Raw genomic sequence first — 72,089 nt, forward strand, 5'->3', positions numbered from 1 at the left:
TTAACTGTCCTCCAGGAGTCCTCAAGAGGGGCCCTATTCAGCTCGCCCTCATCCGGCTACGCTGCCTCCAGATGTTGTGCGTACGCATTGGCGACATCCAGTTGTTTTAGTCGCGCTAGATTGTAACGAGGCGGGCGTCGGTACCGTACATCGTTCATGACGGATAGTTTTGGACACATGTGGTCAGACACAGTGGTCAGACACACTTGGTAAGCTCCTGGAAAGGATCATCCTTAACAGGCTGACACAATGCACAGAGAGCGAGAGTGGCTTATCGAAGAGACAATTCGGATTCCGGAAAGGGGTCTCGACGGTGGATGCAATCCGGACAGTTGTGCAGAATGCGGAGAAGGCATCCAAACAGAAGAGGAGAGGCAATCGGTTCTGCGCCGTAGTGACGATTGACGTCAAAAATGCTTTCAACAGCGCCAGCTGGGAGGCTATAGCCTTAGCACTGCATAGAATGCGAGTTCCTGGCTACTTGTGCAGTATGCTAAAAAGCTATTTCCAAAACAGAGTCCTGGTATATGAAACGGAGTTGGGTCAAAAGTCGATCATGATCACGGCAGGAGTGCCACAAGGCTCAATCCTTGGTCCAACGCGTTGGAACGCGATGTACGATGAAGTATTAATGCTGGAGCTACCTAACGGAGTGGAAATCGTTGGATTCGCAGATGATGTCGTTCTAACGGTGACTGGCGAGACGTTGGAAGAGGTCAAAATGCTGACGACGGAAGCGATTGACACAGTTGAAGCGTGGATGACTGGAGCAAAACTGCAGCTGGCTCATCATAAGACGGAGCTAGTGCTGGTTAGCAACCTCAAAGCTGTTCAGAGGGTTGAAATCAACATCGGTAGAAAAGACATTTCATCAAAACGTGCTTTGAAGCATCTGGGGGTGATGGTAGATGACCATCTAAACTTCAACGCTCACGTGGACTACGCCTGCGAAAAGGCGTTGAAGGCGGTCAACACGATAGCGAGGATCATGCCGAACGTCGGAGGACCGAGAAGTAGTAAAAGGCGTCTCCTAGCGAGTGTAGCGGTCTCTATTCTCAGGTATGGAGTCCCAGTCTGGGCCGCAGCGGTAAAAACCAAGCGTAATCGGAGGATGTTGAACAGCACATTCCGACTCATGGCCATACGAGTAGCGAGCGCCTATAGGACGATTTCATCGGAGGCAGTATGCGTTATCGCTGGCATGATGCCCATCTGCATCACCCTGGCCGAGGACGTGGAGTGTTATGAGCGAAGAGGCACCAGAAATGTGAGAAGGATCGTCAGAACGGACTCGTTGGCTAAGTGGCAGCAAGAGTGGAACAACGCGGAGAAGGGAAGGTGGACTTACCGTCTAATTCCAAATGTATCACTGTGGGTTAATAGGAAGCATGGAGAAGTGAACTTCCATCTGACGCAGTTCCTGTCCAGACACGGCTGTTTCCGGAAGTATCTGCATCGGTTCGGACATGCTTCTTCACCTTGTTGCCCGGAGTGCGAGAATGTGGAGGAAACACCGGAGCATGTAGTCTTCGAATGTCCTAGGTTCGAAGAAGTGAGGAGGGACATGCGAGGAGTCACTGTCGATAACGTTGTCGAAGAGATGTGCCGAGAAGAAGGCATCTGGAACGCTGTCGATAGCACGGTATCGAGAATAATGTCCGAGCTTCAGAGGAAGTGGCGTAGCGACCAACGATCTGCTAGCTAGAGTGAACGCATGAAAAGGAAGAATGGCTGCTCGGTTTCGGGAGATATTCCTTTGCCGGGGAACTCTCTGACGGAGTAGGCTAGATCCACCGCCGGGGCGTTGCACCGATCCCGGGTCGTAGGAGCACCAGTGTACCGGACGATAGGCTTCACTGGAATCGCTGGACTGACTTCGGCACCCTACCGGTCGTCCCGTAAAAAAGTGAAGATCAGCAGTGGCAGCAGCAGCAGCAGCAGCAGCAGCAGGAGAATCGGTCTCGGGAGAACTTCCATCGCCGGGGAATTCTTCGTCGGTGTAGGATAGGTTCACCGCCGGGGACTAGTTGAGTAGACGTGTCATAGCGCCGGTTTTAGGGTCGTCGGGGCACCAGTGAACCGAAAGCTAGGCTCCACCGGAATCGCTGGACTGACTTCGGCACCCTTTCGGTCGGCTCGAAACGTAGAAAAAGAAGAATCGGTCTCGGGACAATTTTCACCGCCGGGGAATTCTTCGTCGGTGTAGACTAGGTCCACCGTCGGGGACTAGTCGAGTAGAGTACGTCGGGACGCTGGTAATGGGTAGTCGTGGCGCCTACGAACCGGAAGTTATGCTCAACCGGAATCGTTGGACCGACCTCGGCATCCTACCAGCTGAACAAAGAAAAGGAGAAGGTCGTCGTAACTGTGTGAGTACGCGCTCTGAATGAGTGCAGAGTAGTGTACAAACTGGAGCCGAAGGGCTCAGAATGTTGCATGTAGGTACTAACAAATTGACGGGTCGCCAATGGGCGAAAATAGGTACTAACAAATTACTAACGTGAGGAGCCGAAGGGCTCAGCATAAGGCACAACGTTGAACGGTTTTAAAACTGCTAACAGGAGCCAAAGGGCTCAGCATGTAGAGTAACAAATTGAAGAGGTGCGCTCAGCACGTTAGCCTCCCCTCCGAAGTAATACCGGAAGGTGGTTCCGGAGGGTTATGGTACTAAACCTAGGAGAGTGTTTTTAGTGGGGAAAGCACTTTGTGGATCCCACACCGCGCCAAAAATTACACTGGCATGAGCATGAACATATACAGGCCAGTCTATGAAGATTTTTAAACTCCTAGTTGCATGAAAAAAAAAACAGTGGTCGGAGTCAATGTTAGCGCCACAAAAGGTTCGGACGTCGGTTATATCGGAGAAGTACCATCCATCGATCAAAGCGTGGTCGATTTGCGATTTTGTCTGCTGAGGTGATCTTCAGGTGTATCGATACGGGAGACTGTGCTGGAAATAGGTGCTACGATCTGCCGTATCCTTCGAGGCGGCTATATCTATCATTCTTAGGCCGTTCACGTTTGTTAGCCGATGGGCTCTGAACTTTCCAATCGTCGGACTGAACTCCTCCTTCTGGCCAACCTGAGCATTCAAATCTACTATGATGATCTTGACGTTGTGGCTTGAGCAGTGTTCGCACTAGCGTTCGAGCTACGTGATAAATTCGTCTGTCACTGTGGTCTTTGCCGATTGTTCTGGTCCGTATTCTCTCGTTGACGTTCCTGTGCAGATGTGTTTTTACGGTTGGCTTGCAGGGCCTGACACAAATCCGCTAGATTTCAAGACGACGATTACTAGTTCTGTTGGTACGAATAGGAATATTAGGAACCGTGGGGCAAGCAAGTAATGGAATACGCATAGTTGAGATTGTTCAAATTCTAGAGACTTTAAATTGAAACAAATGAGGTCGTGTATATTTTTTAGCTTGACTCCCACCAAATATAAGCAGCATGCTGAAATTGATTTTTATGAAAAATTTAACAAAAAAATACAGAAAAAGTTTTTGAAAAATGTCTCCTTACTTTTCACTTCACCCAAAAGTGGGGCAAGTGAAAAGTTTACCGTGTTGAACAATAAATTCAAAAACAAACAGTTATATTCACGATTTCTATTAGCTTTAACATTTGTTAAGGTTTCCCAATGAACAATAACATAAGTAACAAGTAAACAAAGAAAATGTTATTCTTTTGACTTGAATTTTCTTCTGTTCAGTTATGTTAGTTGAAATGATTCGACAACATTATAACTGCAACATTTCCAATGTTAGTTCTTGCATTATAGGACAGCAATTGCATTTCTGCTCTGTAGAAGTTCCTCCGCTCGTTATTTGTTTTTGAGAAAGTCGGATGTGACGTCGGATAACTCTTCGGGAGAAATCAATAACGTATTTAGAATCTTTTTTTATGTGTTCTCTAATATTGCAACTTTTCAGTCAACGTCTTCCTTTTAATTGGCTGCCCGAAGTAGACATATTAATATTGTAATGTTTGGCAACATCTTTTAGAGAAGTTCCACGATTTCTAATAGCTTTTAACGCTTGAGTATAGTGTTTTTCTTGAATTATCAGCACGTTATGTTTTTCTATAATAATTGCGAACCATGTTTACTTATGGCTACTTAAAGAGAAAACACAAATTGAATCTCTAATGATAAACTTCTCACTTGCCCCACCTGATAAGAAAATTGACGGTGTTTAAATTTAGTTAATTTTAGGTCTACGTCGAATTAATTCTAAAACTTTTTTATTGCAGTTTGAAACTGTCACAGAGGACAACTAAGAGGTGGTGCAGGAAATTATTTTCCGCAACTTTTTTCCACTGAAAATATTAAAATAAGATTATACGGAGTAACAGTTGACAGGGTAACAATTTTTCGCTCTATTATGCAGTAATGGCTGAAAAATCTCAGCAATCTCTTACCTATCGTAATGTTCTCAATGGCCTCAAAGGTTTACGCATGAGTTTAAAACGTTAATTCACATATTCAGTAAAATATATCAATTGTTTTCACTTACCCCATTTACCCACTTGCCCCGCGGTACCTTTTAAAAATTTTGTAAGAACACTTGAGATATATGGGAGGACGGGGCAAGATAAGCAGAACACTCTTCAATTTTGAGATTTTTAGAAATATTTCATTAAAATATCTTTAGACACTGTTGAATTGAGGTTCATTCAACTACTAGAGTAAAGTGGGGCAAAAGTTCGAGTGGAGAGTTTCTTTTTAAGATTTCTAGCTCAATTCAAAACAAAACTTATAAATGTCATGGAGGTTCGAATTCTATTCAAGTAAGATACTTTCACTCCAAATATCATGAAAATTGATTGTGATTTGGGAAAGTTATGGCTGTTTGTTGTTTTTCGAGGTGAATATTGTAATTTTTGGTCAAACTTTCGTTGCATGGAACCAAATGAAGATAAAATCTTTTTCAATATTTTATGTAAGGCCGTTTCTAGGCCTATCATAGAGTAAAGCGGGGCAAAAGTTCGAGTGGGGCAAGAGTTTCTTTTTAAGATTTCTAGCTCAAATCAAATCAAAACTTAGAAATGTCATAGTGGTTCGAATGCTATTCAAGTAAGAGACTTTCACTCCAAATATCATAAAAATCAATTGAGATTTGGAAAAGTTATGGCAATTTGTTGTTTTTCGACGTAAATATTGTAATATTTGGTCAAACTTTCGATGCATGGAACCAAATGAAGATAAAATATTTTTCAATGTCTTATGTAAGGGCGTTTCTAGGCCTATCATAAGGATGCTTTGACGTGTATTAGTTTTTCCATAAATAGTTGGAATCAATTTTTGGCCCATAGTGGGGCAAAAGTTCGAATCTGCGGGGCAAAAGTTCGACCCATGTATAAACCCACGGAAAATTTTTCAAATTTTCTGAAATCTACATTTTATCTTCAAATTTAGCGAAGTTTGCCTGATCGTGCGAAAAATGTCACACAAATTTTACATTTTCACTTAGTTTTGCGAAAAACTGCTATTTTTGGGTGTATTACAATTAACCCTGTTTTGGGCATTTTTTGATGAAAATTTAGTGTGTATTTTACGGCAAACATAAGTTTACGGCTGGTATAAAGTATGCCTGGCATAAAAGTATTGATATTTTGTGTTTTAGCCAACGAACTTTTGCCCCACACTAGATTCGAACTTTTGCCCCACCGGTGGGGCAAAAGTTCGTTTAAGACAATTAATTTTGAAACTGTTATAACTAAAAATGGGTAAATATTTTGACACAAGTTTGTTCAGCAAAGTTATAGCCAATATGTTGAAGGTTCGCTGTATGGTATTTGTTTTGTTTCGTCTGCTATTATTTTCCTGGAAACTTTGATTATACCACTAAGGTCGAACTTTTGCCCCACCTTACTCTAAGTGTGCTTTGAGGTGTATTAGTTTTTGCATCCCGAGATGAGCCAGCCTCGGGCTGCAAATCTCGTTAATAAAGATAATAATAATAATAATAAAAGTTTTTGCATAAATGCTTGAAAACTATTTTTGGCCCATAGTGGGGCAAAAGTTCGAATCAGCGGGGCTGATTCGACCCATGTATAAACTCACGAAAAAAAAAAGAAATTAAGCTAAATTTGCCTGATCGTGCGAAAAATGTCACCAAAATTTTACATTTCCACTTAGTTTTGCGAAAAACTGCTATTTTTGAGTATATTACAATTAACCCTGTTTTGAGCAAAGTTTTGATGAAAATTTAGTGTGTATTTTATAACAAACTTAAGTTTACGGCTGGTATAAAGTATGCCTGTCATAAAAGTATCGATATTTTGTGTTTTAGCCAGCGAACTTTTGCCCCACACTAGATTCGAACTCTTGCCCCACCTGTGGGGCAAAAGTTCGAATAAGACAATCAGTTTTGAAACTGTTAGAACTAAAAATGGGTGAATATTTTGACACAAGTTTGTTCAGCAAAATTATAGCCAATATGTTAAAGGTTCACTGTATGGTATTTGATTTGTTTCAACTGCTATTGTTTTCCTTGAAACTTTGATTATACCACTAAGGTCGAACTTTTGCCCCACCTTATTCTATCCTTGATAAAAGTTATTAGAAGTATTATGAATTTGAAAAGATGAGTAAATTATCATAACTTATGAAAACATTGATTTTTCTTATAACAAATGACTAGAACAAAATAAGACTTTTGTCGTTTGAGAATATTTTGACCAAATTTCTGATTCTCAGCCAACATTTCAAACCTTTTGGATAGTTACAAGTCGGGGCAAGATGAGCACCACTTAGAGAAATGAGATTTTTTGTTTCGAAAAAATTCAAATACGCGTAGCAATGCTTGGACGCTCTGGCTTATGACATCCACAGACAAACAGACGTAACATTGAAAAAATTTCCATCGACCACTCATTTAACGATCATTTCAATTTCGCTTCGTGTTTGACTTTTCGCATCACCGCCATCTGCAGGTCTTGTTGCACAAAACTGTATTTCGTGCAACATGCTTACCAGATGATGGTGTAAACTGGGCGATGGAAGATGAAGAAATCCGTTCTAAGTGTTGCGTCTGTTTGTCTGTGTTACATCTGTTGGTTAGCTTGTATTTAAAAAAAATGAGTCTTTATACAGTAGTTTCTCATCGTAAAATGGGCATCATCGTAGTATATACCGACAAAATATGATCCAAAATGGCAGCACAATATCTAATGTAATCTAAGTCGAGCACTCGACACCGAAAAAGACACTAAAGCTTAGGTACATGGTAATAAAGCAGTTATAAGTCAGTGTTCAAAACACATATAAAAAAACATAAATTATCATTGGCAATGTATTTTCAGCATCTTTATCAACTTTTCCTTAAGGTATACAAACATGCGCACTTTCCCGTGCCAGCTATATACACCAAATAACCCTGTGGTCTGTGATATTATTTCTCGATATATTCATACTTTATTTGTTACACTGAAACACATTACATTTAACAATCTTCGTTCAACTAATACTTTGTTACAGACTCGTCTATCGAGCTCTCAAATAAAACAACCTAATTCAAACATCCATCTACATCATCACACTATCGTTACGCAAAAGCAAAGCCAGTCTCATATCCTTGGCAGTGAGCGTTATCCTTCCTCGATGCAACGTGCAGCGGTAGGCATCTTCCATCACCTGGACGGCATAGATTTCGGCCGCTTCCTGCAGGCACAACAGACACTCCGGAGTAATGCGAAGGTTTCTGCCACAGTACTGTTGCATAGTTTCCTTGATCAATCGGGAAAACGGGAGCTTCGGGATCAAACATTCGGTGCTCGTTTGATGACGTGCGATGCTGTGCAGTAATTGAAGTTCTCTATCATTGGCTATCGTTTGCCTCTTTGACCCTAGAGGAACATTCCTCTTGGTGGGCGAGCTTTTACGTCGATCGGTACTGGTTTTCTGGCCTTTTGACGATTTTGAAGGTTTTTCGGACGCATCGTTGGGTCTAACAGCCTGTGTGCTTGAATCCGTTAGGTTTGAACTATAAGTGTCCGTTTCAAATGATGATTCACGGTTAGAACTGATTTCTCTTTCTATACCAGATGATGTTTGAGATTGCGTAAAGCCTTCGGAGTACTCGATTCTCCGATCCGATGGTTCTGGTTTCTTTTGTTTTGTTTTTCCTTTAGATATAGATTTGTTACTGATTATTTGAGGCACAGAATGCTTTGGGATGACCTCGACAATTGATCTGGGCTTATAGTTACCACTGCTCGTCACATATTGGTCCCTTTCATTCGTTGTCTCGTTGTCAGCCAGGCCAACCAATCGCAGATTTTCCAGCACGTCATGAGGCGAGGCAGTAAGAAGCGAGTATTCGGCCTCTGTTGGTGAAAGTGGGCTGTCCAGTGGTGAAGATATCTCCTCTCCCAGCATGAATTCCAGGTCTTGGGGTATTGCAGAGATCTGTTTTTTACTCTTTGATTTCTTCGTGATTCTTGGTGGCATTATGAATTACTTCTTGTCGAAAAAGACAATTTTTCATGTAACAAAAACTAAGCAAACTAAACTTAACAAACTTTTCTATAGATATCGAAACACTATGCATGGAAGAACAAAAGCATCGAATTTAAATACATAGATAAGGTCAGTATACGATTCATTAGTGTGCGTTGATTTGTTCACTTCGTCTGAATCGCTGAATCGTCATAAAAAGTAGGAAGGGGAAAATTAGTTAGGAGGCAAGATATATCCCACTTTGAAGTCAGGGCCAAATTAAAGCGCAATTAATATATTTTTGGTTCCATGACAAATTTGATCAGATGGAGATGATAGCTAAAGGGAACATTTTTAATCATTTCGTGTGTTTAAATAATTTGATATCAATTGTATCTTGATGTTAAAACATGTAATAACTTTCATAGTTTGAATGTTTTTGAGAATTTACTATCACATATGACTAAATAAAGAATCACTACGGCAATAACTGGCACTCTTTCCCTATATGAATAATGGTTTTTGATTTTCCTAATGTTTATTTTTTATTTAATTTTTATTTTTGAAGACAGGGTAAGTGTACCAGTTATGGACATAATATAGTTCCTTATTTCGCCATAGAAGGTAATTCAATTATTTTCAAATTTTTGAACACTTTGTGTGCTAGGTTCGGTATCAAATATATCTTTATGTTAAAAGATTCAACAATATTCAAAATGTGAAAGCTTCTGAAAATCTTTATATGTTCAAATAGGGAACCACTATAGCCATAACTGGTACACTTTCCCTATATGATTACCGATTTTTGACAACAATAAAACAATGAGTGAGTGTTTGCTGTACGATTTTTTTTTATAAATGTATTTTATTTTCCGTGTAGCTAACGAAATAACAGTTTGGAGTAGATCTGATAGCATATCAGTAGGTGAATTCCGGCGAACAATTTCTTCGAAGAGAAGAAATTTTCTTCCATTACTCACCAGCAAGAAAATTTTCTTTTCTTCGAAGAAAATACGCGCCGGAATTTGCCTACAGATCTACTATTTAAAAGTAATAAAACTGAATCATCGTAGGTAGTTAACATTGTTTCGAAAGAGTATATTTATATGCGCTTACATGCAAAAAAAATGCTGAAAAAAGTATAAAGTTTCACAATACAAATTCACAGTATTGATGTTTGGGACGGACTGTGAGGCACTTTTAGATTGCTCATTCGTACACTGCCCATAAAATCATAACGGTCCCATATGGATTTTCGAACCAACATTTTTCTGCATAGCAAAGTTTATGCTTTGATATATTCTTTACCTATCATATGAAAATGAACACACTTTGTTTGGAAAAGTTGTGAAAAAATATGAAGTTGAAGCATATTGAAAAATAAAGGTATAACAGTCTCTATAAGTACTTCGAACTCAAAAAGCAACTGCAAAACGTGAAAATTTCAATATGATAAATATGATTTAACGCAAATTTGTAATAGTTTTTTTTTATCTAAGTCAGAATGTCAATAAATGTAATATGAAATTTCAAAACGATAATCAAATAAATGTAAGTAGGCATTTTGAGATAGGTAATATGTTTGTAAAAATCGCGAAAGCAAAGTTCGATCCACTGACCAATGATTCAAGATTGAATATGGAACAATTTTCAATAAATTTGTGGCATAAATAAGCGTATGCCAGTTTGTATGAGCTTCCTAGTACCGTAAAGTACCCATATTTCGCGCGCGCTCCTAACTTCGCTCACACTCATTTTAAACATGTTTTGCAAAATACATTTTTGTTGGCTAGTATTTTAAATAATTCTCCTTAAGTCATGATTATACTACTTGCAATTATACAATCCAATATGTATTAAATAATATGGATAAAATAACAGTGAGCAAAATTAGGAGCGTGCGTGAAATATGGTAGCATCACGGTAAATATCTTGGTATTCAAGTGGAGAAGGGGTGCGTGCCTACTCGAAGATCAGGATCCCAATAAATTTCAAATGAGAACGTTCGTAGCGTGGGATCGTCAAGCGTCAAGTATCAACAATTTCTCAAATTATCAGCATTTTAGTCATATTTGCTCTACCTTGATGTTAACTTATTGTGTGGAGATTTCGAAATTTTCAACAGATTGCTAGTTAAGGTTGGACATTTTCCCGACCCAACCCCCCCATCCCTTTTTTTAAGTAGGTCTTTTGCTATAATCTGTATAATGCTATCAAATTTGAGTTAAAAAGCTTAAAATAATAGAAGTTTTTTGCCTAAAACATAACGGGATCGATAGTCTTATCAAAGACGAAATATGGATAAACTCGATCATGTTCAGTGCCGTTGCTCAAACATTTCTGGCACGTGAGGTGCTTGAGCAAAACCTAAGGCGCTGAGAATAGTATCCAGCTTTTTAAAAGCGCTAATGGCTGCCGCAAGTAGGCTCGCTTTCTGGTAGGGATCGGTCGATTTAACGTTTGGCTTGGGTCGTTTTATATTGAATGGACCCTAGCCAAACGTCACATCGTTTGATCCCTACCAGAAAGCGAGCCTGATTGCGGCAGCCATTGAGCTCTCGCCGAGCGGTGTCACGAACACATGCTCAAATTTGCTGGTTGAAAATACTGCCGTTTGATTTTGCTGGGAACAGCTGATCTTTGTTTATATTTTCCACCAGCACTCTTAAAGTAGTGTTGGTGACATGTAACGTGTATGTACACGAGCGCAGAAACCACTATTAGCGCTCGTAGAAAGCTGGATACTGTAATCTGTCAAAAAAGATTTACGAAAATAATACTAGAACATATCAAACTTCGAGCTTCACTAGTACGTCCTTATTTCGTCTTTGGTCTAAAGGTTACGACGCGAACACCATCTTTGCAGGGTTGCTGTCCGGCATTCTTGCAACATGCCTTGCCCATCGTATCCTTCCAGCTTTGGCCACCTTCTGATGACTGGGTTCGCCGTAGAGTTGGGCGAGCTCGTGGTTCATCCTTCGCCGCCACACACCATTTTCTTGCACACCTTCAAAGATCGTCCTAAGCACCCGACGTTCCAAGTGCTTGCAAGTCCTCCTCGAGCATCGTCCACGTTTCATGCCCGTAGAGTACTACCGGCCTTATTAGTGCTTTGTACATGGTACATTCCCAAGTAACACTAAGAATTATAACATTGCACGTATTCTACTACAAATCAACAATACTGATGCGACATTGCTTTTATTCGACAAATTACAAGAGCTGTCAAGCAAAAGCTACATTACAAATGTATCAATGCACTAATATTACTTTATGAATTGCTTGGTTGCTTTATAAACATTCTTGCATTAGTTCGACTATATCAGGCCCTTTTTCCACTTTTAAACTACTTTAATGGTAGGCCGTAAATGCAGCTGCTTTATATAAGCAATAATATAATGCTCCATGGTTACTTGGGTTAGGTGCGGGTATGAATCTTTTTTGACCCCAGTTTCTTGTGGAGGCCATAGACTTCCACTGATGACGCGTCTTCGAATTTCACGGCTAACGTTATTGGACGCAAGGATCCGAACGTATCCCCGTCTATCGTAACACTGCTACCTAGGCGAGTCCTGTCGTGCTCGACCCTACCAGCTAGCATGTACTTCGTCTTCACCACCCACCGGTCCAACTTTTGCTGCCTCGCGTTTCAGTCAACAATGATCATGTTATCCGCGAAGCAAACAAAATGACTGGATCTCGTAAAACTCGTACCCCGGCTCTCCGCATAACACCTTCTAGCGCAATATTGAACAACATATTGCCTGCAGGCATGAAAGACCATCACCTTGTCGAAGTCCCCGGCGGGATCCAAACGAACTGGAGTGTTCGCCTGAAACCTTCACACAATTTTGCACACCTTCCATCGTCGCTCTTACCCACGAAGCAAAAACACCCTAGTTTGAAACAACCAATTTTTTGTTGGACCTCAAACTAACGATTTTGTTGTTTTCAATCCAAAATTTTAATCGTTTTGTTTGAAACTAATATCACAGACAAACAGACGTAACACTGACGAAATTTCCATCGACCACTCATTTAACAATCATTTCAAATTCGCTATGTTACAAATCTCACACCCAGAGGCGCGCGCATCGTTTTCCTTCGCGTTTGACGTTTCACACTACCGCCATCTGCCGGTCTTGTTGCACGAAACACCTTTTCGTGTAACATGCTCACCAGATGATGATGGTGTAAACTGGGCGATGGAATTTGAAGAAATTTGTTCTAACTGTTACGTCTGTTTGTCTGTGCTAATATGTTTAATAGGCTGTATCAAAGTTGAAGCACAGACAAACAGACGTCACACTCTCACCGATGTCCATCGACCACCTTTTTAACGGCCGATTCAAATATATGGTAGGTGGCCAATCCACCACCCGCAGCGCTCGCATCGTTTTTGTTCGCGTTTGACGTTTACACACTACCGCCATCTGTTGGTCCATCGGCCAAACACACCGATTTTAGCATTGGGCGTACATGACATCGTGACTATGATTTTGATCGGGATTTGTTCTAAGTGTTACGTCTGTTTGTCTGTGGTTGAAGCTTATTTTCTTTATAATCCCTATAATTATAATAGTTGTTTCAAACTGAGATTTTAATTGATTTCTACAATCAACTGGTTTGATTTCACCAAAGTATAGACAATGAGGTGACGTTTGTCTGTGGTATAGGTTATTTGTTTCTCTGATGAACTACCTATTATTTTCAAAATAGAATAATGGGTTGATTCGACCAAAATAATATATCGAATTGAACTAAGATTTTGTTGTGACTAAAAACAACTAAAGTTTTGGTTTGTTATAAACCTTCTTCATGTGTTGTTTCTGTGGGCTTGTTTTCGGTTAGCTCACAAGTGACAAGATCCCCTAAAAATTGCTGACGTGCTTATTCTTACAATTCTTTTTTAAGAAACAGTACAATGAAGCTTCAATTGTTTTGAATAACTCTTCAATGAACTTTAATAGGGCGATATTCAAAACTGAAAAGGCAATAGATGGCTCTTTTTCAGTGGTAGTAAAAACGATGTGTATTCACTTTACACTTGATTTCTAATCACTACTTTTTTGATCCAGTTTCCTAATTGCAAGTAATTTACGTTTTTTCTCTATTTTCCATACGTTTTGACAGTTCTCCGACTACCATTCTTCCATGCGCTTGTGTTGAAAGTTTGAGAAATTTGAGAATCCATCGTAGCGCGATCAGTGGGTGGAATACAAACAACAGTGTCGTCGCTCGGCGCCCAGTGAAAGAAACTGAATGTTCGAAAGGTTGTTGCCTGTACTTTTTGACGCTGGCGCCATCTGTTAGTGTTAAAGAACGAAATAAACAGTCGTTACCCTATTGACGTTTTCCTCTTATAAGTCATGTATATTTTCGAACAAATGAGTGCTGTTATGCATGTCAAACGAGTTTATTATTAGGCAAAAAATGCATTGCCATGAAAACATACATTTTGAGCATATTGGTGTTTACGTCGCATATGCGAATATGGGCAGTATAGGACGTATGACTAGTGATCCTTTATAGAGAGATAAGCGGAAGTAAAATGGAATGATTTGGCAACAGACCACCAGTGCTGATTGCTGATAGATTGGATATGTAGCTCAAAAATCTATAACGAAACAAAATACACTTTTTAGCAATGATGAAGTCATGTCCGTGTTAAAATATTGCGGCCACAGACAAAAGACGTCACACTCTCACCGATGTCCATCGACCACCTTTTTAACGGCCGATTCAAATATATGGTAGGTGGCCAATCCACCACCCGCAGCGCTCGCATCGTTTTTGTTCGCGTTTGACGTTTACACACTACCGCCATCTGTTGGTCCATCGGCCAAACACACCGATTTTAGCATTGGGCGTACATGACATCGTGACTATGATTTTGATCGGGATTTGTTCTAAGTGTTACGTCTGTTTGTCTGTGTTGCGGCGCTCATTTTAAATCCACATCCAGCGGCGGCGGTAACGCGCAGAAGATATGCGCGCAATTCAAACGCAACGTCAAAATTCAAGTAGGCTTGGATTTTTCGTTCTTCAAGGACGCAAATGTTTCGTATTTGCTAAATCTGAAACATTTGGTGGTTTTCATTATCACTGCGACGGTATATCAACATTTTAGATAATCGCATTACGTGGATTTATCTTGCAGAGCACAATATTATTCTCGACGCCGAGGAAAATCAGAACTGCTGGTCTGTTGCCAAATCATTCCATTTTACTTCCGCTTATCTCTCTATAAAGGATCACTAAGGATTACTACGTATGACTTTGTCTGTGGTATGACCGTATGACCATGTCGTTATATTGATGTAGAGAGGGCGCTTTCTAATATGATCGAAACATCGATTTTTACGCCCAATGCTATTTGACTCTGTCAAAATGTCAAACTAATGTCATTCTGACAGAGTCGATGCTTTTATTAAAGTCAATATAATAGGGTGATGGAGTCTGCTTAGGGCTCTTGGCTTTTATTTTGATTAGAAGATTTTTGCTTATTTTGTCAATGAAGATTGTTAAAATATCGGGAAAAAATAGTCATTATGACTGCAATACTGTTCATACATCTGTTTTGTCGAATTTAACATGACGAGTCAAGCAAACTGAAACGAAGGGTCAAATCCGATACCATGGACCAAACCTCACCCATTACCCTATGTGCGAGCAAAAGATTGAGTTTAGTCACGGGACCAGGAAAATCGTACCAGACTCTGAAATTTCATAGTCGTGTTGGAACCATTTCAGCAGTGCACGGAACAGGACAGAGTAGCGTCCGTAGCCAAGGAAGCAACAACGAATCGAATCGTATCACGTGAAGGAAGCAAGTGGTCACAAACATGAAGTCCTCTTTGCTTCTGCTGGGACTGGCTTTGCTGGTCTGCAGCATCCAGGCTTCGGATGTTCCCGTTTTCGTGTGGGGAAAGCCATCGTAAGTATCTCTTGCTTTTGTTTTTTTTTCTGTGGGGGAATCAGATTTTAATCAAGCACTTTTGCTGGGCGGGACGAGGTCATGTGATGTGCTTTACGTTTCTAATTCCTCTGTGTTTTATTTTCAGTGTTACGTATGTTCCAGCACTTACCAAGTATTCGTCATCGGAATTCGCTGCCCTGGTGGAATCCCAAGCTGACGAGAAAACTTTCACCTTGGTGTTTGCAGAGGAAAGCGTAAGTTATTAGTTCCTATCTGTTCAAAGCTGATCAATTATTCGGCCGCAGCTAAGAATCCTACACATCAGCGTCGTAGCAATTTGATATTTTGTTTGTTCGTAATTCGGTCAAACGGCATTCGGTCATATGGCCGAACACCGTAGTACCTACTTATTTATGAAATTTTTTATTATCAAGATTTTCAGCCATAGGCTGGTTCATCTCCTGGAGTAAAAATTTAATGAGCGCTTAGCAGTGAGAGGCTGACCTGTCATATTGTTATCTATGAAAACTGTTCATTTCCTTCATACCACTAATATTCCTCCATCCCAACATTTACAGCTTTCTACCGAAGACCTGAGCCAATGCAAGCTGAAGACACAGACCTGTTTCCGTAACCTGGCTAAGGTGGAGCGCAAATCCTACCTCCCGAACGTTGAAGAGCCTCTGGCCGCCTTCGAGCGGGATTCCGCTAACATCCAGAGCGTACAAATGTCGGCCGATGGCTCTTTCAGCGAAGAAGTTGTTCCAAAAGGCGGTGATGTCGTTGTCGTTAGTCTCAGCGGCAATGATTTTGCGTCACATGATGCGCTTATCGATAGCGTATATAATCGGCTCCGGGAAGAGTTCCCCAACATCCTAGCCATTTATACTGGCAAGACTCCTTCTTTCCGCTACTCAACCCTTGTGCGTCGTACTCGTCGTCAAGCTACCCAGGACGAAGATCCAGCAGTCCCTGTCAAGGTCCTCAATGTTACCAACACCTTCCTGATGGCGTACGAACGGTTCATGGCTGGCCCTGTCGGAGAGATGGCAGAAGTAATGCTGACATCGGTCACTAAAAACGAGGCAAACAGTACTGAATCTACTCTTCAAGTGGACATCACTGGTACCAGTGCAGGGCTTTCCGTCAATTTCGAATTAACCTCCGGATCATGGGAGATCACGGGTGTCACATACGACAGAGTCCCGTATTATCTTCGTCACAGGGTTCACATAAACCAGCACTTCTCGTATCGATGCCACAACTTGACGTACTACACGCTCGACATGAAGAACGAACTTGCGTTCGAACAGGTCCAGATTCAACCTTTCTTCCCGGAGGATGGTGCTACTGAGTTCAACCGCTTCGGTGACTCTTGGGACTGCGTTGGTTTTACCAGTCCGGGAATTTTGACCGGGTTGTTCCTGGTGTTCATCTTTATCTTCATCGGTGCCTATGGGGTTACCTGGATGATGGATATCCGCACGATGGATCGCTTCGATGATCCCAAGGGTAAGACCATCACTGTCAATGTTGCTGAATAATTGTAGGAGACGGGTAACATGCCTTTTACTAGAAGCGTTCAGCATTGAACGGTACTAGGTACTCCAGTAAACTTAAAAAGTGTGGGTGAAGAATTCAAAAACAATGAGTTACTGGAAATATAGAAAATTTATTTAGATTTATTGTTTCTTACTTATAGGCATATATCACAGCACTTTGTACACAATCCACTCTGGGTCAGGAGCTGGAATAAGTGGAAAATGTTACTTACCGTAAGGACGCCATTCACCGCTCATTTGCATTTCAACATGTTAATTTCTGTCAAAAATCGGCTGTTCGATATTTTTCAGAACTTTCTGCACTATAAACAATTTGTTGCACTTTTTGCAAGGAAAAAAGTTTTTGTAGGAAAAAATTTGAAATATGAAAAATTTACAATGGTATTAGATGACATGTATGCCAATGATTCAGGTTTAGGGCGCTATTCACCGCCCATCCTAAGTATTAGACCCTATACACAGCACAAATTCGAATTAATTTATTGTCATTTGTGCTTATTCTGCGCGGCGTGTGAGGTGACACTAGTCGAATGAGGTGACAATTGTCGACTCGCTCCCATTTGATTAACATTAGTCGTCTCACGTCACTCGCGGTGAGAGCGACTCGTCTCGACTCACACGCCGCGCAGAATAAGCACGATTAGCTGATTGTATTCTTTATACTAAAGTACGACAACATATTAAACCGTGGCATCTAAGAAGCATTTTTCGATCTGCCATAACAAAATAATTGTTAAACTCATGTTTACCGCTTTCAGCAGCCTAAAATAATTTTTTATTTGATAATCCGCAATATAAAATAATATGAATTTTGTTCTAATGCAATCCATTTTGGTATACTAATACATGCTGATAAATTTTATTGCGAAAATTTGTTCAGATTTTTCAAAATAATTCAATGAGCGGTGAATGGAGCATGAGCGGTGAATGGCGTCCTTACGGTACGTGCAGTGCGAGGAAAAAAGTGACGTGATCGGCGGAGTGACTCGGTAGTGTGTGATCCTTTGACCGCGACGCTTGCTCCCTTGGGGACGGGTGAAACGGTCAGGATTAACCGTGTCAGTTGTGTCGTTCTCGTAGTGCTGTGGAATAGTGCTAGTGCATTGTGCTGTAAAATTTTATGTTCTTATATATCTAACTAATCAAAACTTTTCTTTCAGTAATGGTTCGGATATATCAGGTAAATTCTAAATTGATATTCTTATACTTATTGCCATATGTTATTTTCAATCTTTCAATGCTTTAAAATGCCTAAGCCCACCTAAAACGATGGCAAACGTCATTTTGTGACATAAGACGCAATTTATCAATGTTGGTAGCTTTGTTTTTCTCTTGTTCTATGTTATTTGACAGCTCGAAACTTACCCCGATTAGTGAAAGTCTTTCACTAAGTGGGCTACAGGTTTAGTGCAACGAACGAAAGTGGACTGTATTCGTCTCTGGTATAAATCTGACTCCAACTCAATTGTTTTCTATATACATATTGGACTACGGACGTCATATGAGAACTAAATTAGATACTGAGACCAGCTTTAGATTTGGGTTTTTTTGATTATTTATATAACCTCGTTAGAGCAGGCCGAAGATGGGCCAATCGCATTTTTCTTCTAAATCTAAACCTTTAAAATTTGGGGGGTAAATTTCATCATTTACAAACGCTAACTCAGGCATGGTCATCGGAAATCATTTGAAGGATATTGACCACCTAGATGACAGGTCCAGTAACTTAGTTGGGAAACAGTTTTTTTACAATATGGGAAAATTTCGAACTTGGGTAATTTTGTCGACACCACACTTCTATTTCTAGGCGATCAATACTCTTTAAAGGATGTTGTTCGATTAGGTCTGAGCTGCCTTTTCCAAAAGATAATGTTTATTATCCAAATATGCCAGTTTAGAAGAAAAATTAATTTGACCATTGTGGAGCCGGTTCCACGGAGGTCCTATAAGGAACCGAACAAATACTTGGACGTCCTATAAGAAACCGAAAATGCCCAAAGTTGGTTCCATTGTCCAATTCAGTTCTTACGCAAAGTGCGTAGTAGAAGCTATGAATTAGATTGAAATGGAACACAGTGCGCATCGTACCTTCGTGCTGTGCGTACACGAATTCTCTCTGCTCTTGGAAGTTTTTTTTAACTACCTGAAGCAATAAAACAGTGCTTTTTAGTACATACTATTTTTTCTACTATTGATCCCTTTACGATGCTTGTTTGGACCCGTGCCTTCGATTTTTCGTTGGACCCGTTGGCGAAAGCTAGCGGTGGTAATCCTTCGTTTATTCACTAAACATGGTTGCAACTACAAACAAAAGGAAGGGTGAATCTCTGAATTCACAACTTCCTTCCGAAAAAGTGGGATTTAAAACTGCCACTAAACGTGGCAAGAATAGAAGAAAGGACGTTTCTCCGAAAAGCGAACTTTCTTCCAAGGGTGAAATGGATAATGTTGATAATTGCATTGAAATGAGCAATCAGTTCGATGCTTTAGACAAATTTTTCCGAACACCAAATCGTTGGCTCTTTGATTCAAGTTGGGGGATTTAGGCAGGAGATCTTGAACTTCATTAGGGGAATCAAGGTCTCCTCCCAAATCGCAAAGAAAGGAGACTGCCGCGTTTTGCCGGAAACTCTTAAAGATCGCGAATTTCTTCTCAAACATCTTGAAAAGAAGAAGCACCATTTTTTATGACGTTTGTTCAAAGTCGTCTTGAAAGGTCTCTCAAGTGAGTATAAGTCACCTGAACAGATCAAAAATGGAATAAATGATTTACTTGTATGAAAAAGAGAACCCAATCTGGCATTGTTCGGAAAGGGCTTTCTCAAGAATATTATTTAGTTCACTTTAACAAAAAAGATCTAGATAATATTAGAAAAAACTAGACTTATGTTCGATGTCCGTGTGACATGGGAACATTTCCAGAAACGTGGAATCTTAAATCTGTTTTACCAAATTAGGATGATAGTGTTGTCTAATAACACAGAACATCTAGATATAAGAAATAAATGTAATGTTTGGAATGATACTAATAAAGAAATAAAAAAAAAATAAACAAAAAAAAACGTAACATGTAGGAAAGATTTTTTTGACTCTCACGTCCAGGTCGACAGAATTGTTATATGAGAAAGAAAGACAAAAGGTTTCTGATGGAAATAGCCAGAACTCCTAGAAAAAAAGATTCTGACGGTAATGGACAGAATTCTAGAGCAATACTGGTTGCAGATGAACACTGAGTTCATATATGAGTATGAAATAAATAGTATGTTCAGTTTTGGTTTTGGAAACTACTATTATATTGTTGAATACTACGGCACAACCAGAGTTGCTTAATATCAATCACATCAGTTGATGGCTGATGGTCTAAAACTATCAATATAACTTGCGAGCTATCAATATCATTTTGATTTGACAATCAACAGTAGTGATGCGACATCGCACTCTAGATCAAAATCACTGTAGAATGAGTGATCACGTGGTCATTATCCATGCTATTAATGTTTTTCAGTGACCAACACATAGTTTCAATCTATCTGCAATACTGTCGAAAATATCGTACTGATAAATTGCCATTTTATCTGCTTAATTTAAAGCTAAACTTAACCCATCAGTGATATCCATAGTCTATCGCCATCAATGCACTGGTGATGGAGTAGACAGCATGATGTTGATGTGATATGGAATGATCCGATTTGTATCGCAGTCGGCCTGTACAAATCAGCAAATTTTAAGCATTGATAGCGACATCGAGCAACTCTGGGCACAACAGCATAAGGATAAAAAAGATAAGGTTAGTGTAAAAAAGCACGGAAGAATGAGTACCAAAATAGATCAAGAGGCATGGAGGGCGGAAATTCTCACAACTTGAAAAGCACATAATTCAAATCTCGTTGCATTATTGGTGTTGTAATTCGATGTGCATTATCCATTCCATGCTCCAATGAGATCCACACCGGACGACTGACTTAGTTCTGTGAATCGCTAATGGTGAACATCGTTCTTTATAACGCAGAACGTTTCACAGTGTTGACTCGAAGTGAACTTGCTCCCAAGAAAATTTTGAAACATCGTTGATCATATTCAGGTAAATAGGCGGTTGAAGATAAAACACTCGAGAATAAAGGCTGGAGAAGATTGGAAACTTCAGAGCAGGATGCCTAATAAAATTCCATCAGATGTTCAGACTATGATGGATCAGTAATATATTTAGTTTGCAAATAAGCAATCTGATGAAAAAGCCTATTGAACGAGAGACAAAAAAGTCTAAACGACGTTGTTACCGATTTGTTTGAATACACCAGTATTAGGATGATGGAAGTGATTACAATGACTCTCACGAATGGTGCTAATTACAGTGCCGTTGGTGAAGTCAAATATCAAAATTGATCAAAGCGAAAATCTATCAAATGATGCAGATATCGTTAGAGATTTCAACAAGGATATCTTATAAGGACTGTTATTCAAAAAAAAAAAAGTGAAATTATACTAAAATAAATTTAATGTAAAATATTGTAATCTACGGCTAGGAGAGCACGCTGTTTGGAGCATATTCTCGTATGACTAGTATGCTTTTAATTTCGCCAACTTTTTTCGAATCGAACTTTTAAAAGTAAGCCATAAAAGATACTTCAAATCAATGACAATGTAACGAATTTCACTTTGAATGTAATATTCAGGTTATTAGTATCGTTACCTTCATTATGGTGACTTTTCGCCCTCAACGAGTTCATCACTGAATATTTGAGTTGTGGGAATATCCTTCAGCCGTTAAAAATGATTATGGCACATTAGAAGACCAAATTTGAAGTTGAAACTAACATTCAAATTGGAGACTAGATGATGAACTGACTTCGTATAATATTTGGAGCAATTTGGAATAAGGAGAGCGATTGGACCCACGCTGATGTGATAAAGTTGAATATAAGTGTCTGTTGTTTCTAGTAAATTTCTTGGTGATTTTGCCTAGACAAAATATTTCTTTGTGTTCCTGCTCTAAGTAATCGAAGTTTTTTGAAAAATGTGAAAGTTTGAAGTGAAATTATGATAGCTAATAGAAGAAATTGTGGATGGAAAATTGTGAAACAGTGTCGAAAATATGGCTACCGGATCGCTGAAATCAAGGGAGTATCTTTTCATGTATTGTGTCTGTGTGCGTGAGCGTGTAAAAAGCAGTTGTTGTGAGCATGTGAGAAAGTATGCTTTCTCACAGCAGTGAGTGACAATCTTCGTACTCCTACCCAGAGTCTATGAATGGAGAGTTGCGCAAAGAGACTTCTTTGAATGGTTGTTCTTCTTCGTCTTCAAAAACAGCCCCTATCTGTTTTGCTGGTCTGTTCGATAGGTAGACGGTTTGACAGTTCGATAGGTAGATTTGGTATCACACTTCGCGCAACTCTCCATTCATAAACTCTGCTCCTACCCACCCAGAATAGGTTGATAAATGTTGCCTTTGCATTCCGATGACCTTTTGATTTGTTCCGGAATTATCTTTGTGAAGGTTGCAGCGAAAATGGTAATTTTGTGCTACACAATAAACACTTACAAATTGAGTGAAATTTGATTGGTTTTATTGAATCCTTGTGGCATGAAACGGATGGATGCTTCGAATGCATGTGAGAATGAATATTTTGTGTGATACGGCATGGTAGTGTATGTGATAGAGGTCGGGTGACAGTGTCACCTTGCGTTGTGACACATTCTTGAAGGCGACAATAATTGAGTGTTGCATACACGGAGAAAACGAAGTACTCAAATTTGAGTTCTTCCTACCCAACTAGGCACGTTTGTGCGTTACCCCAAATTTGAGTAAATAGCCTAGTACTCAAATTTGGGTTACCGCACTAAATTCAGTCATTGGGTAATTTTTACGTAATGCTGCCTTTGGTTGAAAAACTCAAAAATAGGTATTCTTTAATCGTAGGGAAATGCATACGAAAAAATAGTTTGAAAAATGCTTCAAGTCATGCTTTTGTGATTAAAAACATACCAGAACTCAATTTTAATGATAAAACCATTTATTTTATTTTATGTTGGCATCAGTATCAGTGCTATGTTTGAACTAAATGATTAAATACTAACGACAAATATTTCTTGGACACACTATGATTTTTTATAAATATTAACAGTAAAGGCCCAAACGCAATGATAGCGGAACGGCAACGGAATGCGGAACCGGTTCGCCAGCATGAATCACAACATCTCGACTAAGCTGACAACGAATGAAATTCGACCAACACTGAATCGACAAGCTGATTATAGTTCATGCTGGCGAACCGGTTCCGCATTCCGTTGTCGTTCCGCTATCATTGCGTTTGGGCCTTAATAAACAGTAAAGGCCCAAACGCAATGATAGCGGAACGGCAACGGAATGCGGAACCGGTTCGCCAGCATGAATCACAACATCTCGACTAAGCTGACAACGAATGAAATTCGACCAACACTGAATCGACAAGCTGATTATAGTTCATGCTGGCGAACCGGTTCCGCATTCCGTTGTCGTTCCGCTATCATTGCGTTTGGGCCTTAACGCTGACGGACAACATTTATGAAGTGCGGCTGAAACGGAAGGAGCAACTGTTGGGAACAGTACCCAGCTTTTCGATTCCGGAAATCTTGCACGTTGGATAAATACAGGAACGGTGAAAAGCAGTTCTTTCGGAATGGTAGCTATCGAGACCGGGAATGTAGTAAACAGACTCTTCTAGATTCCGGCAAGTCAATCACGCATAAGGAACAATATTATTAATAACTGAATTCCTGAAATTAGAAAGAGAAAACCTTTATATTTTTCTGCACATTGAACTTTTTTGTGGAAGTAAGGTCAAAGATATTTACCTTTACTGAATCCGGAAAATTTGCTGACCAGCTGCTGGAATTTTGTACAGTAGTGGAGCACTAACTATATAGTTTTGAGCAAAATTACACGAAATTATTTCTTTTAGAATTAGAAATGGACATAAATACAAGAACTTAAACGTACACCGACGATGACAAATCTGGAATGATCAGCTTTGACAGTTCAAAATGGATGCCTCATTTTTTCATCCAAAATTGAGTTTAAACTACTCAACGTCCAGTACGTAGCTCAAATGCCTCACGTTGAGTTATTTTTACTCAATCTTGTGTATTTTAAGTGTTTGGCGATTTGATGATTGATTTACATACTTGAGCGATTGATGATATACTGCAATTTTGAGCTATTTGTAAATACATTAAGTGATCAATGCTGTTTACATGAATGCTAGCTATAGTTTTGCCTCTGAGAGTACGCAAGTTCATATATTAAAATTTGGTGGATAAAAGCGCAATAAGTTACACAAGTTTTTTTATACTCAAATTTGGGTTTTCGATGAACAACTCAAAAGTTGGGTGAAATGTACGTATTTGACAGAATGGAAATCACCCATTGCCTCAGTTCGACTGCCTTTACTTAATTTTGAGTTTAAATAAACTTATTTTTGAGTAATTCGTTTTCTCCGTGTAGTGGTTTCTGCGCTCGTGTACATACACGGTACATGTCATCAACATTACTTACAAATTTCTGGTGGAAAATATAAACAAAGATCAGCTGTTCCCAGCAAAATTAAATGGCAGTATTTTCAACCAGCAAATTTGCGCATGTGTTCGTGACACCGCTCGGCGAGAGCTCAATGATGAGTTTTTAATGTATGTGTGTGTTCAAATTGACTTACCCACCGGTGCGCTGGGTTCCTCAGTTCAGGAGTTTGATCCGACCCGCACAGGTGTCAAAATTATTGGACCGAATGAGTCCGGTTCGCCGGTGGGTGAGTTCATTGGACACGGATTGACCTCAATGAGAATATATACCAAGGTGTGGAAGAAGAAGCAATGGCTATGTATTGGTAAAGAGAAAAAAATGTAAACAAAAATAACTACGTCACTAATTTACACGGCTTCTTATGGGGGCTCACTCGCATGTAGTTGTGAGACATTTTGCACCATACACGGATGTCACGCACACTAAATTTCATTTCTACACCTCGGTATATATTCTCATTGGATTGACCTGATTGGTGTTTATTGCTATGGTAACACCGAGAAAAAAATAATCGACAAATATAGAAAATAACAAGAAGTGAGGGATCGAGTCTCTGTCTCAAGGCAACATGTGTATGATCGCTGTAGAGGTTTTAGTAGCGAGATTGTGTGTGTGGTTTTGCCTGCTAAGAGTATATTAGTATTCTATCATAAAATAAGCCATCAGCTGTTCAAAAACGTCTCGTAAAATGAACTATGCAACATTCTCGATTGAGGGTAAAGTTACCAGTAGTGGAACCATTTGTAACTGAAACTAAATGTTTGTATTTTGTGTTTCGTTAAATTATTTGATAAATTATATTTCGCTGGTGTACGATTTTGTTTTGTACGGTTACGAAAATAGCGAAATACACACTCACTTTGTTCGGTAAAAATAACTGGGTTTTGGAACTACCCAAAAAGTCAGTAAACTAAAAAAAAATGTCAGAAATCGAAAAACAGAGATTTTTCACTGAAATTTTGCAGAGAGCTTTCTTTTTATATCATTTATCGATAAAAAATAAAACATGATAAAATTTGCTTTTCAATTACGCGACAGTTTTCATTTTACTGACTTTTTCGGTAGTTCCAAAACCCAGTAAAATTTTACCGACTCCAGTAATTTAATCTAAGTGTGTAGATACCCCACGGGGGCGAGAGTCAATGGCCAACGCGTCGTTTGCAGCAGTTTTTTTTTCTTTGACTTGTTTGCTTAGTTTATGCGTTTTTTTCGGTCCACTCGGTTATGATCAATTTGGTGTCAATTTGTTTCATGCTCTTATTTTAAATGTACAATCTACTATCAAACGTATTTTCACAGACAAACAGACGTCACACTCTCACCGATGTCCATCGACCACCTTTTTAACGGCCGATTCAAATATATGGTAGGTGGCCAATCCACCACCCGCAGCGCTCGCATCGTTTTTGTTCGCGTTTGACGTTTACACACTACCGCCATCTGTTGGTCCATCGGCCAAACACACCGATTTTAGCATTGGGCGTACATGACATCGTGACTATGATTTTGATCGGGATTTGTTCTACACACTAAGAAAATATCACCGACTCCGGTAATTTTTTTACCGAAATATAAACCGCTGAGCGCTCGGTAATGCTTTCGGTAAAGTTAAGAATTACTGAACAATCTGTAATTTTCATCGACAGGCAGCTGTCAAAAAATTACAATATGTTCGTGAAATATTACCGAGAGAATTGTTAAATAATAGGGTCCTAAAGCCCTGTCCCAATTTTAGTGCCAAACGCTTAAGTTTAGGTCAAAAACATATGTTTACTCAATTTTCTAATGTTTTCCGATGATTTAAGCCTAAAAAACATTTTTTTAAATTTTGTCACACCCCTTGGTTTAAACTCAAATTTTGGGTGTATTTTGTTTTCCGTGTCCCTTCCGAAATGTCAAAAAAGAACAACCCCGGTGTTAAAAAGTTGAACCCCTGTGGTATTTTTGTCGACTAAGCGAACGTCAAACATGATCTCAAGTGTCAAGGTTCATTTATGGATCCAATTTTTAAATTAAAGTTTTAATATGATTTATCCGATATTTGAGCAGGAAAAAATGCTAAAGTAGTTACAGTAACATGCTCTTTCGTAATATTAAATGAAAACAAGATTTCATTAAACATTTTAGGACCCTATTTACCGAACGCATCGTAACAGCAAGCAGTCAGAATCGGACAGGCTGATCGATGAAAAAATAAAAACAATGAAGTTTATATTGATGTCAAATATAATAAATCGATTTATTTCGCGTTTTTCTTTTCAAATCGTATGCACTTGTTAGAACTATTTATAAATTTCAACTGTTAACAGGTTACAGCAATGCAGAGCCGTTTAGTTAAGCGAATGGTGCAAAAGTTTCGCTCCTATGAAGATTCCGTCTGACATTAGGCCCCGTTTTTAATCAGATTCTACAACTGCTTGTCTGTTGGTGAAGGTGGGATATGCTGCAAATCTAGCGCCACAGGAACAAGCTAGTTATGCCAGTTAAGGAAACAATTCTGGTTCATCTGCAGTTCTTCACCCCTTGCGAACAAAACCGGTGCCATTGATTCCGTCATCCGTGCTCGTTAATGTGACGCTGCAATCCGGAAACATAATATCGCATTTATGTAACAATGAAAACATTTTATTCCATCAATCATGACTCATACTTACGGATAAGAAGTACCAGACGCTCATCCTGTTGCTGTAGTTTTTTTTTTTTAAACACTGTTTGACAGTACCGGATGCAATACGATCGAGTACTTCGAAACAAATATGGCGGCCTCAGAAATTTCAAATTACCATTTGTTCGGTAAAGCATTGTAGCACTATGAACTGATGTACGGTAAAAAATTACAGTCTACGGCGAATCGAAACGATTTACTGGTTTTTCGGTGAATGAAACGACGATTTCGGTAAAAGTGGGCAAACATTGTTTTGATTTTTTCATTTATTCAAGGACATTCGGTAAATTAAGCTTGTAATACCGAAGCTTCAGTAAAATATATATTTACAGTACGTTTTCGGTAAGAATATTTACCGAACAACGAGAAAAAATCTAAGTGTGTAAGTGTTACGTCTGTTTGTCTGTGGTATTTTTATCATGACAACGGTGTTAGGGATGGTACACAAATTATGTCACGCTTAATTTCAACTTTTTGGATCCCCTCTCCCCCTTTGTCACGCTTTTTGTATAAGTCTTCTGAAAATTTTGTAAGGCTTGTCACGCTTGGCTTGACCCCCTCCCCCTCCCTTGGAGCGTGATATAATTTGTGCACGACCCCTTACATAAATTAACTGACTTAACAAAATATGAGCAGTTCGTCACTGCAAGTGTCGACATAGATTCTTGTACATTAACATTGAAAACCCCATACCTTTCATTTTACCTGATTTTTATCATTTTTAAAAATAACCTTTGAATGGTTCGACGCTAAAAGTGTCGACTTACCATATGTTTACGTTGTCTTTAGAGCACTGATAGGTGATTTTTTGAACTAAGGTTGCATGAATCGCATCACTTACCAAGGTGAATCATGATCATGCAGCTATGATCCCTCCCCACTAAAAACTCCTTCCCATGACAACCATGGAGATGCAGAGGTGATCTCGGTCTCTAGTAACAATGGATGTCACACTAACATTCCTTCCCTTCCCCCGATGACCGTGAGGACGTGGCCGGCGCCGTTATTGAGTTTTTGATGTTTGGAGTTCTCGAAAGTGTGCATTGAAGATGGAAAGCAACTCCTAAGCTACGTCTCTTGGTTCCTTGTGCAACTTTGATTATTCTGGTCAATCACGGAGTAGCAACTACGAATTGTACGGTCATCAATGCTTATGCTTATGCTTATGCTATTTGGATCAATTTGGAATAAATTTGGCTAGAAATTGTCATATTACATAGAATCCATTATATATGTTGTAAGCTTATTTCACACATTTCTAATAACAAAGTAAATTAAACACTGATTTAGATCTGAATAAAGAGTAGAAAGAGAGAGTAATGTGAGGAAGTAATGAACTGTAATTAAATTGATAAGTAGGTTTAGAGATAAAAGAAATAAGCAGGCATAGAAAAATAAGAATCAAACATACTGATAGTTATATTGGAAGTACACTAAAACAATTCCAATTCCAGTCTAGCTTATTAAGCACAAAGAAAACTGTTCCTTTTATTACAACCAGGTACAGTCACCCCACACACTCAAACAGAGTATGCGAGTTCGGTAGATAAATTTACCGAATAAATCAGTAATTCACAATTTTACCGATGCTACGGTAATCAAGCAGTTTTTGACAGCGCGCCAAAATCAAAATTACCGAACTACGGTGAACTGTTGATGATCTGTCAAAAAATGTACCGAAAAATCTGTAAATCATTAGAATTACCGAAAACGGTAATACATTTTACTGATGTTCGGTAAACGGACTTTTAGATTACCGATATCAGTAATCTGGCTGAATGACAGCGTCAGCTCAATATTTTTATTACCCCACTGCAACGAATCCATTTGTGGTGTGTCTCCAAACGGTTCTGCATCTGACGAATTTTTCGGACACTATGATTATTAAGGTGAGTTCAAAGTACTGTAAGTTTTATCTATAAACTAATATAATTAAGTATTTGCAGTCCGACCATCTACATCCGCTGCTATTTTTCGTTGTTCCCGGCGCTATTTACTTTATATGGAAACTGGCATCGCACCCGACCAGGCATCTGTTATACCTTATCAACATATTATGCTGGATCCGGGAACACAATCCTTATATGAAAAGAATGTGTTCACTAATAAAAAGGCCATCATCTAAATTTGACTTTGTTGTTCTTTTTGTGTGAAAATGGGGTTCTGAGGAACAAAAAATTGGTCCACCGTGTTTACAGTTCTTCGGTGAACGTTTACCGACCACTCGGTTGTTTTGACAACTGAGCTCTAAAATGAGAATTACCGAAAGGTCTGTAATTTATCCGTTTACCATCGGTTACCGACTGTTCAGCTGTTGAGATTTCGGTAAATGAATTACCGACTTCGGTGATTTGATCTAACTGTGCACAGTTATGGATAGCACACAGATATGGATCAGAGTTGGATTATAACTGAGGTATCTCATCAAATAGAGTTGCTATTACACAGAACACATTTTACCTACGTGAACTATACATCTGTACAGCATCGCAATCAATAATAACATGCTCTGGCATATTTTTTCCGTCCGTAGGAAATAAAATGTCAACCGTATTCCCAGAAGCGTTGATTCATAATTGTGGGGCATTGAAACCCATTCCACAGTTATGAATCAAAGATAAGACGATTCCGAAACAAACGCCAAAACGTATGCTTTCACTAGCGACTAGCACACCATTCGTTTACCCCGCAGATAATATGCTGTTATAGTGCTTTGACCCATAATATGAGTCGATTTGATCCATAATAGGGATCCTTCTCTCCCACTTATCCACATCTGTGGGGTGGACACCGTTTGGAATTTCTATCGAATTCGATACTTTTTCGTAAATAATCGGGAATTTTGAGGTGTATTCTTAAAAACAACTATATTTTGCAGTGCCAGGAAGATAATTTTGTTTTGAACAGCGTCACAATGTTTTTTAATCATATTTTGTTCTGAAAAATGACCCTTAGTTGATCCATAACTGTGGGGTGACTGTATCTATAATTCATTTACCACTAAGCACAGCATAGCATACCTCTAAACACTACCACCGACGATACCCGTATCTTCTATCTACGGATGCGACAGTACAATCCCAACAAGTTATTGATTGGTCTAATCTTGGTTCCCAAAGACGCCTCTCAAGTTACTACACAACAAATAACGGTAGCTGAATAACAGTTTATTCAGCTGAAATATGTTTGAGAGTGGTTGGATCAACTCTTATTCCGTGAAAATGTGTGTTGTGAAGTCTTGGCGTTACGCCAAATGGGTTTATGCCGAATGACCCAGACTAGGTATGTACTGTATGGCCGGACAGTCTCTATGCCCGGCAACTAGTTGTTTTTTCAGGCACGAAGAAACTAAACTCGAACACCATATTTTTCTTCAAAGTATTGATTTGAAAAGCGGATAACTGAACTCTGAAACAACTCTATCTAAATATGTATCTTACCTTCGGAATTCGATACACCGGCATCGTGATGAACAAGTCAACTGGATCGTGAAAACGTGACTTCGGATATAAAAACCAGATTATGTTTGATATCATTTGCAACACAGATTTATATTTATTTCTCTAGTGATTTATTGTCAACAACATATCGACAAACACATTTTGTATGGACTGGTTAATGCACAAAAATGGGAGCGTCCATCCCAATGGTAAAAATAGGTACAAGGTACGCAAGGAACGCTGGGAATATAAATTTTGGATTCTTTATTTCAGGTTAACATAACGATTTTTGCACTGTTTCAAATTAACAACAGGTAACAAATACAAAAATGAAAAGTGCACGATCATCATGGTATATCACAATGTTTTTTTTGTTTTAAATTTAGACAATTATTCATCTCACTTGAAACGAGAAAATCTAACATTAAGTAGGACAAATTAAAAAAAAATGGAGATTGTATTTTCCGATTCTGGCTCAATTCACTACACTTCGGGGGGATATTTCGGATGTGGCTGCGATATGCTGCTGCACTTGTTTGTTGAACATTGAACACCATTCACCAATTCGTTTCCGTTATGGAATAATTAGCAGTTATTAGAAGCTGATAGAGACCCAGCACCTGGAAAGAGTGGAGAAGGAGCGCCATTGGCAATGGCGTTCCTAATCGTAGTACTTTGCGCGTTCCGGGGCATGGGCGCTTAGTTTGCAATAGCAGCTATCTGCGGGCAGTTCGGGATCTGACAGTTGATTTCAGCAGCACAGCTGGCCTTGGTGCGGGACTCGAAGCGATCGAACAGCAATGGTTTACGGCAGAATGTACATTCCTGCATGGGGTGACAAAATTATAATGTTATAGAACAGTTGGTGATTTGTTCTGAATCGAGAACTTACCGCAGTACATGCTGATCCGTTGAGTGGCATTCCGAGGTCTTTCCAGACAATTTTCATGTCGCGGACCAAAATATCCATCATCTCCTTGGTGTGGTGTGGTGTTGGTGCAAGACGCAATTTCTCCTCGCCACGTGCTACCGTTGGGTAGTTGATGGCTTGAATGTAGTGTCCAAAACGTTTGATCATCAGATCCGACAGTTCAGTGCATTGAGCCGGATTACCAATCTTGACTGGAATGATATGACTTGGAGTGTGCTCCACGGGGAACCCTTCCCTTTGCAACAACCCGCGAAGGTAACGGACATTTTCTTGATGACGGGTGCGCAACTCACGACCTTCGTCCGAAGCCAGGATGTTCACGGCCTTTAATGCTCCACACAGGACCGTTGGGGGCAGAGAAGTGGTAAAGATGAATCCGGCAGCATACGAGCGCACCATATCGATCAAAAGAGACGTACTGGCAATGTAACCTCCAACGTTGCCAAAGGCCTTTCCCAGTGTTCCCGAAATAATATCCATCTTGTGCAGAAGTCCTTCCCGTTCGCCAACTCCTGCTCCATGGTCTCCGTAGAGACCAACGGCATGCACTTCGTCCACGAAGGTCAGAGCACCGAACTCATGGGCTACATCGCAAAGTTCCTCCAATGGGCAGATCGCTCCCGTCATGGAGTGCACGGTTTCAAATGCAACAATCTTAGGTAATGACTTATCAACTTTCGACAGGAGTTCCCTCAAATGAGCAGGGTCGTTGTGGCGAAAGATATGCTTCGGCACACCGCTGTTCTTGATTCCCTGGATCATCGAAGCATGGTTTCCAGCATCCGAGAAGATGTGACAACCTGGCAGAGCTTTTGCTAGCGTAAACAGCGTAGAATCGTTGGCTACGAAACACGAGGTGAACAGTAAGGCGCCCTCTTTTTCATGGAGTTGCGCCAGACGGCTCTCGAGATTTTCATGATTCAGTGAGTTTCCGGAAATGTTCCTAGTTCCACCGGCACCAGCTCCGTAGGTTTCGAGGGCATTAGCCACCGCTTTCTTCACCTCAGGATGACAGGACATACCCAGGTAGTCGTTGGAGCACCATACCGTAATTGGGCGTTCACCCCAGGAATATTCCAAAGCTTTCGGAAACTTGCCAGCTTCGGCTAAACGGTTGACCTTCTTGAACACACGGTACGAGTGGTCCTTCTTCTTGCGCATGATTTGCTCATGGAAGAACTCCTCGTATTGGAACGGACGGGTAGCGGGAACGTCCACGCTTTCCGCACCGAGTTCCTTAACGTGCGGAGCAGCCGAGCTCAAGAAGGGGCACTTCTTGGCCTCCTCCTTGGCCTTCGGTTGCTGCAGTGAGCTCAAGTTACGGCTCGGGGTTTTCACCTCCGGCTGCTTGGGGGTTGCGACGGGCTCCTTCTTCTTGGTGGCCACGCTTCCAGCTCCAGCGGCATCCGCACCGGTGCCAGCCGGGGGATTTTGCAGGCTCGAGATGGTACGGGCAACCACAGGGCATTGCGAGCCGTACGTCTTCAGCAGGGCCGGCGCGTAGTTGCGCACGTAGCTGGTGCTCAGACGAGTCAGGAATGGGCAAGGCATCTTCTTAATGCTGCTTACCGAGCGGAACAGATTTGGCGAGATGAAATTGACGAGCTACAGGGTGAGAAAAAAGAAACGGGGAAATGGATTAGCAAGATTAGATATGTTTGTCTAGACCATTTAGGGATAGCATTAGCATTTGCCAAGTCTGTGTTATCTGTGACAGACTTCTTTTTTCTGGCGTCACGTCCCCACTGGATCAGAGCCTGCTTCTCAGCTTAGTGTTCCAATGAGCATGCATATATTATGAGGCATGCACGGAGATACTCTATGCCCTGGGAAGTCGAGAAAATATACGAAAAGATCCTCGACCGGTTGGATACGCGGGTCACAGATTGGTCTTTCTGATAATTGCGCGATAACCGTTACGGCTATCTAGGCCCCGTTCTGTGACATACATTGCACATTAGCCTGGGACATGGTTATATGAAAATTTTAGATTACTTGCGGTCTTTGGCAATGTTGTTCATCGTAGAAATACCTATCGAGGTCTGTGTTCAGAATATTTATAGAGGTCAATGGTCAACGTCTGGCGATTTTTCTTTGCAAAAGTAAGTTTTCCCATAGTAAATCTCATACAAACTTTGAATGGCTGGCGCTAAAATATAGTTTCTCCGATCGAGCTGAAATTTTGCACAGTTGGTATGGGATCTAAATGCAATCCAAAAAGTGGACTGGAGCGAGAATCTAAATTTTGTCCCACACTATTGCACATTGGTCCCAAAGTAAAATCTAGGAAGACAAAAATGATAGCGCCTAGACCGTCAATTTTAGATGTATGGTGTCTTCGGCAAAGTTTTAAAATGCTCCGCATGCTTCACGAGATCATTTTTCAAATAAATTGCATGCCAAAACTTATGAGCCATTTTCAAAAGTTATTCTTTAGTCAAAATGATCGATTTTTCTAAGTGTTTTCTATTATAACAAACACATTTGCAAAATTTACTGCAAATCAAAGATGGTCGAGTTCTGTGACTGACCGATTTGACATAAAATTCGTCTTGATGAAACCCACAAAAAAAAAAAAAAATCAGAAACATAAGATATGCAAATTGGGGACTTTTTTTTTACACAAAATTCGATTCATATTCTTTGAAACCCAACCAGCAATTTGTCGCTCAAACTGGAGAGACTAAGCTATGTTCTAAATTTGAGAAAATAAAGGTTAATTAACATTTATGAAACTGATCATGCTGTTCGAAATGTTTTCGAATTTCAACAGGCTTCATGCCAGAAACTTGTTCCAAAATGTTCGGCTCTGCGGGGGGTTTAAACCCTTAACCCTCTCGAGGGTACCCCACTGTTTGAGTAGAGAGAGAGTTGTGTCTGTTTGTCTTGGATATTATTTGAAATAATCCACCAAAAACACTAGTTTTCAATGGAATTGAATAGACACTATCTAATTAAAAAAAAAACTCACTCTCATTTACGAATCATTTCTTTGATTTATAACGTAGTTGAAGCAGCAAAATGTATGGGTGAATCAACTATAACATACGGTTATGTAAATTCCTATGTACAACATGATTGACCGTGCCACAAATATGTTCAATTGTACAATGTTTTTTTGTGAATCATGTTTTTAGAAAATAAATGTAGAAGTATCTCATTGAAATAAAAATAGTTTTATCCAACTTGTGCCCAAAAAAGTTTTATACATGCCACTTAAAAACAACAGAAGCCTATTTCACCGCTAGTAATGAAATATCAAGCTCACGTTCATATCGATAGTAGGTATATGACGACGAATGTAAAATGCGGAACCTTACTGCAACACGTGTGTCAAGACGATAGCAATTCAACCTCGTCGTCATCATTAGTAGCAAAAAGCATTCTATCAATAAATCTGAACTGGTGTCCCCAAGGGAGTCGATTGCAATTGAAATAAGCGAACGCTAATTTCGAGTGGTATCCAATCCATCCATCGTCCAATAATTTTAAATTGCTAATCGGCTGCCTGGCGCACTGATGACGACGATCGCGATCACCATTCGAATCAATATTGATTTTTAAAGCCGACAACTCCGAGGGGGTTTTGAACTTTTATATATTCGCACCTTATTCATTTTGCCGACCCAAACTGGAACGAAGCACTAAAAAACGTGACGTTGATTGATGTGTCTCTATCTCCGATTGATGGCAGCCAAAACTAACACCGGCGGATCAGTCCGTCACACTGATTGACTCATAAAGTTATTTTTTTTTCAGTACTATGTGGTGTAACCTTTAGTGGCCTCTGCAGATCTACCCTATAGGTTTGAGCACAGCACGAGATATTCACCAGAGGAAACTAGTTCAAACTGTTGTATCACACCACTCGTATGAGACTAGAGTCAGCACTCAGCATTTGGCAGTGTATGAAGTGGCAGTTAGGCAGTTACTCAACGACTGTCTCGTTGCTCTCGTTAAGGGTAGTGCACCGGTCAAACGCGACCACCACGCGAGCTGCAAACAGAATCTACACCAAACAGGGCCCCCCACCTCCAAAGGTATTGAGCCTTTTTATACGACACGACACGATGGCTGTCGTTTGCTCAGACGAGTGGGATCCTTATGGCAGTAACCACTGACGGATAAAACGGGCAGTTCTGGGCAAAGGTCGTTCATCACCTTTGGTGACTGGTCAAGCTGGGGGAGGTCAATCAGACGTTTGTCGAAGGATGCTGTTCGGTAATCCACAAGTACACTCCCGTGCTAAAAATTAAAGGTCACCCTCTAAAAAAGTGTATTGTCCATATCTCTGTGATATGGTCTAATGAGTCTACATGTTTAATAGGACCTCATTGAAACTCTCTATGGCTGATTCGAAAGGCAATGAGTAGTTGCTCTTACTTCGTAGGTATTTTGATCATTGTAGTGTTTAATTTTGTTAACTAAATTTTTACTTAAGTTGTAATTTTTTTCAAAGTTAAACTGAAAACCTAATTCTTTTGAATTGCGTATTGAATCATTAAACAACAATTTTCAGAAATGAACGCTACTATTCTTTATACCCTCAAAAAGGTTGTACGCAACTCGATGCAAAACTCGATTTTACAACACTCTTTGAATCAATATATGATTCCGTCGTGCTGTACAAATCAACATTCTGCAACTTATTGGGCAAACTACTATTACAGAATCTTCGTGTTTCAAGTAAATTCTAGTGACCAAAAACCTTTGCACGATACAGTGCCTCCAAGCTTTTTCCAATAACTTGAATGACTACTCTATCTTTTTTAAATAAGTTTCAGATTTTTCCGCCAAGCTTTGGCAAGTGCTCTTCAAGAATATAAGATTATGGTACTGAAATTTGAAGTTTTGCTCGATTTAATGCTGAGAAAATTAGCCACGTTTTTTCAATGAAAGTTTTGAAGAACGTCACTTCTTCAAATAAATTTAGTAAACAAATAGAAAAAAGGGTGACCCACGTGAGTGTGCTTAATGAATCAACTGTGGTCGATTTTATGAAGATAATCTTTAAGAAGGTAAATGTAGTTCGTAACTCAAAACAGGTACCAATTTGGATTAAAGAGAAGGTTTTAAGGAGATAAGGCATAGAAATTAAAAGGAATGCTGATTGATGAGCAAGCACTTGGACGAAATTGATGGATTGCATGTTGAAGACAGTAGCAGTAAGTGCGAGTTCGTGTCTACCGATAATTAGTAGCTTCGAACAGCAAACAATACAACAATGTAAACGAGTGTCGTTGTGTCATAAATGCCAGAGGTTGTTTGCAGTGTTACTCTTATCATCCCTAATTTGCTTTTGAAAAAATATTGCATCCAAACACCGGAAGGGGTCGAAACCGGTTCAGACAGAAGCAGGTGACATAATAAGGATAAATAACGATCATTTTTTTAACTACCTAACCTAATGGTCACTTAGCGAAGGCTCAACATCTTCGAAAATCTCTGGTTCTTCTAATCCACAATATTTCTTAGTTCCTATATGTGTAAAAATTTTCATAGAAATCTACAAGAAATAGAGAACGGTGGGGCAAAACTTCAACCTTAGTGGAAAAATCAATATATCCATAAAACTATAGCCGTTGGAAAGAAATAAATAAAACTTACACAGTGAAAAATAATGAAGATCACACGTCATGTAAACTTCATTTATGCGATGTAAATATGACGTCATGTAAATTTATGTCTGGAATCATGTAAAAGTGTGTTATATGTCACGTAATAATTCAGGATTCTGCTGGTTTACATGATATATGATTGAAGTTTACATTACATATCATGTAAATATCCATGATATTCCACGCTCCAATTATGTGCATTGAGCAATTCTTGCTGAAACCAGGCTGCCATCGGCATCCATCGTTAGAATTCCAATTTTATGTCACTGATCGTTAGTTTTCGATAAAACTTAAGGGTGGTCCTTTCTGTTTTCTCAAATTGGTGGACCCCTCGTACGCCAGCTAGCTGAACAGTTTGCGAAAAAGCCCATTTTTTGATAAATCTTGGGTATTTTTTCACGTGATATGTCTCATATTTCGCTTGGAACGCATAGCAAACATAGTGCCATCATATAGAATCATTGATTGTACTCGCCATATACGTCAAAATCGTATAACATGATTTAGAAAACCGTTCATTTGATAGGGTAAATAACATTGCTCACCTAGCCTCTGTAGCCTATCTTACGCAATTTTTCCTCAGCTTTCAGATGGTGATCTCAGAATTCAAAACGAGCGGTGCGCTAATGGTGAAAAAGCGAATTTTTTAACAAAATTCAAGATGGCCAAAATGTTTTTAACTTTAAATGAAAGCTATATCTTTTCTCTATATGATGGCACTATGTTTGCTATGCGTTCCAAGCGAAATATGAGACATATCACGTGAAGAAATACCCAAGATTTTCCAAAAATGGGCTTTTTCGCAAACTGTTCAGCTTGCTGGCGTACGAGGGGTCCACCAATTTGAGAAAACAGAAAGGACCACCCTTAAGTTTTATCGAAAACTGGCGATCAGTGGCATAAAGTTGGAATTCTAACGATGGGTGCCGATGGCGGCCTGGTTTCAGCGAGAATTGCTCATTATAAAATCAGAATCAGAAATTTACACGTTTCGTTCGAACTGTGTACTAATAAATTTTCATAAAAAAATCCCATAACACACTCGATACCTATTATACATGTGCTCTACACCTGCATATTGTCAAAAATATGAAAAACGTTCTTCTTGATTCAAAATAAGTTTTAAGTTTATAGAATTCTAAACATTCAAAAAAAAAAAAAAAAAAAACATTTTTTATGTTGATAAAAAAAGGAATAATTTGTTGAAGAAATCGAAACGTGACAAAATCGGAACATACCTGTATACCTAGAAATAGTCGTTTTTGCAAAACTAAGTAAACACGTGAAGTTTTGGTAACTTTTTTTCTGACGATTGAGCATATTTCGCTAAAATTAGAGGTAATATGTGAATTTCAGGCAATTTGCATTTTTTTTTGCGAAATAATATATGGCTCGAACTATTGCCCTGCTGATTCGAACATTACTAATACAAACTAATACATTTCAAACCATCTTTATGGTAGGTCTAGAAATGCACTTACATAAAAAATCGAATAAGGCATTTTTTCCATACACTGGAACTTTGAATGCAAATTACAATTTTACAAAAAAAAAAAACAACAAATAGCCATAATTTTTCCAAATCTCTATCAATTTCTAAAATATTTGTTGTAAAAGTACGTTACTTTTACTATTCGGACCAGCATGGCATTTATAACATCTGTTTTGAATTGAGCTACACAGTCAATTCAGATTACCGACCCCAGTAAAATTTTACTGGGTTTTGGATCTACGGTTTTTTCGGTAATTTTTACGATTACCGAAAAAAACCCAGTAAACCAAAATATGTTTTGATTGATGGAAATTACTGACTTAGACAGTAAAATTATGGGGCCTTCCTTAGCCGAGTGGTTAGAGTCTGCGGCTACAAAGCAAAGCCATGCTGAAGGTGTCTGGGTTCAATTCTCGGTCGGTCCAGGATCTTTTCGTAAAGGAAATTTCCTTGACTTCCCTGGGCATAGAGTATCATCGTACCTGCCACACGATGTACGAATGCGAAAATGGCAACTTTGGCTAAGAAAGCTCTCAGTTAATAACTGTGGAAGTGCGCATGAGAATACTAAGCTTGAGAAGCAGGCTCTGTCCCAGTTAGAACGTTAATGTCAAGAAGAAGAAGAAGACAATAAAATTGTTGAGCGTTTTTACTGGCTTTCCAGTTTCTCATGCTTCATGCTTTGCTTCTCCCGATACTGTTTTTTGAAATCAATACAAATTAAAACCCAATCGACATGAACATGAACATCGACATGCATTTTTCGTACGAATAAACATTTACGGTATGCTCATATCTCAATGGAAGTAATCGAAAAATGTGTGACAAAATCATTATTTGGTCGGTTTGCATACAAGAGGCAAACTCAATGATGCAGATGAATTTGCCTCTTGTATGGAAACCAACTGAAACCAACTACTTATCACGAGAAAGCGCAAAATAGGTGCAGGAAAAGTTTGGTTGCCATAGCAGGGTGGCCACCAAACCGGGAAAAACGGGAAAAGCGGGAAAAAGACGGGAATTTGAATCCATCGGGAAAAAGACGGGAAAAACCGGGAATTTGAGATGGTCACCGGGAAAATTATTTTGAAAGAACATCTTCAAGCTATAAATCTATAAATCATCAAAAATAAGTTGTAGAAAGTTGATATGGTTGATCATATTGCCATTAAGCATCTGTTATCTTGGACAAATAACTTTTAAATTTTCTTGTTGAAACAGTCTAGTTTGCTACACTCAAGTTGGTTGGTAATGTTTTGGAATATTTTATTTTTTTATCTCCTACTATCAGGGTTATTTTTTTCTGTATTTTATTTGACTCAAAGTTTTGAATCAGATATTAAAACTTCTTGCATAAAGTAACATATTGGATTCATTATTTTCTTTAGTTACTTTAGTTTAGTGTGGCTTTGTTTCATCCTCATCTTAAACTTATTAGCTTTAGTGAACTCTTAATTTTTACACACTTAGAATAAAATGCCGAAACTCGGATTTCGGAAACCGAGATCCACACAGGCGAGCGTTCGGCAGTCATCTTTTAGCTGATTAACTCGGTTTCAGTGAAAGAATTTAGCTACCGTGTTAAACTGAGAATCTCGGCATCTCACAAACTGAAATCTCAGTAAAAATGAACAACAATCTTCATTGAGGCACTTTTGGCAGCAGAATATATTCTTAATTTATTTAATTTACATTTGTGTTTTTAAGCAATGCTAACTTTGGGCTGCCCATAAATCATAATTGAAAATAATTATTGACATGTCCTTAAAATTCTACTAATTATTCCATAACTACTTCCCGGCAGAAAACGAACGACATTGTATACTAAATTACATAAAAAACAACAATTTTGAGCATACTTACAGAAGAGTCCGTACAATCTAACTTCCTCCAGACTTATAATTTCAGGCACTTGGTTAATTGTAGAAACTTTTCCACGATATTTTTAACTACTTTTCTACATATACACAAAATGTAGAACTAACCGAGATTTCAGTTTCAGAAGTTGCCGAATCTCGGTTAAAATTATTTTTAGCTGGGTTTTCAGCAAAATGGGCTGAAGCCGAGTTGACGCAGCATTTAAAAATGCCGAGCTCGCGAACAAAATTTAAGCGTGTATGAAGAAAAAAAGTAAGGTTGAAAATTGAAATACTTTAAATAGGGTAATAGGGAACAAAAAGGGCATATCTAGACATGTAAATGGAAATGGAATGCTGTTTGTATGTCACGAGTTGGCTTGAGAACGGGACGACTGATTTGAATTATTCTTTCACTTTTGTTTTCTTTAGGGTCTCCGACGTGTTTGAGTGGAAAAATATTTTTGGGAAATCCTTCAAGAAAGCAAATTTGACATTAACTTTTTTTAAGCTTTTTCAACAATTTGTCATTCCATACCAATTGTACGAGAGACAAAAAATACAAGGCATTCTTCTACGAATATTATTTTTTTTCTTATTGGACGGAAAAATACCGTTGAAAAGTTTGAAACAAAATTTTTGGTGTACTCAATTGAAAAACCAATCGAAGGGTCACGTTCAGGCTCCTCAATTAAAAACCGGGAAAATTCTAACAATTATACCGGGAAAACCGGGAAAAAAGCGGGAATTTCGAAATGAACATTTGGTGGCCACCCTGCATAGCCGTGTCTCCCGGCGCCGGACGATTTAACAGCAGGAGATTCTCATTTGACACTTTCCCGCATGCGCATCAATTTGTTTTGATTTGATTTTAATGACAAGTCAGTAAAAAAACATCAACTCAACTGACTTTTCGGCCTGTTCGGTAATGTTGCAAAATTGGGTCTGACAGCTAGGGGTAGTCGGGGCGGTTTGGCCAATGGGGTGGAATGAGCACCCCTTGAAAACTGCATAAATTCTTGAAATTTCAACTGAAATAACATGCAACCCCAAAGCTGATGAGGAAATGAAGCAATAGGCATGTTATAAGTCAGTGTTCAAAACTCAAAGAAAATTAAATAAATGATATTCCAAAAAACTGCCCATATTGCCCCGAATGGCTCTTTTAAATTTCATCATTTCTGAATAATGATGTTTGACTGTTAGAATGTTCCTAAAAATTTATATCGTCTTGCACCGGGTGTTTATAAATGCTAATAACTTTCAAGTATAGTAACAACATAATTGAATTTTTGGATTATATGAGATTATTTTGCAATCAAAAATGGGGTGCTCATATCACCCCATCAGTAAAAAATCGACTCGAAAAATGACAAATTTTGAAAAATCAATCATTCATCCGTGAAATTTATAAGACAACAGAAATCATGCTGATCTAGTGTATTCATCTAAAAATTGTTGGGCATCATGCAAACATTCGAAAAATTCATAATATTTTCAGCACTTTTATCGACTTTTCCTTAAGGTGGCCAAACTGCCCCACTTTCCCCTACTCTAGTTCAGTAAAAAGTAAAAAATATGACTGAACCTCAGAAGTTTTCAGTCAAAAACATGAAAGTTCGGTATCTTTTATGATTTACAATTCGTAGGGTAGAAGTACCAATTATGGCTATAGTACCAATTATGGCAATAGTGGGAACAAAAAGAGATTTTTCTTATTGTTTCACTAGACTATAATGGCTTATGTTCACAGGAATGATTAAACTATTTGTTTTTGATGGTAACTAAACCTTGAAAAGAACATTCGTGCAATAAGCTTCGAAAAATGAACATTTGAAAATTTTGCCTCACATATATGTCACCTTCTTAGCAGTTGGCTAAGGGACCTCCGTTACGAAATGTATGGTTTCATCCGGATAAACTGTTTCAACCGATGAATGTTTGTTACCTAGTGAGAACAAATAAATAAATTTAGCTGGTATGCAAACAATTCTACTGTTTTAAGTTGGAAATCGTGTTATTTCCACTATGTCGATAACTGGTACAAAGAGTGTATGAGAGCCCAATTATGGCAATACTTTGGAGGCGGTTTGTTTACATTTTTTGATCAGTAAAATAAAAGAAGTAAAGCTATTTTACGGGTGACTTCCACGACGGGACGGTTTGGTAAGGCATTATCTTTATGTTTTGTACTCAATTACTAAGATGTTTCAATCACACGTTCGAAAACATTCGCGAGCGGAAGATGCTAATTTCATGATAGAGAGGGGTTTTCAGCGACACTCGATTTTTGATTTTTTCCTCTTTTTTCGTTAAAAATTGGCACTGGAAAGGTAATGTGAGATCATTAATGCTGTTTTGTATCATAATTTGCATTTACACTACATTTTGACTTCTTTTTCGAACATTAATTTTCTCCCATGAACCCATTGCAAAAAAATGATTTAACATCTATTTAACCCAAAATTTTTGGAAAATTTTATGAGCGATATCTTCATTACATATTAGCGTTGCATTATCATTCGCTCTTTATGGCGTTTGAGTTCATTTCGTGCAAATATTTGATAGTCCATAATTGGTACACTTTTATGTCGAATGCTATGAACGCTATTGCCATAATTGGTACAAAGACAACGCTTTTTAAAATCAATTTTTAGAAGCTTAGTCAATTTAGTACTAAAACTGTTTAAATCAACAGATTCGCAAGGCTTTAAACAAGTAATTGACACCAACAAGTCATGCTTGCGTTTTAGAAACGCGGTTACAACTTGATTTTTATTACTACTGTTGACATATTGCATCCATAATTGGTACACCTACCCTACCCAGTACGTCCTCACTATGACAAAACCTGCTTCTCAGCTTAGTGTTCTTATGAGTACTTCCACAGTTATTAACTCTTTACCAAAGTTGCTATTTTTCGCATTTGTATATCGTGTGGCAAGCACGATGATACTCTCTATGCCCAGGGAAAACAAAGAAATTTCCATTACGAAAAGATCCTGGACCGGGAATCGAACCCAGACACCATCAGCATGGCTTTGCTTTGTAGCCGCGGACTCTAACCATTATGTCACGCTAAATTTCAACTTTTTTGACCCCCTCCCCCCCTTTGTCACGTTCTCTGTATGAGCCATCCGAAAATTTTGTAAGGCTTGTCACGCACCCCCAACCCCCCCCTTGGAGCGTGACGTAATTTGTGCATTATCCCTAAGGAAGGCCCTTGAGAATGATGAGTTCGAAATCCATTAATTGGGGACCTTTCTGTGTTGTAAATTTTCTTGACTTCCCAAGGTATAGCTTTGTGCTTGCCACCCGATAAATAAATGCAAAAATGATCAGTTGGCAAAGAAAGCTTTCAGTTAATTATTGTGGAAGTGGTCTTAAAATACTAAATTGGGAGGTAGTCATTGTCCCTGTAGGAACGTAGCGCCAAGGAAGAATAATAGTACTGTGTCGCTATTTCTGTAACAACCGATCTCGAATGATGTAAAACCACTAATATTTCCTTTCGAAAGTTACAAACTTTGACCTTGACCGAATTGGTTGCCCCCGACAATCATCCGACCGACCATTACATTCTGTACAATAACCCTCAACTTTTTACAGTTGCTCGAATTTGGAAATCAATTCACACCTCGAAGCTTACAGCCGTTCAACAACAGTCACGCATAGATACACGACCGTCCAACATGAACTGCAAATTGTGAAATTCAACACCGATCGCAATTAGAGCTCAACCTGCGTCACTTGCATGCCGATAGCCAGCCACTATTCTACATTCACTTTTCGAGGTCATGGGTCACCTGGGCAGGTGAAAACGTCGAGCACTGACTCACAATCCGGCCAGCTTCCATGGAAACTTTATCAAACTCACCGAAATCTACTTCCTCAAAGTATAGGACTGCTTCCCGAACGAACTTTTGAACGGCAAAACTGTGACAGATTACGTGACTCAATCAACTGTTGCTAAGGCACTTTTGGCTGGATTCACTTCTCCGGATTGCTGCTGGCGGTTCGAGTGTTTGAATGGAACTGACTCGGATGGAATCGAGCAGAGAAAAAACTTGATCTTCGATTTCTTTATCGCTACACGCGACGTGATGCCGTTGCCTGTGTGTATGAGTCGAGGTTCCAGATCCACTCGGATCGGACGGATTCAAGTAGATAGGTAAAGACAGTCAAGTGCTTAACGTGCTACTCTGTCGAAACTGGATAGTCACCTAGCGAAGTGGGTACGGCGATGACAACGACTGTTGATTAGAGTGGCAATTTTTACGACAAACACCAACCACGAGCACGAGCATGATTTCAACCGTGTGCAATCCCCCTGCGGTTTGAGTATTCCACCACATTAAAAGAGTTCAATACTTATCGTTGCCGAGGGGTAATGTCCGCGGCTACAAAGCAAAGCTATGCTGAAGGTGTCCAGGTTCGATTCCCGGTCGGTTAAGAATCTTTTCATAAGGGAATGTCTTTGACTTCCCTGGGTATAAAGTACAATCGTGCCTCTGCCACTCGATTTACGAATGCAAAAGGCAACTGTTGAAGTGTTGAACACTTAGAAATTGAGAAGCGGGCTCTGTTCCAGGGGGGACGTAATGTCCCAAGGAGAAGAACAAGCAGACTTATCGCGGACCTGAGCCATATTTGGAAATTGGTAATTTGATACGATTTTTTTTGGCATGTAGGGTTTCTCTTATCGCATCGCTGACCAGAATCGTGTTTTGCTACACGCATAGAGGATAGGAGTTCAGTTGTGGGTTAGCACAGGAAATCCTATATGGCTATCAATGTTCTTGCCGGCTGATTTCCTTATCATCGTTTGCGGTTTCAGGTACGTGCTTAGACAAAACCGACCAGGGCTGTAAAAAAGGTGTTGGAGCTTTTTAACGATATCAACAATGCATGTGTATAGGAAAAGAGAACACTTCGAAACACACACACACATTTCTGGCAAAATCAACGTACCTGGAGAAGGTGAACGGGTTAAATTGAAAATTTGTGCTGAGTAATCGTGATATGCAAAAGTTGTGTTTGCGAAATTTGTTGATGTTGTGACAATTATCAAGGTACAATGTTCCCTGTTACTAGTATGAGTTATTCATTTACGATGCTTTATCTCGACTAAATCGTACTGATTAACGGTAATGATTGCCAGGCCTAACATTGTAACAAGAATAGTGAATCACTAATCACTGATGTAAGCGGTGTATGAGTCGCTAAAAGGCTTCTCAGTGCTAACAAGCATCATAAGACAGTATCGTCAGCTTTTAGGTACTGTGGCTGACAAGATGATGCTAGACTTCTATGCTTTAGAATTTGTTAACGTCGTTACTACTACAAGATTTTCTTAAGGATCGCTTTTAAAATTACATTGGGGATTGAATTATTATCTTTCCATTAACCTCCTCACAAAGAATTTGACAAAGAATATCTCTGAGGACACACTTTATAAATTCATCAAGCTATTGCAGAAGACGTTTCTTCAAAAGCTCAGAGAATTACTTCGTAGATTACTCCTGGAAATTTGACAGATACCATCACCCCGAATGCCACTGGTGCGTAAAATTTGACTGTAAAAATTTCATCATATATTTTCCCTTCTTCCATGTTTAGCTTTTCTATCAAAATATCCTGTTGGCAACTTCTTTCTGAGACAAGTCTCGCGGAACATTACTAAAGGACCTATCTAACATTGAGAGGCTCTCTTTGTTTACTTTCTCTTTCATTAATAACTGAGTCACATTAACCTCTTCTGTTGCGTTTTTTGTATGAAACGCTAGTCAAGGGAATTGACTTTCGATCTATAGTGAAAAACTTCCTAAAATCATTATTATTCCACTGTTATAATCGAAAAAGAAAGAGAGAGGAGAGAATCTCTCATTTGTACATAGGTCCTTTAGTAATGTTCCGCGAGAAGTCCTGTTTCTCAGCTCAGTAAGCACTTTTACACACGCAGAAAAAACAAGCTAGTTTGAAACAACACAAAAATTGGTTGATATTCAACCAAAATTTTTGTTTGTTTTAAACCTACATTTGTTGTTTTTGAACCTAAACTTTGTTTAAAACAAACTATTTAGATTATTTGTTCCCAACTTATTTTTTTCCGATTGAACAACAATGATCAACGTTGTATCAAACTAATATATTAGTTGTTAGCAAATAAAAGTTTGTTTATTTTTACCTTAACGAATTTGATTTTAGAAACCCAACAATAAGATTGATTCAAACAACAACACACATCGAAACAAACTGATTGTTTGTTTGTAAAAACAACAACCTAAGAAGCCAGATTTTTAGATTATTTGCGAGCTCAAGTTCTGGCTCGAGAGTTAGCCATCTTTTCATTTCGTGTTGTGCCTGAAAGCAAACTGTCATGTAAAAATATAAAACCTACTTATAGAGTCATGCAACCAGAGCCTAAATATTATAAGATGCTGAATGTTCTATCGATAATTCAGGTAATAATTACTTTGCTATTATGATAAAAACAAGAATGAAGGGATAAACCAGAACGTAATTTCTATAATTTGTTTGTTTGTATCAAACTGCACCTCTTGTTTGTTTCTAACTAATTTTTGGTGGATTCAAACTAGAAACATGCTTCGTTTGTTTGTAGAACTGTCAATATCAAACATCCTACAAATTAGTTATTACTAACAAATGTTTGTTTATTTCAACTAAGACGATGTTGAATATTGAACGCAAACTGTTAGTTTATTTCAAACAACGCGATTAGTAGATTCAAATTGGTTTTACGTTTGTGCAAAATTCAACCTTAAGTTTTGGTTGAAACAAGCCAAAATCTATTTAAAATTACTATATTTTTTTATCCGTGCAGTTATTGACAGAGAGCTGACTGAGGGCGATATTCAAAGCTTAAAAGGTAATAGATGGCTCTTTTTCAGTGGTAGTAAAAACGAAATTCTGTAGCAAAGAAAGCGCCACGGAAGATGAACTAAACACAAAAATTATCTCTTCATGCTTGATTTGTAAGCACTACTTTTTCGATCCAGTTTCTTAATTGCATGTAATTTACATTTTCCATTATTTTCCATACGTGTTGACAGTTCTTAACTACAATTCTTCCATGCGCTTGTGTTGGAACTTTGAAAAATTTGAGAAACGAGCGTATAGATCGTTGCACGCCTGACATAACACCAAAACTCCATATAAAAAAATTCGACAATTCCAGCAGTGAATGTCAAATCCATATAAAAAAATCTAAACAATTCCAGCAGTGAATGTCAAAGAGCAGGATAGTCAATTGAGCGTGATGAAAGAGGGACAGAGAAGGAGAATTTTTCGTGACGTCACCATGCACTCTTCTATAGTGCGATCAGTGAGTGGAATACAAACATCGGTGTCGCCGGTCGACGGCGAGTGAGAGAAACCGAATGTTCGAAATATTGTTGTCTGTACTTTTTGCAGCTGACGCCAACTGTTACTATTTAAGAACGATGTAAACAGTCATTACCCTACTGACTAGTTTTGTATTTGTATTAAAAATCTTTTTCCAGAGATTTATTTATTTATTTGACGTCAAGCATTTTGTAGACTATTCTAAATTACATTGTGTTCTTAATATCTATGTGTTTATATATCATAAATTTGTTGAGTATACTCGATTCATAATACATTCCTTAGTTACTATTGTATTGTATATCAAAAAAGTATTTTTTAGAGTTTTGTTCGAGACATGTTAACATCAATCATTTCACAATACTGATTATATATATGTAGTCATCATCTGATTCAACAGACTAAATTTAGCGTAGTTCGTGCGATGATGACCTACTGTGAACAAGTAACGATTGCGCAAGTGACGAGTTGGAGTATAAAAATTCAGTTTTGAAAGTATATAAGCAGAATCAATGCGTTGTGAAACAATATCGTTAACAAAAGAAACCATAGCATAATCACGGCGCACTTTCAGTGATTTCATATTGATAAGCATGCATCGTGATTCATATGATGGTAGAGGAAGTACTGACCAGCCTAAATTACGTAGTGCGTATAATAAAAATTGCTTTTGTATCGATTCTATACGTTCTTCATGTTTTGTTTTGTGTAAGGTGACCAAACAATACTACAATATTCTAATATTGATCTTAAATATGCAACATAAAGTATTTTTAATGTGTAAGGATCACGGAAGTATTGGCCAAATTGTTTTATGAAATTGAACATATTTCCTGCTCTATGAATTATTGCATTATAGTGATCTACAAATGATAGTTTTGAGTCTAAAATAACTCCTAAGAGTCTTATTTTATCACATTTTTTTACATTTTCGTTTCCTAAAACAATAGAAATATTTGGTGTGATTCGTTTTCTGCTATAACTTATGAGGTTACATTTTTTTATATTCAATTCCAATAAACTTTTGCAGCGTGTAGAAAATTTGTATCTCATTCCTAAAAACATTATGATCGTCATCATTCTTTATTTCTTCAAATAGCTTCATGTCGTCAGCATGTATAAGGACCCTCAGTTTGTTTAGAATATAAGAAACGTCATTAACATATAAAATAAAAAGAAGAGGGCCTAAGTGTGAGCCTTGAGGTACTCCAGATGTAACATGTATTGGAGTCGATCTTTTCCCATTGAATTTTACTATTTGCTTACTATTTGCGTCGTTTAAATAGGACTTGATCCACTTAAGGCTCAAGAATCCATCATTCAATCATCAGCAATCATCAAAAACGAAAAACCAGTTTTTTCGTTCAAATTTAAAGTAATCCTTACAAAAATCTATCATTGCAATCTAGATAGCAAGGGTAATGGAATGATAGATTTTCTTGAACATTGCTTAAATTTTGACTAAAAAAACTGGTTTTGAAAATTTGTGAAACGATCAGGGATTGAATCCTGAGAAAATTGAGAGAATCTCTCACGTATCGCTCTCTGTAACTATCATAACATGCTGCACATTATGAGAGACTGTTTAGCGTATACTGCTACAAGTTTGATCAGATTGGGGGGATAGTAGTGCATGATAAAACCCCTCTAAACATGCTCCAAGCCTGGGGGACACTGTTGTTATTGGAAGTTCGTGGATTGTTTATCGTGCCAGTAAAGAAAAACACCTATCCCCAACGGTAAACAAGCGAGAAAAATGGATTTTATCATCGCTCTCTCGTTGGGGCTCCCATTTATCAGACTTGTTACACCTTGCGATACAATGACGATCGTGGACCGCAACAGATGGGATGTTTTTCTTTGCTTGCTTTGATCGTGCTTCATTCTCAAATGAGAGCGAATTCTGCAACGCCTGGAAACGATGATGGTTATTTTCCTCTTAAACTACTTTAATGATAGGCTTACGGCAATGCAGCTGCTTTATACACTACCCACCATAAGTATGTAATCGCGTATTGCAACACTCATACTGAATATTGCAGCATCTTTAAAAGTTTAGCATCACCTAAAATGAATATTATCTCATGATTCTGAAGTGCTATATCGATGTATTTTTGAGATCCTCCTAAAAAACACGTCTTTAAGCCCCTGCGATTTTTTATTTTTGTTGAAAAAACTTTTATCACTAGATTTTGGGTGATGCTAAACTTAAAAGTGCTGCAATACTCATTATTGCAACGATTCCATACTTATGGTGGGCAGTGTTGCTCAGACTCACTTCCCCGAAAATAACCTTTTCCGAACTATGAAGCCACGTAGTAGTAACCATGCTCTATCCTCCTAAGATAGAGAAGCAGATGGTTAAGCTTGAGTACTGCACACAAAATCGATCAATTTTGATCCCAGAGAGCCACAATTCAAGTTTCGGTGAAATGAAATGAGTGAGAGAATGAGTGCGAATCATTTCACCGAAACTTGAATTGCGGCCCACCGAGATCGAAACTGTCGGATTCCATGTGCAACACTCAAGCCCAGCCACCTCCCCCTCCATCTCAGGAATACAACGCACAGTTATAACAGTTCATGGCTTCACAATTTGAATTTCGGGGAAATGAGTCTGGTCAACACTGATGGTGGGTATTGTATAAGCAATGATATAATGCTCCATGGTTACTTGGATGGTCACTGACAAGAAGCCCAAATTACGGTGAACGCGCATCTATTCAGCAAGAGCAACTTGAGGGTTATGGGTAGACATCCCTGGACATAAACTCCTTAAGAGGAAAATAACCATCATCGTTTCCAGGCGTTGCAGAATTCGCTCTCATTTGAGAATGAAGCACGATCAAAGCAAGCAAAGAAAAACATCCCATCTGTTGCGGTCCACGATCGTCATTGTATCGCAAGGTGTAACAAGTCTGATAAATGGGAGCCCCAACGAGAGAGCGATGATAAAATCCATTTTTCTCGCTTGTTTACCGTTGGGGATAGGTGTTTTTCTTTACTGGCACGATAAACAATCCACGAACTTCCAATAACAACAGTGTCCCCCAGGCTTGGAGCATGTTTAGAGGGGTTTTATCATGCACTACTATCCCCCCAATCTGATCAAACTTGTAGCAGTATACGCTAAACAGTCTCTCATAATGTGCAGCATGTTATGATAGTTACAGAGAGCGATACGTGAGAGATTCTCTCAATTTTCTCAGGATTCAATCCCTGATCGTTTCACAAATTTTCAAAACCAGTTTTTTTAGTCAAAATTTAAGCAATGTTCAAGAAAATCTATCATTCCATTACCCTTGCTATCTAGATTGCAATGATAGATTTTTGTAAGGATTACTTTAAATTTGAACGAAAAAACTGGTTTTTCGTTTTTGATGATTGCTGATGATTGAATGATGGATTCTTGAGCCTTAAAAGTGGAAAAGGGCCCTTATACAGTCGTTGTAATGCAATAACGTTGATAAAGCAATGATGCTATTCATAAAGAGATGTTAGTGCATTGATACATTTGTAATGTTGCGATAATGCTTTATTGCCTGACAGCTCTTGAAATTTGTGGAATAAAAGCAATGTTGCATCAATATTGTTGATATGTAGTAGAATTCGTGCAATGTTGTAATGCTTGTGGTTACTTGGACATATTTAATTTTTTTTTTCAACGATTTTTTTCCTTTCCTATGAACAATGGCTGTGCCATAGAATCACGTTGTTACAGTGATTGTTCACGTCATAGGTACTAGTATTTTATCAGAAATTTGCCTTTCTTTCTTAAATAGGCTGCTCTTTCATGTTGTCATTGGAAAAGCGAGTCACTAATGTTTTCATATGAAACAGCTATTTTTTTGAAAGCAGGATATCTTTACTGATTTCATTGAAGTTACGGCTCTAGTAAGAATCTATTATTTGTCAAAACTAAAAAAAAAACAGTTTTTTTTTCTGACAAATCAAGAAAACCAAGAACATTCGTGTATCATAATTGACAAAATGAAGAAACGGACGCTGTGTCTGTTCGGGAGAAAACTTGCTAAATCAGATCAGTCAGGTCTCTAATGGAACTGCTCATCACTCTTCTACCATCATCATTTCTTCATTGTCTTGAAACAAACAGATCTAATTTCTGTGGATATCTTATCGAAATTTAGCTGAATCATCTCATAAACCAACGAAAGTTTTTATAGTAGCGGAACAATTGCCTATCAGGTTGGTCTTCAATCGGATCCCGTAGAACAACACTTGCAGGGATAATATCTGGGTGATCATCCACTACCATCATTTAAATCTTATGAAAGATCCTAGTGCCAATAGACTGACATCTGAAATTGCTAGTGGAGAAAGTGGGTTGCAAGGTAAAAGAAGACTTTACTCCATCGTAATTTTGCGCATATTAGATAAGTATAATATACTTTTCATAATAAATTCACCCTTCTTTTTTAAATAGGCTCTGAAGAGTATTGCATTCTATCTGTGTGAATTTTACGAAAAAAGGTAAGAAATCGGTGCAAAGATTGCACATTTTTTTGTTCAATGTCAAGCTTAGATATTGATGCAAAGCCTAGCCGTCGCACCAGCATGATAAAAATTAGTGGTGCGTGACTTGTGCGGCACCCACTATGAGCAATGACCCTGGGATACCGTACATTTTAGCAAAATTAGTTCATTTTTTTCTGGTGAAGATGAAACGAAGCCAAAACTCAAACCCTCAAGAGCACAAATCTAGAGAATCAGACAGTGGCTCAAGTTGAAAACTTGATCAATTGATTACCACCAGCAACTGAGTAATCAACTACGTGCTCAGCCCGATTCGCTGTCCGACTGTCCAGACCTGTGCTCCTAAAAATTTGAGGTCCGGCTTCGATGAATCTTCTACTTGGGCTTTAACGAAGCACTGTCCAGCAGAACGTATGCAGAATAAACCGACTTATTTCCGCTATAGACATCTTTTTCAAAAACTGCATCAGCCGAATCTAATAATTTGCGGTGACGATAAAAACGTGACAGATTAATTTTCAACACATCCGTTCGCGTGCGCTGCCTACTGCGATCTCGATTACGGTACTTATATTATTGGAATGTACAAAAACTAAAACTAATTTTGAATTTCCCTACGATCCCTAATCCGAAAATTTTTGCACCAATAATAGTAACATTGTCTAAATAATGATAATATGTTTTAGTATGGTTCCTATAATGGCGCATTCAATTGGATTCTACGTTACTAGCTTGAATGCCAGTAACAAAAGTGTCACATGCGGGCTAAGACATTTTTACATTTTTTTTGTTAAAACGTACAAGCAAAACTAAATATATTTTGGATAAATTGACAAGATTGTTGCTTTGTGTATCCTACTAAGTGTATCAGTAAGAATCTCTCTCAGTACCGTAATTTGGGGTGTGATCAATGGGGAGAAGTTGACCATTCCCGTACCCACATATTAAGTCTGTCAAAAGAGATATAATTTGGTTGAAATTAACAAAATTCGCGCTAAATGAGTAACGAAGTCTGTTACAACTCTGTTGTTATCTACTGGTCGGGTACACCATTCAAATAAACTGTCTCGCAAATTCGTTTCCATAAAAAAGTCCTTTTCGTGAACAGATTGCCAATACCAAAGAAAATTGTCTACCCCATTTAAGATAATCTGGTTGTGTTTTGTTCAAGATAACGTCAGACTTAAGCATAGGAATTGTTGAACATTGTGATCATTATTCTATATCAGAATCATGTCAAGGGTGTTATTAGAATCCGACTATGAATTTTGCAACAATGGCACCCATCATTATTTGAAAATCCTGCCTATGGTTATGTAATAATCCCGCGTGACATTTTGCGTAAGAATTATTTCTGTGCTACCCTTATCCAACCCTTTGCACCCGGTCAGAAATCCAACAAGCATGTGGAGAGTTTGCCCATAATTTGATTTTGAGGATTCTGAGAAATCCTGCTAATAATTTTGTGAGAATCTTTCACAAGTTTTCAGTTTAATGAAAGTACAGGCTTTTGTAAATATCAAGCCTTTGCAGTGATGTTCTGTTCGACTTATTTAGCATTTTCGCAGCATATTTTGTTTAAGCTTGTTTGAAGTTCAGTTTTTCTTATCTAGTAGTGAAGATAGTCATGTAATCTTAGTAAAATTGTTCTAATTTTTAAAAAAAGTTTGATTTATCATTATGAACATCAAATTCATTCTTACAAGCTAGATTTATGAGTAGAATAATTTTAACACTTCTTCTTCATCTTCTTGGCATTAACGTCCTCACTGGACAGAGCCTGCTTCTCAGCTTATGTCGAATTCGTTTTTGAACCTAGGTTGGAACTGGCGCAACCCGTTCTGAATCACAGTTTCAACCCCAACCCGATTCAGGTTCGACAAACTACAATTTACTTGACATTGGTTTGTTTATGTGTTGATCACCGACCCAGTTCCTAAAAACGAAAACGACATTAGTGTTCTTATGAGCACTTCCACAGTTATTAACTGAGAGCTTTCTTTGCCAAAGTTGCTATTTTTCGCATTCGTATATCATGTGGCAGGTACGATTATACTCTATGCTCAGGAAAGTCAAGGAAATTTCCATTACGAAAATATCCTGGACCGACAGGGAATTGAACCCAGACACCTTCAGCATGGCTTTGCTTTGTAGCCGCGGACGCTAACCACTCGGCTAAGGAAGGCCCCTTTTATTTTAACACTTGTTAACTCCAAAAAAAGGTGCTAAATTTTGCAAGTGAACTTAGAAGAATTTAACCATACTGAAATATAAGCAAGAAACTCAATCAAAAGTTTAAGTTATGAGTCTTGGTCACCACCAGCGAGTGACCAGTGAGTTAAATGTTAAACGGTTGTCTGGTTCCTGGGTGTCGACTCAATTTTGAGAATAAAAGTCTCTGACTTTCCCTGACCTTCCAGTCGTTTTCCATAAACATTACAGACCTCTGAATTGAACCGAAATGAGTAGGATTTGTACAAGAAGATACATATCCGACGATTTGCATGATGTATAGTTTATGTTATAGGTCGTATGAAGCAACTGAAATACATCTGTCACATAACATTCTTGAGCGTTTCTTTATTGAACTACCTCAGATATAATTTCAGGCATCAACAAAAAATTTTGACACCTTTTTGATTTTAACTTTTTTTTTTAAATAAAACACAACGTCATTACGATCATCCACCATGCTTTTTTGAGGAAGAAAGTTATCCTGAAATTTGACTATTTTTTTCCAGGAAAAATTCTAGCCATTGGCATTTTCCCAAAAATTATAACCATTTCATGAAGTGCTTCAATTTTCTTTTGAAATTCTTAACATATTTTTGCAGATATTCCTTCAATAATTCTCAATGAACTTTTCTAAGATTTCTTCTAGAAACTCCTCAGCTCCAGGATTCTCTTAAAATTGTAAGAGAATTTCTTTCAGTGTTGAATTTCTCCAAGAATAGCATTTGCAATTTGTAAGATTATTTCAGGAATACTTTTAAGGATATTTTTTAGCATCACGTAGATTTTTTCGGGAAATATTTTCATTTTTCTTACAATACTTTCAATAATTCAAAAATTTAGCTAATATTTTAGGAATCCGATATAAATTACACCTTGGTTTTCTTCCCGAGGAGTTTATATAAATATTCTTAACTACATAGGTATTGAATATTACGCTAATAAGTGTTCTGATTTTTCCATTGAATTTGTCGTGTCTCCAGCAATGGTCCTAGTAACTCCTTTACAAATTCTTCTGTGAGTATCTCCAAATAATCTTACAAAATGTCAATAGATTATCAAGCAGATTATTTCAAAAAATATTCCTGAAGTTCTGCTTTTCAATGAAGTTATGGATTAAAAAAACAAGGAATTTTAAGAGGCATCCTCAGAATTTCTTGGGTATGTTCTTAGAAAAAAAATGAACACACCTATAAGAAAATTCCAGATCAAAATCCTGAAGAAAGGCGGTTTTATCTGAAAAAATTGTTTTCAGATACAATCTGAAAAAAATAATCAGGAAATATCCTGTCAACAGCCTTACTTTTGAAACATACGAACTTTCGACAAAATTTTAGATTTTTCATTCATTTTCTTTTGCTTCTCATGCTTTAACTTTACATCAAATATAAAAAAAGTGAAACTGACCAAATATTCAACTGAAAAATGTACCGTAATCAAGGGCACAAACCTAGAAAACCTAACAGTGTTCAGAGCTGAAACATTGATCGATTGATCACCACCAGCGAGTAATCGATCTCTTTCTATAATAAAATGATTGTTTAATTCACCAGATTTGTACACTTTAAATTTTGAGATGCTTTTTTATCTTCACTTAAATACAATAATCCTTATTGGTTCTTCTCTATACATAATTTCACCAGTTTTACTTGTATATTTTACGCAAACTTGGCGCGAAACTAGGCAATGAGATAATTTAGGAATCCTTACAAGGGAAGGTCACGATGGTGTTACATGGGGTTTTAAACCGGACTATTTTTGTTAGATTCTACATGTCGAAATATGAAAAACCCCAAAGCCTTTCGGGTGATGGACCAGTGGTGTAGCCAGGAGGGGCATTAAAAGGGACAATTTTGTACGTATATTATATTATTAAACTAATTGGAAATTTGACAAACATATTTTTTTAGTAATTATTGTGATGGTAGAGAACATATGATATTCGTACAAAATCGACCCTTTCTGAACCCCTCTTGGCTACACCACTAGTCCATCACCCGAAAGGCTTTGGGGTTTTTCATATTTCGCCATGTAGAATGTCATGCAAGTTGGCGCTGAATTGACATCTGTTACGTGCTCCATGTAATGAAAACAAACAATATTTTTGTACTAAATACATTTCGTATCATTGTATCTTTAACTTTCTAGAAGCATACCCCTCTGATAATTTTTTCCTAAATGAGTTGTGACGAAAGGATTCTCATTTACCTTTATACCGTATTGAATGTAAACATTATGATTATTAACCATTATATTGCTGACTGATCGATAACAGCCAATCAACTCGCTAGATATTGTGGTATTGCTATTTTCCCTGACCTCCCCCCTCATCTTAAACCTGTTTTATTATGCAGTCGACTCTCCACATCTCGATATCGAAGGAACCTTCCAGAAAGGGAGAGATCGAAACATAGAACAATTTTTCAATGAATACTAGATTAAAAACCACTCCGTTATCAGGAAAATTAAAAACAATCGAAAATCATTTCGTCTTCGCAAATTGCTTTGATTCCCAAAAATCTAGTCTAGTAATCTTTGATACTGGGCATATCGACATACGGTGAGAAAATTGGGAATGAAATTATCGATTTTTAAAATTCAAGCTAGTTTTATGAAAATTCAATTGATATTTCATAGAAAATAAATTTCGTACATTGTAAAATATATTGATTTTGTTTAAAACAAGTTGACAATATCCTAAGGCGCCATCCACAAATTACGTAACGCTGTAGGGGGAGGGGGGAGTAGGCTCAAGCGTTACGACTCATACAAAAACTTGAAATTTTTCATACAAAAAGCGTTACGGACGGGGGGGAGAGGTCGAAAATTCTAAATTTTAGCGTTACGTAATAAATGGATGCCGCCTTACTCCTATGGATAATCAAACATAAGGTTGTGATATAGTGATCAATTCGCCCTCGGTTTACGGTGCAGAGTCAAAATTATAAAACAAAATAATTGTTTTTGATAAATAACACAAAGTCATTATTTACTACAAAACATATCCAAACTCACTACTTCCATATCGTATCGAACAGTCCAATTTCAATATGAAACAACTAACAAAGCAAAATCTTAGTTGTTTCACCCAAAGTATTGTGTACTAATCTTTGCCTTAAACTTGTAGCAAAAACCAGAACAGGGGCAAAACAAAATTGCTTCTACAATATTTTCCAAAGTTTTGCTGTTGTTGAAATTCTACATATGAAATTATTAGACGCTCAGCAGTTCAAATTTCTGCAAAAATGTGTCATTTCGTTCGGTTTTTAATTAGGTATACTAAAAAATCTACTGTTTTCAAGCTATCCAATGGTGTTTTAGGTGATTGTTTTACTGGCTTCCATACAATTTGTCAACAAGTCGATTTAATCAAAACTAAGTTTCCGTCACTTACACCCCTTTTCTTCTAACCCCCTCAATTGTTAACATATAGTTTTATGAATTGAATTTAAATTTCAAATTTATGCGTATCTACGTAGTATCTCTTCTAGGTTTAGGGTGAATCACTAAGGTGTTGTATGGATTTTCCTTCGATATCTGCTAGAAACCTGTTGGCTGTAAGAAAAGCCAAAACAAAAAAAAAAATCCTCCGTCAAAACAAAACTAATTAATTTGTTAGAGTGGCTTAAAACCAGAAAAAAGGTGATTTTCCCATACATCAAGGCGGATTGCCACCATGCAATCCGGCTCGAACCGGATCAGTGGTTTTATTTCTATCGCGCCAGTTCACACTGAAGCAGTGGGGCCCGATATCGCGCTATCCACCACAAACACCACCATGGGAGGTATGGAGATCCGCCATACGACAGTTTGTTGTATGTAGGTAGACATGCTATGTATGCACTGTTGAAGCTATTATCGTGTCGAGGCTGACTGTCTGTCGCCTTGACTGTCTCCGAGAATGGCTTCAAAGGGGGAGATGTAGCGAATCCTGTTTTGTTTAGAATGACTCTCGACAAAGTTCCAATAGTTCAAGGTTCATGTCTTTGAAGTCTGTAATTTTCCAGTTAGAATTAGAACGTCTTTCAGACGGTTATAGTTATTCTAAATAATTCACTTCACTTGCTATATGGATGTTATATGGATATAAAATTGCAAGAAATCCTCATGCACACTGACATGTGATCGAACAAATTATGCAATCTGAGAACTTCAGCCACTTGCTCTTTTGGGAGTGGTTCTTTGATTGATTATAATATCTACTTCACTTTCAAATAGATCAAAATAAAGTAAAAAAAAAAATCGGTATCACATCTACTTATTTTTTGTCTTATTGCATAACTATTCGGATAACTTTCTCTTCGGACTCCTTTCGAAGGAGCGAAACGTCCATTAGGCAATCTTAGCTCTGAGTCCATATTGTATCGAGCCAAAGAAGAAAATTGTTCCATAGGTACTCACCGTTGGAATCTTTCCCAGTCAGTCCAGCTGTTTGGTATCACTTTGCGAATGGTAGGAAATTCACGAAAATATAGCCAAAAATTCACTACTAGTCACGAACGTACGGTCGATTGCACGGTCACGGTTCTAATATCGGGATCACTGAGAAGGGGATAGACGATTAAACTCGATTTCGATGGCTATGGCCACTGGCCAGTAGTTGTGTGTGTGAGAGAGCGTGTGTTCGTCCCGAACGATGACAGCTGGTGTGACTGTGATGTCACTTCACGCTTGTGGGTTGTGTGCGCGTCAAGTTCTGGTGAGATGACGTTTGCGGTTCCTGGCGTACTGCGCTAAAATAATTTAAAATTGTTTTATTATAGATTGGAGCAATTACATGATTGCACAATGGACCAATGCACGCGTTCACTCGTTGACGTTTGAGCAGTGCCGTGTTATTTACGTGACCATGGAAACAAGTGAATTCGGCACCGCTCAAACGTCAAATTAGTGAACTCGTGCATTGGTCCATGGACCGATGCACGAGTTCACTATTTGACGTTTGAGCGGTGCCGTGTTATTTACGTGACCATAGCAACGAGTGAATTCGGCACCGCTCAAACGTCAAATAAATGAACACGTGCATAGGTCCATAAGAATTAAAACTTCAAAGTCGAAATACAAAACTCACTTGACATGATACAAACTAGTGATCCTATATAGAGAGATACGCGGAAGTAAAATGGAAATATTTGGCAACAGACCAGCAGTGCTGATTTTTCTCGGCGTCGAGAACAATATTGTAACACGGACATGACTTCCTCATCGCTAAAAATATTATTTTGTTTCGTTATAGATCTTTGAGCTACACATTCAAACTAATAAACAGCCCATAAAATCAACAACTAAAAATCGCATTGAAAAAAATTTAAAAAAGAAAAATATTTAATTTATTTTGCTTCATGCAAAATCACTTTTACCTAAATAATTTCAAGTGGATAACATTACTCCTCAAGAAAAGTTCAAAACAAACATAAGGCATGTTCGTTTGGCTCACACTTTGACAGCTCTCGCTGCTCGATTGGCTCACACATTGACAGAAATGTCAGCTTCCGCGAATCTCTCTTATAAAGGATTTCTAATACAAACTAATGTACATTTCAACGATTCGCCCTTTTCAAACGATACTTTTCATGATGTCCACATTGAAAACCAGATGGCGATTGGGGCCATTATGGAATCGGTTGTTTGAGTAAATGAAGGTATCTAAATAAGTAACCATTATTACACATTGACCAACAAATTTGAAAACTCCTGATGATTGTCGACTATTAGAGATCAGTAAATAAATGATAAACATTGGATATTCTATGCTGTAACTCATTAGTACTGAACCAGGGAGCTGCAGAATCATTTTCAAAATTTTATTTGAATCCTCTGCAGAGCTTTCTTCCTGGTATTACAACAGCTAGTCCATATTGGAACATCTTACAACATGGATGATCTGAAAATATGTTTGAAGGTTAAAAGCTTGTTTTTAAGACGAAGTTTTTATTTTTTGTTAATAAGTGGATAAAGACATTTGATATATTAGTTACATTAGTTACATTTAGCTTGAACGCTCTGATTGTGATTTTTGAAAGTTAAATTTTTATCTAGCATGAGCTCTAGATACTTAATTTCATCTGATCAATTTATTGGAATCCCTCTCATCGTAACAATATGTCTACTTCAGTGGAGCGGGAAGTGGGTAGGACAGGTACACTGAAATGAATTTTATTGTAGAAACTACTGAATCCATGGTAAAATTAAGAACTGCACCAACGATTTTCAAACGACTACTGTTAACTCTACCAAAACATAGTCAACATCACTACACAAGAAAATTTCTTCTGTTGATTTAACCAGAGTTGTAGTATTTTTGACTAGAAACATTCTTGATTTGAGAAGTTTAGCATCATACTTTTGACCAGACTGTGTTGTACGGAGGGTGTCATGGATTGAAATACAATGCTTTGTAGTTGATGCTACTATGGACATAGTCAAATTTACTGCACTGCTCAGTGATTTTCACCAGATTATAGTAAACTTAACAGATTTTTGTAGTCGGTTGAAAATCGTTGGTGCAGTTCTTAATTCTACCATGGATTAAGTAGATTATACAACAAAATTTGTTTGCCTGTAGGACATGCACTACGTACAAAAACACCTAGGTAGGACAGTCAAAGGATTGTCCTACCCACGATTTAGCAGGTAAATGTTCTGGGATAAATTACCATTAGCTTTCCTGTAAGTAATTCTTTAGAAGTTTCTAGAACTTCCATAGTGAATTATCAGAAAATTCTTGATTTTTTGGATGAAGTACATAATAGATTAATTTAAAACCAATCCCATCGTGTTATACACAGCACGAGTGTGATGGTGCTAGCGATTTCTGAAAGTGCGATCACTCTTGACTTGATATAATCTATCAAAGTATAGCTGAATTTTTTCTTGACGATTTTCAAGGCAATTCCTATAGAACTTCCCCAGTTGATTCCTGAATAATGATTTGATCAAACTCCCACTGATATTTGTGGCATCGTTCATAAAATTATTTAGAGAAGATTATAACGATTTTCTGAATGTTTCTTTTTGTTTTGCTGGATTGTTGAAGATATTCCAGTGATATTTGATGGAGTTTCTGCTCGATGAAACATTTATCAAGAATCTTCAGTGTTTTATGAAAACTTTTGCTATTGGCCAGTTTAGAATAATTTCGGTGCAAAAAAAACTACATAAATTAACAGAATTTAAGCTGTTTATCAATTTGTTTTTTAGGAAATTATAACAACTTGACTGGTTGTAAAGTCAAACAGTTTGGTCTACTTTTGTCTAACTTGTTTAATTAAATTGATTTTGAAGGGATATAAATATAAAGATTATTCATATATATAAATATGAATAATAATAATACAAGTTGATACAACAAATGAGCCTAAAGACAGGGCTGATAAGAGGTTTCTTTTAAGAGACTTTGTCCCTTTATAATGCAAGTCTCTAAAAAGTCTTATTTTCAATATGAGATCTCTTAAGCCTCTATTTAAAACAAATGATTTCTAAAGTCTCTTTTTTACTAATTTTCGAAAATTGCACAGGCTACAGAGAAACCTTCAGAGACTAGAACGAGACCAACAGGCTCTTCAAGAATTTCGTCTCAGGTTCCCCTAGGTATAGCTTCAGGAATTATCATAGTGATTCTATTTAAAAAACTTTCAGGGTCTCCTAGATCCCTTTCGAAATTCATCTAGAGATTTATCTACCAATTCTCGCATACATTCATACAAAGATTTTTAAAAAGATGCTTAGAAGAATTGCTTCAGAATTTGCTCCAGGATTGCTTGAGAACTCCAAAGCTACCTCCAGTATTTTGTTCAGGTACTACCTTGATTTTCTTTTTCAAAACTGTTCTAGAATTTCCCTCAGATTTTTTTTTTCACTTATCCTTCAACTAAATTCTTCAGTTATTTCTCTAGGAGATCTACCTGAGATTTCAACAGAATTTCTCCTGAGGAAAGAAATCTCAAAGGTTTATTTCGGAATTAAACAAATAGCTGGGGTGTTTTTCAATAAACCCTGTAAGAATTCCTACGCCTGTTCATGTGAATCCCTTCAAGAATTCATCCAAAATTTATCCCAGGAATCCAAAATTCCTTAAGGGATTCACCAAAAAATATTTGTTTTATCTAGGAATTTCTCCTACAGTTTTTCCAAACATTTTTAAATAGTTTTCCAAAAAAAAAAAAATCCCATGCAAGATTCGAAAGTTTATTTAACCCTCTAATACCCAAATTTTTATTTTCGATCTAAATATCATTTTTAGTTATCTAAAATCGTTCTAAACACGTTTTGGGCAATGATTTATTTTTATAAGCATATCTATGAATTTTGGTTTTTGATTTTTCTAATTTTTATTTTTGAACATTCCTATCCTTTTTCATTTTTTCTTGAAACCTCTTTTAGTTACTGATTTTTGGCAATGATAAAAATTTAAGTTTTTGTAATACTTTGAAAAATATTAAATTTTTAATTTTTTTCTGGGATTATTTTTATTTTCCGTGTAATTAACGGAAAAGCAGGTTTAAAAATATTTTAATACCACCAAGCTTTTCTTCTATGAATGGTTGATCGTAGAAAAATTTAAAAGGTACGATTATTAATATTACACGTTAAATGAACCCCAGGCATTTGCAGTTTATATAAGAATACAATTTTTCAAACAATTTTCAAAAATACAAAAAAGTTTCATAAGTCATAAAAAACTTTTCATATATGCGTGTTATGAGTCAAGGTTTAAACCAAAAATAAAATGATTTTGATTTCCGAGCTACGAAAAAATACACAAAATTCCAAAGTGTACCCCGTCTAAAGGCGGGGTTGGGTAGTAGAGGGTTAAATTTTCACACCAGCAACAATTTTCCCAATAATTCATCCGATCATACCTACACAAATTTCTACAGAGATTCTGTCCAATGTTTTTCGAGAAAAAATTTAGGAAATCCTCCAAAATGCTATCCCGAGATTCAATTGATTTTATTTTTATATTATCTTAGCAAATTATCTGAGAAATCTTCTGAAACTTTCTTAAGAGTCCAGGCGTTATTTCAGAGATCATTGTTCATTAATAGTGACTTTAAAACTTCCACTATATTTGTATGAGGTTACTTCATGATTTACTATAGAAGTGCCTCACGAATTTATTCTTAAGAAAAATTTCATTGGCGTTTTCCAGGAGAAAATTTCAAAATATTCCAGGAGGAATATCTGAAGAAACCTTATTTTCGTGAATACGTGAATGAAGAAATTCGTGGAGCATTTGCTAAAGGTATCTTTAGAGAAATCGTTAGTTGAAATCTTATATCAATTCTCAAAGAGAGTTTTTAGGAAATCCATAGGAAGATGGATGAATCATTAGATAAAATCTTAGATTAGTTGGGACTTTCTTGAAAAAAATCACAAAGAATCTTTGGAAGAATAATGATGAGCCTTCGGAGAAATTCCATTTCTGTGATTCTCCTTGGGTAAATTCAGGTTGTATTCTTGAGGCATCCAAAACAAAATTCCTGAAGAAAGAAAGAAATTTATTTAAATTAAAAGTCGTCAAACTCCTGATTTTATTTAAATAAATTTCAGATGAAATTCCTGGAGAAAAACACGTAATTCCAAAAAGGTCTTGGATCTTGAAGTGTTTGCTCTTATGCTATGAAAAGTCAAACTCTTATCTACTAGCTCCTAATAGGTTTCGTTTTGTTTTCTTGGTTCCTGTATGGTCTCTTTTCAGTCTCTTTCTGGTTCCTTTTAAGTCTCTTTTTTCAGGCAAGAGGTCTCTAATTTCCTATTTTGAGGCACTCAGTCGCTACTAGCCCTTTAAAGACGGAAGGCTTTCTTAGTCTTGTGGTAACGACTGGTATAAAAATAAGGGGGTTAGACAAAGGGGTGCCAGTGAAAAAAAACAGGTTTTGAGAAAATCTACATCGAACTTTTACTGTAATTTTTCATTCTATATAAATTGTATGAAACTCAAAAAATATGCCAGTTTTCTAAAAATCATGTTATTTCTTGATTATTTCTTCTTTGTTGAGCGGAAAACTCACCTGAAAATATCGTTAGAACGCTTAGAAACAGAAGAATTCACATAACTAAAAACCGATAGAAATGTCACTGTCGCCCTTTTGTGTTTGAGTCCTTCATATACAGTGACATGAAATTTCCAGTCTAGGATTCCATAGGTTTTAAATTTTTCTTAGCTTCAATGTGCACAAAATGTTTGCTAACGTTTGTCCTACCCATGGTTTTGAACGTGGACGCGCCTCTAGTCTACTTGATGTTTTCAAATAAAGAGCTTTTGGTTTATGTTGGAATATTATTATTTGAGTTTATGAAGCTTTAGGAGAAATCTTCCATTTTTGCAAGTATGAAGAAAAAAAATCCAAACTCTTTTGCAATCTCCTACAGATGACACGCAGGATTCTTCATTTGGCGGAAAGCCAGTGTCATCCGCAAACAAAGATTTTTGACATCCCTGAGGTAACTCAGGAAGGTCATATGTGAAAATATTATATAATATTGGTCCCAAAATGCTGCCTTGAGGAACACCAGCTCTTACAGGACGACTTTCAGACCTGGAGTTCTGATAATTAACCTGGAATGTACAATTTTACAGATAACTTTGGATTATTCTAGCAATGTATGTTGGAGAATTAAAGTTTTTACAATCAAGCCTTCATGCCAAACGCTGTCGAATGCTTTTTCTATGTATAGAAGAGCAACCCCAGTGGAATAGCCTTCAGATTTGTTGGAACGGATCAAATTTGTTACACGTAAAAGTTGATGAGTGATCGAATGTCCATGGCGGAATCCGAACTGTTCTTTGGAAAATATTGAATTTCCGTTGATATGGACCATCATTCTATTCAAAATGACCTATTAAAAAAGTTTACTGATGGAGCAAAGCAAACTTATTGGACTTTAGCTAGAAGCTTCTGCAGGATTTTTGTCTGGTTTTAAAATTGGTACAACCTTAGCATTTTTCCATTTGTCAGGAAAATATGCCAACTGAAATCATTTGTTAAATATATCAACTAAGAATGATACTTTCTGGAAGTTTCTTGATGATGATGTAGAAAACTCCATCATCGCCAGGAGCTTTCATATTTTTGAATTTTTAATAATAGTTCTCACTTCTTCCAAATCAGTCTCCCAGGAATTTTCAAAAACGTTTTCTTGACTGAGAATGTTTTCGAAGTCCTGAGTAACTTGATTTTCTATTGGACTATTAAGTCCTAAATTAAAATTGTGCGCGCTTTCAAAGTGCATAGCAAGTTTTTTTTAACTTTCTCGCTATTTGTTTGTAATAATTTGTTTTCCTCTTTCAATGCTGGTATTGGCTTCTGAGCATTTTTCAAAATTTTAGATTATTTCCAAAAGGGCTTTGAGCCAGGGTCCAATTGAGAAATTTTATTTTCAGAATTTTTGTATCTTAATTGTGAAAATTTCTTTCTGCAGATCCTGCCAATATAATTTTCACAGCAGGATCGCGAGTGCGTTGAAATTGCCTTCTTCTCACGCTATTAAGACGGATCAAGAGTTTAAGATCATCGTCTTTAATCACGTATTCATATTTTACTTCACATTTGGGAACTGCAATGCTCCTGGCTTCAACAATGGAATTTGTTAAAGTTTCAAGAGCATGTCAATATCAAGTTTTACATTTATTAGGTTTAATCACCGCATGACTTTATTTATTGGCTTTTATCGGTGAATACAATACAAAGGGAGTAATGAAATGACAAGATGGATAGAATCGCAAGCGAGCGACGAGAGAAATGAATAGAAGTTGATTTTTTTTTAACAGAGGGCCATATGTGTGAACAACACAATCGAAACGACTAATCGTTGCCTAACGTCCTGATCTTGAACGGCTAGATGTTGTAGTGTTGGTCACTACTAACACATTATCTGATGATTTTCCTTTAGAATTTTCGGTAGACGAGGAGGCGGAGTTTTTCCATTTGATTTGAAACAATTAGAACGGTTACTCGTAGTATGAAAAGGGAAGGAGTTAAAATTACCTGTTACGATATCGGCAATGGATTTTCCATTTCGATTTCGAAATTAAAAGATTTGAACTGCTACCCGACGGATTAAAATTAGTTTGTGAATGAGCATGATTATGATGTACCTGATGGGTATGATTTCTAATCGAGCGACCGTTAACTAAAAAATGAGCATTGTTCGATACTCTTCCAGGGAAATTCCGGAAACGACCGTTATCGTTATCTCGACGACTCGCCTACGCGAAGGGCAAGCCCAAAAATTTGACTTATGATTGCCCCCGCAATTCGAGCATATAAACTTGATGATATCTTCCTTCACTAGACAGACGTCCTTAGCGTGAGAAGAACCTCCGCAAATCATGCATTTAGCATTCATGTGGCAATTTTTTGTACCATGACCCCACTTTTGGCACCGACGCACTGAGTGGGGTTCTGGTAATTTCCTCCAGGTTTCTGGAAATCTAAAGCTTTAATATTATTTAGATCTTTTTTGTTAAAGTGAACTAAATAATATTCTTGAGAAAGCCCTTTCCGAACAATGCCAGATTAGGTTCTCTTTTTAATAATGATTACTTGGACTGGAGAAAATCCAAGTAAATCATTTATTCCATTTTTGATCTCTTCAGGTGACTTATAGTCACTTGAGAGACCTTTGAAGACGACTTTGAGCAAACGTTCAGTTTTGTCGTCATAAGTTAAAAAATATGCTTCTTCTCTTCATGATGTTTGAGAAGAAGTTCGTAATCTTCAAGAGTTTCCATCGAAACACGACAGTCTCCTTTATTTGCGATTTGGAAGGAGACCTTGATTCCCCTATTGGAGTTCAATATTTCCTGCCTAAAACCCCCGAATTCGGAACAACTGACCACGATAGGCGGCACTCTTTGCTTCCTCACTTGAATCAAAGAGCCTGGGCTAGAGACTGCTTCGATTTGGTGTTCGGAAAATTTGTCTAGAGCATCGAACTGATTGCTCATTTCGATATCAAAATTATCTATTTCAACCTTGGAAGAAAGCGGGCATTCCGGAGAAAAGTCCTATCTTCCATTCTTGCCACGTTTAGTGATAGTTTTAAATCTCACTTTTTTGGAAGTAAGTTGTGAATTCAGAGACCCCTCTTCCCTTTTGTCTGTAGTTGCAACCATGTTTAGTGAATAAACGAAAGAAGACGTGCCCTCCAAAAGTTTTTTTTTTCCCTAGACGGTGTCCAAGAAGGATTACCATCGCTAGCCAACTTTCGCTAACGGGTCCAACGAAAAATCGAAGGCACGGGTCGAAACAAGGATCGAAAAGGGATCAATAGTAGAAAAATAGTACTGAAAAGTACTGTTTTAGTAGCACTGAGAAGGGCTGTTTTATTGCTTTAGGTAGTTTTCAAGAAAACTTCCAAGAGCAGAGAGAATTCGTGTACGCACAGCACGATGGTACAATGTGCACTTAAACGGAGTATGGTATTTTTTTACAGTTTTTGGTAAAGATTCATCGGAATCTGTCAAATTTTGACGGAATTGCGACATTTTATTTTACCGAACTGTTAAGCTGTTGAGATTCATCAGGTGTTATGGGCTTTCAAAAATTCCTCAGGGGATTCCATTAAGGATTTGCCTAGAAGTTTCTCCAGAGATTCCCCCATGATTTTACCTGGGATTTCATCAGGAATGACCCTTTTCCTTCAGGTATATCTTCAATATTTTTTTCATTAATTCCTCCAAGAACTTCTTTCCTTAAGAATATTTAGTAGAAAACCTTGAATGAATTCCTGGAGGGATTGCTGGAGAGGATTGCATAAGAAGGGTTACCTGGATAAATTGCTGAAGGGATCAGAAGGATTACCCGGGTGAATCACTGAAGAAATTCCTGAAGACATCTATGGAGGAATGCCTGGAGTAATCCTTGGAACAATCCCTGGAAGAATCATTGTAGATATTTTGCTGAAGTATCCCTAGATGAATCCCTGGAAAAATCTCTAGAAGAGTCCCTGTAGAGATTTTTTTTCAGGAGAAATCTCTGGAGAAATCCCTGTAGAGATTTGTTCAGGAGAAACCTCTGAAATAATCCTTTGAGGAATTTCTCGAGAAATCTTTGGAGAAATCCATGTAGAGATTTCCCCTTATGTTATGCCTAGAACATATCCATATCAGAACAAACATTTGACCGCAATAACAGTTTTAGAACCGATTCAGATATAGCTCTAGGAAAGGGATTGATTCTGATATTTGTAACCAGTAGACTGCCGTTATACGCATAATTGTCCCATGTTGCTTTTTGTGCATTTTGACTTTTTGTCATCAAACAGTTTATTTTTACGTATAGTTTTAGAAAACACTTACCAAAAATTAACTTTGTTCGGAAACTCAATGAAAAGCAAGCCAAGTCAATTTGTCCCATTGATGAATTTCCACGCATAACTGTCCCACTACGGTATTTCTACGCATAACTGTCACACTATACAATTCGCTGCGCTGATCTCGAACAAAATATGCAGTAGGAAGTTTTTATTTAGCTGGAGTTTGGGAAAATCGTTTTGAATATATTCCTACGTTGGATTTATAACCCATGTGGAAAAAAAAACCTGTTTTATGTGTTTGTATTATCGGAATGCATTCATCATTCATACGAGCCCAACGTCAAATTTGATTGAAATTTTCAATATTAAAATATTATTTCCCATCCGTTAATTAAAAAATTAATTGAAAAATTTCAGTTGAATTTTCAGGGTCAAAATTCTAGTTTTTGGAACCGTGGTCATCGATTAGAAATTTACCGTAATTTTGAATTCATCGCGGTTAGTAATGAAGTAATCCCACTTGAATATTCAATAACCACTTTAATTTTGAGTCCATCGCTTGCGACAAATCAACTTCATGATCTAGCAAACCAAGTCTAAATTAAAATGGTTTTTACCATTTTTTGATGTCTTTGCCACATGCTGGGAGGCCATTATATAGGCGAATCTGAAACCTGGCTTGCGACATATTAATTTTCATGAATTTTCAAATTAAATCTAAAGGTAGTTAAGATGTATTTGAATGACTTGACCACATGTCGGATTGTTCCGAATTCCCGGTTTCCTGGGGAAATGGCCACTAAAGTTCCCAAACTTTATGAATTTACAAATCAAGTCAATAGAAGAATAGTTCAAGAGGTTTTGGATGACCTGGCCACATACTGGGTTATTCCGGATAACTGGTTCTTCGGTGCAAGTGGCAAATATGTTGGCAGTTCTAAAACTTAATTTTCGATGATTTTGCCAAAGAAATGTCAAATCGTGTGAAGATTTGTGTCGTGAATTTTGAGTTGAACTTTGCTTTCCATCCCAAACTATAAAATCGTATTTATTCACTTCCCCACACGTGGCTTCGTTTGGCACATGTCATTTGAGCCTTCATAAGGTGCCTTAACGTAGTTTTGAGGATATACGTCCTCTACATTCGGTACAATATATGCATTAATGCATTGCATAAGAACGGTCGTCTACAGCAGTATGCTTAGCACATAATTGGTCACTACTATCAGTGGGACTGTTATGCGTAGAAATTCCCCAAAATCTCGTATTTCTAGGCATAACAGTCCCACTATGAATTTTGTAGCTAAACTTACGTTTTTCCCATAACACAAACTCTTGACTCTAATGAATACACTATTGTTTATACTATTGTAAAGATTTTAATTTAATTTACCACACACCTGGTCAATACGAGGGCTAAATGTGTTAAAATCTTTAAACGCGTTTTTCTCGATTGCATATTTTGGAACATGGGACAATTATGCGTATAACGGCAGTAGAGCAGGCCTGCCCAACCTTTTTGGCTCTTTTTTGACATAAATGGTTGCCACGTTTGCAATAATAGTCCAATCTGAGAGATTTGTACCTCAAATGAAAGATTGGTAATATATCTGATTGATTCGTGTATAAAAATTCAACTTTATATCGAACTCTTCGCTACAGATGCAGTTAAGTCGGAAAAATGGTGCGGCCCGCGGGCCGGATTGATTTTTGCCTTTGCATGCATCGCGATCAAATAAATTTTAATTTTAATACATGGATCAATCAAATATAATACCAAGCTTTCATTCGAGGTACGAATCTCTCAGATCGGACCACTATTGCGAACGCGGCAACCATTTATGTCAAAAAAGAGCCAAAAAGGTTGGGCAGGCCTGCAGTAGAGTGTTGAAGTGCCGCCCAAAATTTGTGAGATTGACGTTATTTTGTGTATCGTATTTATAAGAATTAACTAAATAAAACCGATAAAATATTAAATTACATAAAACTAGACATCATCCAACTCTCAATGTGAAGAACGCAGCCGCATCACATCAGTTCCGCTACTCACCACCAGACGTCGTAAGAGCATAAGGATGGCCATTGTGGGTGGTGTAAAGGGGGCCATGATGGGGCGACATTGGATGGGCGAAAAAATGCTTCATTGGTCGCGATATAGGATAATTAACCGCCATCGCAAAGACCATTCAGTCTGCAGCAATTAGTAGGTAAAGCAAGACGTTCACATAAGTTAAATGCTAAGAGCATAAAAGTTGGACCAAACCATTGTGAATGATAGTGAGTGGAAGAAGTGAGGAAAGAAAGACATCCAGGTAAATCACTAACCCATCGAAACTCGAACCCCATTACTAACCGCCATAACCCACCACACCACCGCCAACTCCTCCAACAGGACCCCGTAGTCCAACCCTGGGTTTGGCCCTGAGCTGGAGCTTGGATCCGTCCGAAGTATCACTGGACGTGAACCGTGGCATCGGCATACCTCGGAGTTGGCCTAGAGTCGATAAGTGTACCACTCCGTAGACTGCCACGGCAAGCAATAGGAGTCACCTAGTCCGTGAACAGAGGCGGCCATTTTGTAAGTAAACGGTCTGAATTCAAGGAGTCGAAAGACAGTGTGAAGGTGAGTAGTATCAGGAGGCCGTCCACCTCAAAGGAGACCGTGAAGTAGAAGCTGGGGTACCCATCGGCCATCCAGCTGGAGTCGATCAGGAAGGAGAAGAGGTGAAGTAGCAGTACAAGAAGAAGGGGCCAACAGTGAAGAAGAAAATAAGTGAGCTATGAGATCATTTTTAAGAATGTTGGAGGAATTAAGCTAGGGTGCAGAGCTACTTGGGCACTTCCATGATTCTCTTTGGCATGGGGGGTTTTTCTCGGCCGAATTGTCCGAAATTTTGCACAAAGAAGCACTTTAGTACGACGCATATTATGGCCAAATATTAGCTCTGTGGCTTTAAAAAAAACCCACTGCCGAAGTGAATCTAAAGTGCCAAGAATAGGATCCGGCTCCCTACCTGTTTGTGCACGATTGAAATAAAGTGGGTTTGTGTTTCAGTAAAGATAGTTTAGTGTATTCTTGGTCGCGATTGTCAAGCGCGTACTCCGATCCTGAGACAGTTGAAGAGAGGGAAGTCTGCTCTACTGGGCAGGGATTACCCCATTAGTTACATATTCCTCAAGGATTTATCCAATTATGTCTCCAGAGATTTCTCCAGAAATTCCTCTAGATATTTCTTCAGGGATTTCTCGTTAAATTCC

At 38.0% G+C, this 72,089-nt stretch overlaps 3 protein-coding genes across 5 annotated transcripts; 1 reads left to right on the plus strand and 2 right to left on the minus strand.

Moving 5' to 3' along the window:
* Positions 1 to 7,392: 7,392 nt before the first annotated feature.
* LOC5569638 (histone H3-like centromeric protein cid) lies at positions 7,393 to 8,582 on the minus strand. Its single transcript, XM_021853157.1, has one exon. The coding sequence runs from the start codon at positions 8,450 to 8,452 to the stop codon at positions 7,529 to 7,531; it is 924 nt and encodes a 307-aa protein (XP_021708849.1). The 5' UTR covers positions 8,453 to 8,582; the 3' UTR covers positions 7,393 to 7,528.
* Positions 8,583 to 15,110: 6,528 nt separating this feature from the next.
* LOC5569632 lies at positions 15,111 to 17,040 on the plus strand. The gene is made up of 3 exons (XM_001658602.2): positions 15,111 to 15,377; positions 15,505 to 15,613; positions 15,938 to 17,040. Exons 1-3 carry the CDS (start codon positions 15,286 to 15,288, stop codon positions 16,901 to 16,903), a joined length of 1,167 nt encoding a protein of 388 aa, XP_001658652.1. The 5' UTR covers positions 15,111 to 15,285; the 3' UTR covers positions 16,904 to 17,040.
* A 13,631-nt stretch (positions 17,041 to 30,671) lies between these two features.
* LOC5569629 (5-aminolevulinate synthase, nonspecific, mitochondrial) lies at positions 30,672 to 59,271 on the minus strand. Of its 3 annotated transcripts, none has more exons than XM_021854809.1 (3): positions 58,971 to 59,271; positions 31,474 to 33,117; positions 30,672 to 31,406 (listed from the first exon to the last, which is right to left on the minus strand). In XM_021854809.1, the coding sequence occupies exons 2-3, from the start codon at positions 33,061 to 33,063 to the stop codon at positions 31,281 to 31,283; spliced, it is 1,716 nt and encodes a 571-aa protein (XP_021710501.1). In that variant the 5' UTR covers positions 33,064 to 33,117; positions 58,971 to 59,271; the 3' UTR covers positions 30,672 to 31,280. The 3 variants fall into 3 exon arrangements, with proteins under 3 accessions (XP_021710501.1, XP_001658653.1, XP_021710500.1); XM_001658603.2 differs by lacking the exon at positions 58,971 to 59,271 and adding an exon at positions 44,356 to 44,701; XM_021854808.1 differs by lacking the exon at positions 58,971 to 59,271 and adding an exon at positions 35,121 to 35,423.
* Positions 59,272 to 72,089: the final 12,818 nt, after the last annotated feature.

The sequence above is a fragment of the Aedes aegypti genome, chromosome 3 (genome assembly GCF_002204515.2).
Source record: "Aedes aegypti strain LVP_AGWG chromosome 3, AaegL5.0 Primary Assembly, whole genome shotgun sequence".
NCBI lineage: Eukaryota > Metazoa > Arthropoda > Insecta > Diptera > Culicidae > Aedes > Aedes aegypti.

Excerpts from the sequence above, each read along its gene's own strand:
- LOC5569638 (XM_021853157.1), bottom strand. The coding sequence starts at position 8,452 with ATGCCACCAAGAATCACGAAGAAATCAAAGAGTAAAAAACAGATCTCT.
- LOC5569632 (XM_001658602.2), top strand. The coding sequence starts at position 15,286 with ATGAAGTCCTCTTTGCTTCTGCTGGGACTGGCTTTGCTGGTCTGCAGC. Across the intron at positions 15,378-15,504 it reads TTCGTGTGGGGAAAGCCATC|TGTTACGTATGTTCCAGCAC; the intron begins GTAAGTATCTCT and ends TTTTATTTTCAG. Across the intron at positions 15,614-15,937 it reads TGGTGTTTGCAGAGGAAAGC|CTTTCTACCGAAGACCTGAG; the intron begins GTAAGTTATTAG and ends CAACATTTACAG.
- LOC5569629 (XM_021854808.1), bottom strand. Across the intron at positions 31,407-31,473 it reads ACGGATCAGCATGTACTGCG|GAATGTACATTCTGCCGTAA; the intron begins GTAAGTTCTCGA and ends CACCCCATGCAG.